Below are 72089 nucleotides of genomic sequence, written 5' to 3' on the forward strand. Positions count from 1 at the left end.
GTTTCTTATTCTTTAATGTCATCCACTCTTTTAGCCAAACTAGGCAGATTGCATCATGGTAAAGTCTCAGATTGGGCAGTTGCATTCCGCCTCTCTCCTTTGCATCTTGTAAAACTTTTACTTTCACTCGAGGCTTCTTGCCTGCCCAAACAAAATCTGATATTTTCCTCTGCCATTTTTCAAATTGTTTAGAGTCTCTGATGATTGGTATTGTCTGTAACAAAAACATTACTCTTGGTAACACATTCATCTTAACTGCTGCAATCCTGCCCAACCATGACAGGTTCAATCTATTCCATTTGATCAAGTCTCTCTCTATCTGAGTCCATAATTTTTCATAATTATTCTTGAACAAATCTATATTTTTTGCAGTCAGCTCAACTCCCAAGTATTTCACCTTACTAGTTACTTCACAATCCGTTGTTTCCATTAACAATTGTTGTTTCTGCTTAGTCATGTTTTTGCATAATATCTTTGACTTCTTTTTGTTAATGAAGAAACCTGCCAAATCTCCAAACTCCTTGATCTTGCCTATCACTTTTGGCATGTTCTCCAGTGGGTCTTCTACAATTAACATTATGTCGTCTGCAAATGCTCTGACCTTATATGAGTAGTCCTTTATTTTTATTCCTCGTATTTCCTCATCTTGTCGAATTTGTATCATCAGAATCTCCAATACTAAAATGAACAACAATGGAGATAACGGGCAACCTTGTCTTGTTCCTTTACTAATCGTCAATTTTTTGGTCAATTCATCATTCACTACAATTGCTGCAGTCTGGTCTCTATAGATTTCCTTGATTGCTCTGACGAATCTTTCTCCCAGTTGTAGCTTTTCCATAGTGGCAAACATAAAATCCCAGTTTAAATTGTCAAACGCTTTTTCAGCGTCTACAAAGAAGAAACCAACCTCTTTGTCACAACGCTTGTCGTAGTATTCAATAGCATTGATCACTGTCCTTAAGTTGTCTCTTATTTGTCTGTCTGGCAAAAAGCCTGCTTGTTCCTCCTCTATGACTTCCGAGAGCCACCCCTTCAATCTCTCCGCCAATATCTTCGCAAAAATTTTATAGTCATTATTGAGTAGTGATATAGGCCTATAATTTTTCACGCTAGTCAGATCTTGGCCCTCTTTTGGGATCAATGATATATTCGCTTCGCTCCAAGTGTCTGGAATTCTTTGATCCCTAAAAACTCCGTTCATCACCTCTTTTAGGAATGGTGCCAGTTCATTGGCCATTGTCTTATAAAATTTAGCCGTAAGTCCATCTGGCCCTGGCGCCTTTCCTAGATTTGCGGATTGTATTGCCATATTTATTTCCTCATCAGTTACTTCACTGTTCAACTTATTTCTCCAAGCTTCCGAGATCTCTGGAAGTTTGGTTTTCTCCAAATATGATGCTATTGATTCTTTGTTTACTTCTTTTTTATTATACAGCTTAGCGTAAAATTTATAAAAGGCTCTGCTAATGGTAGTCTGCTCCAAATACGTTTTGTTTTCTTCACAAATTTTATTTATTATTTTCTTTTCCCTTTTCTTCTTTAATTGCCATGCCAAATATTTCCCAGGTTTATTAGCACCCTCAAAAGCTTTTTGATTCAGTCTTTTAAGGTTCCACTCCAATTCTTTGTTACTCATTGCTGTTAACTGTTCTTGAAGAATTTTGATTTCCTGATGTATTTTCTTTTTCCCTGGTCTCTTTTTTAACTGTACTTCTTTGGCCTTTATTTTCTCCTCAATCTCTTGTCTTTTCTCCTCTTTCTTTTTCCTTGCTCTACCATTTAAGTCCATTAGTATGCCCCTTACAACCGCCTTGTACGCGTCCCAAACTTTACTGGTTGGTACTTCTTTATTCACGTTGTATTGTATAAAAAACTTAGTCTCTCTTCTCAGTGTTTCCATATTCTCACTTTCCTGTAACAGGTCCTCATTTATTCTCCAGGCTTTCCTTTTTCTCCTTTTTCCAAATTTCCACATAATTGGGTTGTGATCTGAGCCTACCATCGGCATTATTTCTACCTCCTTAGTCCATAGCGCTAAGTCCTTTGAGGCCCAGATCATATCAATTCTTGATAATGTAAGATGCCTTGCAGAATAAAAAGTAAACTGTTTGGTTTTAGGATATTCTCTCCTCCATACGTCTTCGAGAGTCTCTTGTTGAATCAACTCAAAAAAAAGCTTTGGCAATAGTCCTCTTTTCTTTTGTGCTTTTGTAGTCTTTTTGTCTAATTCCAAATCTGTCACTCCATTGAAATCTCCAGCAAGAATTATCTGGTCATATACAAGATCGTCTAGGTGCTTCCTTAAGACCTCAAAGAAGCTTTCCTTTGCACCGTTAGGTGCATAAAGTCCGACTACCAACACTCTCTTTAAGTTCCAATTACATTCCACTGCTACAAATCTAGCTTCCACATCTCTCATAACAAATTTTGGCTGCAGCTCCTCTTTTATATACAACACCACTCCTCTTTTTTTCTTGTTGGAAGCCGCTACAAATTCTTTGCCCAATTTTCCAGATTTTAAATATTTTACATCCTGTTTTCTAATGTGGGTCTCCTGCAAACAAACAATATCACATTTTTGTTTTAGTAGCCAATGAAAAATATTTTTTCTCTTATTCGGTGAGTTTAGTCCATTTATATTCCAAGATAATACTTTACACTCCATATTCATGGTTTTGTTGGTAAGTCTTTTTCATTGTCCTTGATAAATCTCTCCATCTCCCGCTCAGATCTGATACGTTTTTTTGCCCCTCCAAACTCAAAGGACACTCCTTCCGGTAACTCCCATCTGTATCTGATATTCATGTCCTTCAAAGTCTGAATTAGCACTCTATATTTTTTCCTGTCCAATAACACTGATCTGGGCAGTTCCTTCATTATAATAATCGTCTTGCCATCAATCTCCAATGGATCTTGAAATTGTTTGGTCACAATCCTCTCTTTCATATTTCTAGTTGTAAACTGCACAATCACATCCCTTGGTAGTTTCCTCTGGGTTGCAATTCTCGAGTTCACACGATACGCCACATCTAGGATAGCCACAATTTCCTCCTCCTCCTTCCCCAGGTAATCAGCCAACACCTCAGTCATCTGTTCTTGCGCTGACTTCCCTTCCACTTCTGGCAGACCACGAAAACGAAGCTGCTTCTCCATGTGTTTAGTTTCTGCAACTGACATCCTCCCCTTCACCAGCCTCATCTCTGTTTGTTGCGTGTCTATTAAATTCTCCATCGCGTCTTCTACTGTTTTAACTCTCTGCTGCGTTCCTTGTAATTCACTGCTAATCGTTTCCACACCTTTTTTCACTTCTGACAGCTCCGACTTTACTGTCTGTGTAACTTCCTTGACCTCTTTAATAAGCTCCAATTTCGTGTCCTTAAGTTCTTTCATCATGTCTATAAGTTTTTTGTCCAAGTTTTCTATTGCCGATTGCCACTCTTTTTTCGACATCGTGGGGCTTGCTTTAGCTCGCTCCCACGAATCTGCTCTCTTCCTCAGCTCCGTGGCGTATAATTAAACGTTTTCCTTTTTTTTAAATGTCCCAATCTTTGCCAAAATTAATTTTTTATATCCAAAATGTCGGGCGTCTTTTCTCTATGGTTTCTCTATGTTATTATAATCCAAGATGGCCTACTTCCTCTTCCGCTGAAGCCACGACCCTTCCACTTTCAAAGATGGCGATTCCCCACTTCCTGTCCTTTGGCAAGGGCCGCTTCCCTCCAGCCACTCTATTGTTGTTACGCACTTCCTGTCTCCCGTCTTCCCACAGCAGGTCTCGCGATGGTGTCTTTTTCCCACAGCTCCAAAACCACAGGTATTCAAAACAATAGTCCGATTTTTGTAATAACTTCTTTAAACTTAGTCTCTTTTAAAATACAACTCCTGCCGAGTCTTCACCTCCTTTTCGCTAGTCTGTTGCAGTTTAAAAGTCTACTTTCTTTCCTCTCTGTTTTTGTCAATCTGTCCCGTTTCAAGAGATAGCGATCTTTACCTTCTCTCCAGCTTTCTCGGGTTGTAATCGCTGTTTCGATCTTAAATTCTCCTCTCGACTTCCCTCCCCGATCGAAGCTTGGGTATGTAGGTCTTATGCCAGCCGAATTGGCCCCAAAATTGCCGCAGAGATTATAGCCGACCCGTCGCAAGGTGGGACCTCAAGGATCGGGGGGGAGACTCCTTGTGTAGAGCCCCCCCTCGTCCGAGATCTAACTCACCCTAGGGTCTTGAGCGTTCTTTGCCTGCTCCCCGCCTGAGAGCAGTCGGCCGCGGGTTATTTTCACCCCTCCGGCCGGTTAAAACGGCAATCCGGTCAGCTCCACAAATGGAGCTGCGTTAGACCTCCATGAATCCCAAACCGGAAGTCAATACTACTTACAGTTTTGAAGCCTAGTGGGGGTGGGGAGGGGGAATAAAATAAACTCAGTAGCCAAAGTGATGCAGACATGGTACACGTGCGTTTTTCTAGGGGAAGCTACTTGTCACTAGACTGAAGTCCAGTAAGAATAAGAAGGTTCCTTTCAAATCAGGGAGAGATAAAACAAAGGCTTCGCTCTCTCCAAGCTCCTTCTGGTACCATCCAAAGGCTCCTATTAGAATCATGTGAATAGCCACTATCTTGAGGACAGGGAAAGAAGAACTGCCATTTTTAACTTCCATATTTGTGTTTTCATAAAAATTGGTAGAAAAATTAGGCATGCTTTGCTGTGTTGAGCAAGTTGCTCATCTTGAATGTAAATTAAATTTGAGCACCACCTTGATTTCTTCAAGAAATTTAATCATACCATTCTGGAGACAATATAAGGATGTGCGAAGTAACCTTCAAAAGACTCCACTGTGAAGAGTTTTATTGAAAACTTGCTAGTTCATGATCTGACTTGGTTTATTGTCAGGAATGAAGTACCACCAAATATCATGAACATAAATCATTTGCACCCTAGCATTCCCCTCCCACCTTTCCTAGATGCTGGGAACTGCTGGGAACTATCTGTACAGAGGAGGAGGAGGACACGGGCTTCAAGGTTCTTTCCCAGCGGCTAGGAAAAAGTATAGTTCAAGAGAGATAATTCCAGCAAGAATTCACACCCTGGGAGAGTTGAGACCCACAGCTGCATGCGATAAACATCACATCATAACCTCCAGCCTCAACCCCCCCCCCCCCCAGGTATGGGTACAGCAGACGCTGCCAACATCCTGACAGAAAGTGAGCTCTTATTTTTTATTTCAGAAAGAGTTCTGCTTGTTGACATTTCAGCAAGGCGAACAATTGCTTTCTAAAGCATGTTGCATTTATCTGAAGCTTTGCTAGAGACTCATGGTAACTTCTTGTGTTTTTTGTCACATTGATCCTGTAGTAGGCTTTAAAATGCCCCCCAAACCCTAAACACTGAATCCCAGATAATCTATTTATTGCTACAACAGCACTACATCTGATGCAGAGTAAAGGACTAATTACCTTCTAGTCTGAAATGCACCACTCGGATATGTTCACTGCCCCACGTGTACTCTGGTCAGCTGAGTGGCCAACCCCCTCATCTCATGGACTACGAAACCAAAGGTCATCATTTCAGACCATGCTTTCTGTTAAGGAACAGAAACAACACTCCCCTACCCATAGTTCTGGTGTGTCATGTTGACAGGCTGGTCACTGCCATAGTTAATCTACTGCAAGGAAAATCCCCAAAAGTCCTATGGCACCTAAAAAACTAACGCATGTATTGCAGCATAAACTTTCATGAGCAAGAACCCATTTCATCAGATGAAAATGTAATCAGGGAAAGCATGCGCCTGGATGTGTATGGCTATTTCATTTGCTCTTCTTTCTTTCTCTGTATTTTTCAGGAGCAGATTCATATATTCAGATTCTGGTCCCTCCTTTAATTGCTGCCCCAGAAAGTGATGTTTGCGTGTGTGAATGACCTATCAACACTGAAAATGATCAGATTGCTCAAATTGAATTTTTTCTTCAGCTCAGATATTCAGAAGTGAGTCAATGCACGAATTGTAGAGAAATCAAGAGATTATGCATGCTTGTAAGATCAGTGTATCTGATGAAGAGAGCTTTGATTCTCAAAAGTGTATATCCCGAAAAACCTGTTGGTCTTTAAAGTGCTACTGGACTTGAATCTTGCTGTTCCACTGCAGACCAACACAGCTACCCACCTGAAACTATCTTGTATAAACCAGGACACCCCTGAGATATGCAGCGCAGAGAAACGGACCCCAGAAGCATAGGAGCTAATCGCCGCATTGTTCTGAATCAGCGTACTGGAAAAGTAAAGAGCTGAGAGGCGGGAAGTTGTTAGAAGTTAGGATTTTAGGACTAAGATAGAAAAGTTCGTTTAAGAGAAGTATGAAAGATCTGCAGAGATAGCAGATCTTTGGTTGAGTTGCTTTGTCTGGAGAATTGAATGTACAAAGGTGTTCCAGAATGCCCACAGAGTTTGCTGGGTCTGTGATATAATGTAGTTACAGCAAATCTGCCTCAGAGAGAGTTTTCCTGAGGCATGTACTATTTGAAGCCTAACATACTGTCTGGGGAAGAGCTGTCTGCACCCCCCCACCCCCAGACTTGCCACCGCCACAGCAGGCAGAAGCGGGGGGGCGGGGCCTGGGGGAGCCACAGATGGGCAAGAAGGCACCCCGCAGATGCCAGAGGACCCAGGAGCAGCTGCAGACAAGCCCCAGACCTCTCCCCAAACGCAAGGCACTGGAGGGCAAAACACACGCCCAAACAACCAAGCAGACAGGCAGGAAATCCCCCCCCCTGCCCAGGCACAGATTGGGTGGGGCTGGCAAACAGGACGTCAGGCACACAGAAATGCCATTGGCCCAGGGGACCTCTCAAGCCACACAGATGCCCCTGGAGAGGCGGCTACCAGGCCACCTTCCCTGGAAAGGCCCTGCAAGCTCCATCCTCCAAGTAGGGAATAAGGGGAAAGGGAGAGGCCAGAGCTGGGGAGAGACACCTGGGAGCCTCCCCAGCTGGCCCAGATCAGAAGCAATCAGCCCAGGTGAAGAAGGGTGGAGATCAGAGCAGGGAGGGGCACTTGGAGGCCTCCCCAGCTGGCCCAGATCAGGAACAATCAGCCCAGGAGAGGAAGGGAGGAGAGCAGAGCAGGAAGCCCTGTATAAGCAGGCTCAGTCGGGAGCCAGGGGTGGGGGAGAGTTGAGGAGTGGATAGAGAGAGAGAAGCAAGTGTGTGGTGTTGAGAGCAAGTATGAGAAGGAGAGATGAAGAGGAGGAGGAGGAGGAGGCGGAGAAGAAGAAGAAGAAGAAGAAGAAGAAGAAGAAGAAGAAGGGGGCTGTGTATGGAAGGGAGTGGGAAAGAAGGCAGCAGGCAGTCAAGGCTAGGGCTGTCAGACCCCCGGTGGGGGCGGGGATCCCCCGCCCCCACGATGCCACCCCCGCCCCTCCCTACCTGGCCAGCGGGGCGGGGCGCACCTTCCATGAGTGCCCCCCTGCGGTGCTGCGCACCCCCGTGCACAGCAACCGCCAGGATCAGGCCTGCTTTGGCCTGGACCAGGGCCCCTGTGGAACGCGGGAGCGTTCCTGCACTCTGCAGGGGCCCACAACGGGCCCAATCCAGGCCAAAATGGGCCCGAGCCGTGCCAAAATGGGCCCATTGTGGGCCCCTGCAGAGCGCAGAAACGCTCCCGCGCTCCACAGGGGCCTAAAACGGGCCCAATCCACGCTGAAACAGACTCAATCAGTGCCAAAATGGGCGTGGATCAGACCCATTTGGACGCGGATTGGGCCCGTTGTGGGCCCCTGCGGCACGCAGGAACGCTCCTGTGCTCCACAGGGGCCCACAGCGGGCCTGATCCACGCCCAAACAGGCTGCGTGGTGATGTCACTTCCCAGCAGTGACGTCATCATGCTTGCAGGATCGTGCGCGCGCACCCCCCCTCCAGGTAAGAGCCAGGTCTCAATCTCCTGCTGGGAGATCAAGGGGGCCTGGCAACCCTAGTCAAGGCGATGGAGTGAACGGGCCACAAACCCAACACCAGCGACAAGCCTCAAGGCAGCCTCCCCGAAGCACCCGTCAGGCACAAGAGTGCCCTGTGTGGCTATGCCCCAGCTGAGGCAGGGTGAGTCTGCTTGCCTGAAGCCCCTGACAGGCAGCAGGGCGTCAGGCTTAGTTGTGCCAAGATGAGGGCCTGACACATACCAAAACTCCCAGCTGAGTGTCAATATTTAGCTCAGTTGTGTATATGTTTTTTCCCCTGAATTATCTTAGTTGTGCTCTTGTTCACTTTAAAAAAGCAAGGCATCACATGTCTGTCAGTTTACCTCAGTTATCGATACAGATTTTGATGGGTTTATCTTCTGGCTCAGATCCTATCTCCTCAAATCATTTTTTTAAAAATTATTTCTTTCCTGCTGGGAACTCCCGTTTCAGTGTGGTAGGCAGGAAATTGTGTTGTGAGAGGGAGGTAATGTCTAGCCCCCAGGAAGTCAGCACCAGTGCTGGAAGAGATCAGTCATTTCTAGGTATTATTTAAAATACTACAAAATCATTTTAACTGGAGGTTATAGCAAAAGAGAAAAAATGGTGTATACTTTTGGAAGCAATGGATCTACAATACCAAGTTGTTTGCCATGATGTACTGCTGCCTCCATCTAACTGGAGAGTCCTTATTAGACATGGGCATGAACCACAAAAAAACTGAACCATGCGGTTCGTGGGATTTCCACGAACCAGGAACCATGAATTCCCACGAACTGGGGCAAGTTCACGAACCAGTTCGTGGTTCGTGGATTTTTAATGCCCCTTTCCTGCCACTTAGCAGCGGCAGGGAAAGGGGCATTTGACCGTTTAAAGGGCCCTTTCCTGCTGCTTGCAAGAAGCAGGGCCCTTTAAACAGCCCAAACGCCATAAACCCCATCCCCCCCACCAGCCCAGCCCCCAGCACCTCAGCCCCAGCCCCACACTTACCTTGTCTCACGGCTCCGGTGTTCTCCGTGGCCGTGGTGTCCTCCTCCTGCGAGGGTTGGGAAGGCTGTTTTTGGCCTCCTCTGCTGCTGCATGGGCCTGCACACGAGTGGAGGAGGCCGAAAATGGCCTTCTTGCCCCTCAAATGCCCGCCATGGCTGGGATTGGGGGGTGGGGTTTGTGGGGTTTGGGCCATTTAAAGGGCCCTGCCACTTGCAAGCGGCAGGTCCCTTTAAACTATCAGCTGGCAGGCGGCAAGGGGGGTATCCCCCCTGCCGCCTGCCAGCTGATAGTTTAAAGGGACCTGCCACTTGCAAGCGGCAGGAAAAGTTTAAATGACCATTTCCCCAGGGAAATGGCCATTTAAACTGCCAGTTTCCCTGGTGCTTCGCAGCAGCAGAGAAAGGGGCATTGCCCTTTAGTACAAACCAAACGGGACCAGTAGAGTGTTTCGTAGCAGGGTAGCATAGTTTTAGCAGGAAGCATAATTTTCAATTCCAAGGGAGAACATTATTGGATTGTAGTGCAGCAAGCTGCCCAAAACCTTACTTGTATCTCACAAATAGGGTATGTATTATTCTAGTAAATATATTCCATACAGCATCGACCCTTCTGAGAAAATTAACCATACAGATAAATTCAGTCCAACTGCTTAATAATTTCATCTCGTAAGTCCTGTAAGCAATGATGAGCCTCCCGCACCCAAGTAAGTGATAAAGGCCAGAGAGAGCATGTCTGCAAGCCATTATCTTTCCTTCTTGACTCGAATTCCTTCAATCCTCTGGCTTCCAGCCACCAAGAGAAATTTCTGTAAGCAGTTTCTGTCAGTTTCTACCAATTCATTTCTCTTGATGTAATGTGGGGGGGAGATAGGTACTTCAAAAACTCAACGAGAAAACAATGCAGCTTTTCCAGTTCAGTTCACATCCTGTTGAAGAATATAGACAAAATAGTAAAAATAAAAGCACGCAAACTCCAAAGGTTTGTCTCAGGAAAACAGAGGAGTTAGTCTGAAGGGCTGACATCCTTCGGGAGGCTTTTAATTTGTTCAGTGCAAAGTAAGCGGCAAACAGAAGAAAACCAGCTCCCCAAAGAAGCTTGATGGACCAAGATAAAACTTCTTGACTTCCTTCAGCATAACTGGACAGTCTAGCATTCTCCCAAAGGAACTTTATCCTGTCTGAGACTCTTATTTTCTTTAGATTTCAGCTAGAAAAGATCAGAAGAGCCACCCCCTTCCTGGCTAGGGTGCTGCTTCTTCAACTGTATCAATAGATGCTTTTTGGCTGTCAGGGATTCAGCGAGGTCTTCTGTCAATGTCTTCCGCCCTCCAAATTCAGGGATGGATTTCCCACACAGATCAAAGGCCCTCTCCCTGGCTTTAGGGAGACAATGGGTTGGATCTAGAGGTGGGCACGGATCTCATAACGGAGCTAATTTCCCCACGGAATCACCTTGTTTGGTGTTTGTGAACACGCGGGCCATGGACGCGTGCTTTTTTCATGAAAGCGCTGTATTTTGGGGTGTTCTGTCCGTCTCTCTGTTGGCCCATTATGCCAGGATTCCCCCCATCACCATTCAATTAATTTCCTAGGCAACCGTGTGGAGCCACCTTCCCTGTTTGGAATACACCAATCTCATCCCAGGAAACCTTGACTGGCAGCTCTGGCAGCCAAACAGAGAGCACCTATTATGCTTGTGGGCACTAAAGCACCAGGTAACGTTTTCCAGGTACCCATCAAGTGTTTTAAGAAAGAGAGGGGCCAGGTGGGACTTTTGCCCAGCCAGGCTACTGATCAGCTGTGCGGATTTTTAAAATCATTCCTTTGGTAGAAGCAGCCACCACATTAGAAGAATCTTCACTGTGTGAGTGAAGGTACGCCGTGGCCATTCTTTCCTGGCTGGCTCACCAGTGTCTGCACCCACCTTGGTGCGTCAAAATTACAAAAGGGCCTGCAGGCTCGAAAGGTTGAGGAGTCCTGAACTATTTATTTGTTAATGTTATTGGATTTATAGTCCACTCTCCGTGCAAGTAGGATCAGAGTGGATAATAACAAACTAAATAGATAAAGAGATAAAACAGTAACACCATAAAACAAGATAAAAGCGTCAATACAGTTTGTTAACGGTTTGTAAACTAGAGTTTGAGATGGGATTTTTCACAGAGAGTCTAAGGAGGGTGCTTTGGGTCAGTGGTGAACCCAGTGAGCAAAAGTGAGCAAAGAACTCAGGCAGGGCGTGTCACATAATGGGGACAGGAAGGTCTGGAAGGCTGCAGAACTGGAAAGGAGAACGGGAAGGGCAACGAGGGCAGGATTTTTGCTTGAAAATAGAGGAGGTGGCTCATATCAAACTCATGAAAGCATAAGCAAACAGAGGAGCTGAAACAAAGGATAAATATACAGAAGGAACTGTCTGTACTGGTTATTAACTGTAAATAAATCTGATTGATTGATTGATTGATACAGAAGGAACTGATTTGGTGATAGCTGCACATCTTCTAGAAATAATTAAAATGTAAAGTATTTAATTCCACTATCTCTCCTCCCAGGGGCTATCATTGCGCTCGTGGGACGGTCATGCCAGTCTCACAGCCCTTCTCCTACCCCTAGGGTCCGTCATTCCACCCAGGGGCCTGTCATTCCAGTGCTACGCCCTTCTGCAACACCCCGAGGCTGTCCTTGGAATCAGGGGGCTGTCATTCCTCTATCAGACCCCTTCTACTGCACCTAGGGGCCCACATTCCATTCGGGCCTGTCATTCCTGTCCCAGAGCCTTATGGCTGCACCTAGGGGCTGTCATCCACTTGGGCCTGTCATTCCAGTCCCAAAACCCTATGGCTACACCCAAGGGCTGTCACTCCACTCAGGGGCCTGTCATTCCAGTCTCAGAGCACTTCTGCTTCATCCAGGGGTTGTCATTCCACTCAGGAGTCTGTCATTCCACTCCCAGAGCCCTTCTGCTACACTCAGGGGCCGTCACTCCACTCAGGGGCTTGTCAGTCCACTCCCAGAGGCCTTCTGCTACACTCAGGGGCCGTCACTCCACTCAGGGGCCTGTCATTCCACTCCCGGAAGCCTTCTGTTACTCCCAGGGATCGTCTTTTTACGCAGAGGCCTGTCATTCCAATCTCAGAGCACTTCTGCTTCATCCAGGGGCCATCACTCCACTCAGGGGCTTGTCATTCCACTCCCGGAAGCCTTCTTTTACTCCCAGGGATCGTCTTTTTACTCGGAGGCATTTCATTCCAGTTCCAGAGTGCTTTTGTTACACCCAGGAGCCGTCACTCCACTCAGGGGCCTGTCATTCCAGTCCCAGAGCCCTTCTGCTATTTCCAGGGGCTGTCATTGTACTGTGGGGCCTGTCTTTCCAGTCCCTGTATTGTTTATCTGGGCCTATAGACCTTTCTGGAAAATCCATTCCACATTTTCTTTGCCCCTCCCCTTTTGCTGTAATGTATTTCAATGAAGCCCATGCAAGTAAATTGGCATTTTTGTTTCCCATAATTTACAATGGGCCTTCCAGCCTTTCCCATTATCCCGCCAGGGAGCGTCATTCCCCTCTGGGGGCTGACCTTCCATTCTCAAAGAAAGATTCTCACACTCCATCCCAGGTTTTCATTGCAACTTTTGGGTGCTGCAAGGCAATGCCCGCCAGTTGGCTTTTTCAGCTCCTATTTTCTGTACTGGAAGTTTCCTTGCGGTGGCCAATTTGGGGACCTGTAACTCAGACATCCGAAATGCAAACTTAACCAAACTTGGTGGGTTGATGGGGGAGTGGCTGCTGAAGGTTCTTTGTGAGTTTGGGTTGCCTGGGTGCGAAGGGGGCAGAGCCATGGTCCCCGTAAGTGACACAACCCGGTTTGCAAACCTGGTTCGCGAACTGGGCTGGTCCGTTTAAAAGTTCGTGGTCCATAGTCCATGAAAATCAATGGACCACGAATCAGCAGTCCGTGGTCAATTCCCAGTCTGTGCCCATCTCTAGTTGGATCCTACCAGTTCTGCTCAATCTCACCCAATTCCTCTCCCCGCTATAGCCCCTACCTTTCACGGCTTTTTCTGTGTGTTCCCTGCCCTGGTCTAGCCCTTTTGATGGTTAAAAGGGATTCCCCCACCCTATTTTGTCATCAGAAGTGCTGGGTTTCTTTTTCAGAGGGTTCACAGACATTTAAAAGTTGGTCATGCTGGAGACACTGAACTATTTATTATTTAATATATTGTTGAAGGCTTTTGCGGCCGGAGAACGATGGTTGTTGTGGATTTTCCGGGCTGTATCGCCGTGGTCTTGGCATTGTAGTTCCTGATGTTTCACCAGCAGCTGTGGCTGGCATCTTCAGAGGTGTAGCACCGAAAGACAGAGATCTCTCAGTGTCAAAACATCAGGAACTACAATGCCAAGACCACGGTGATACAGCCCGGAAAATCCACAACAACCATATTTATTATTTATTTTTATTTATTTTATTTATTTCAAATTTGTATTCCACCCTCCCTGCGAGTGGGCTCAGGGCAGATAACAACTAGACCCAATAAACCCAGAATGGAATAAGTTTATAAAGCAGATCTTTATTTTATTCGTGCATGATATTTAACTACTCCCCTCTTTCTTTTACAATTGACTGAAGCCTCTGGTGCCCCCTGAAAAGCTACTTCCACAGGGCCCTTGGGTTCACAATGGGAGGTAGAGTTGGGCTGTGTGTTGAGCTGCAATAATTCATTTAAAACCTACTTTCCCTCCCTTTGAAAGTGGGAGGTACCTTTGGTCCCACTTGTCAGGTTCCGAATATATTGTAACCAAAGAAACTCCATTTTAATTCTGTTAGTGTTCTGAGTGCTTTCTTCACAGGTGCCAAGAGGTTCCTTAGCAGCTATCTCTCTCAAGAGGAATGTTTTGGCTACAGCTTTTCCAGTCCTGGGAAACTTTCACTGTCTCAGCTTCAAAGGGATTGTTTTGAGAACTGTGGGGGGAGGCTGGGCCTACTGAGTCTTAATACTTTGTATTGTATTCTTTGCCTTTCATTCGTAACAATACACGTGTACCAGCCCAGATATTGCATCTGGGCCAGTGGACTATAATGGTTGCTTTTTTCAGGAAATCTTTTGAAAACAACGGACTCTTGTCTGATTGCAGAACGTAGTCTGGATACAACTATTATTTAGCCACAGATCTGACACCACTTACATGCAGGAATGAATGGCACACAGGGGTCTTGTGCAGGAAGGGGCGGGATGATGTCTTGCACCGCCCAGCTAGTAGGAAGCAAGACCGAAGAGGCGTAATGAAGCTCCCTTTGCTTCCTGGGCGCAGGGTTTTTGTTGCAGGTGCTGACCCGCCTGCCCTTCTTTGCTGCATAACAGTGAACTGGCCAATTGCCATCCGGCCTGGGCAGGAATTACTTGGGTTCAGAGGTAGGGGTTTTTCTTTAGCCTGCCCCACATTATTGAAACGTTTGTGGCTGCTAAATATGCTTGGTCCATAAAGGCTGATTAGGCTATAACTAGGTAACGCATAGATTTATTTATTTCTTTATTTAATTCTAGTCTGTCCTCCTCGCAAGCCAGCGAACAATATATTAAAAAAATATAAGGAATAAAACGATAAAATCAAAAGTCTTAAAAAGCATAACTTTCAGAAATTAATCCAGAGGAGTTAGCCATGTTAGTCTGCAGTAGCCAAATAGAAAAGAGTCCAGTAGCACCTTTAAGACTAACCAACTTTACTGTAGCATAAGCTTTCGAGAACCACAGCTCTCTTCGTCAGATGCATCTTTGCCATTTCAGTAATTAAAAATCTCAACAGATACAAGTTCTGACATCCCAAGATGGGCCCCCCTTCACTCTGCCCTGCCCACCAAACATAAAAAGGGGGAGGTGTGAATTGATATTTATCTGTAGCATTGCGTGCATGGGGGGCAGATCACTCTGTAGATGACTATATGCCCCCCCCGCTGGCTAATTGACTAGCAAGGGATTATTCTCAGGCCTGCTCTTCATGGGCTTGTGTAGCCACGGTGATTGAGGAATGAGGCCCCTTGGTGCTGAGCAACATTGGCCAAACCTTTAGATGCTTGAGGATGCTTCATACTTTCACCACAGTTTTTTGTGGAGGCTGGGATAAATAAAGCTGGAAGGAATGCGGATCAAGTTTGGATTCAGGGTGGATCCATCCACCAAGCTGGAACCTGTTTCAGGCGACAGCAAATCCCCAACTCACTCCAGACCAGCTTCCAAACTGGCCTGTGCTTCAAAAGAGTTACTCTAATACAGATCAGCCATAAATAAAACTGAGTTTGTTCTGCGGTCTCAGTTCTTGCTCCCATGTCACTCTAAAACTAGTGGGGTGATTTTGCCGATTCTTTTTGCTGACCCACCTGTTTTCTAGTGAGAGCCTGTCACCTAAAGCCAACCTATTGGTGGCACTTTGGATCAGTTTGCCTTTGCAAAACTCACAGGACATTCTTTTACCCCAATATGTTCCCTTGGCTGGGGCAAAATAAAAGCACCCACGGAAGTAATTAATACACGTCTGGGGCTTTTTTAGGCAGGTTTACAGAAAGGAGACTGTAAGTGACAGTATGTTGGGGACAATTGTTTCTTAATAAACAGTTGACAATGGGCTAAAAGGATAAAGTTGGGGAGCGAGTTCGTTATTCTGCCAAAGGGGTGAAAAAAGGATAGAATTTCCCCACAAAGTATTGATTATTATTATTAATAATAATATTCCAAATTTACTCCTGCCTTTCATATCACTTCATGGCTGGGCATTTGATCGAATCATCAAATCCACAACCCACTTCAAACTAGGTTTTGATTAGGGTTTTTTTTTCATTGCTGACTTTGCAAAAAAGACAGCACAACTGTTCTGCAATGTTGTATTCCTTGTGATGATCTCTTCGCTCCCAGCTGTTTCCCCAAACCGAGCTCTTTACTGACAAGCAATATATAAAAATGTGGACAGGAAATATTTTGCTGACACAATTTCTCTCGGCTGTAAGCTCTCAGCTTCCCAACCATCTAACATGATGGATCAGTTTAGCTTCACACACGTCATGGAACTAGCCAAGCATCTGTTGTGTTATCTACCTTATTGTTGCACTCAAACACAACTGATGTAACAAGAAAGCCAATAACAGTAAACTGCAGATAGAGAGCAAAACGTCAACACACTTTTAATAACTTGGTACATGAGATACATTTGAAACAGAGTCGGAACAAATACACAAAATTCCAACAATATATTTAAAAGCATGTTACTGAATAACCCAACAGGTACTCAGTGAATCTACACACATTCATTTCTCCTCATGGACACATTTCTGCATAATACACAGCCACACACTCATCTGTCTTTCAAATCCTAACTACCAAGGCTGGACCCATGTAATTTATGGAAAGTAAACCTGCAAAAGGGGGTGCTGGTGTCTCCCTCCCACAAAAGTCATGTTTTATTTGGAAGCTATTAAGAACATGCATGCATGCATGCATGCATGCAACCATCAGCTTGGGTCTCTCAAGAATAAACAGATGGAATCTCGAGACTACAAAATCCCAACACTAAGCAATTCTATAGTCTCAGCATGCAGGGATGCGCAGTGCCCATTGTGGCATGCAGCTGCTGTTTCACAGGGCACAAAACTGAAACGGGATTTTTATGGGGGGTGGGACATGAAAGCCAAGCAGGTGGGCATATCTCAGCCAGGACTCAAAACCGCCATATTTGCAAGTCCGTCAATAAACTTTGTGACAGCAGCATCAGGAGGACCACTGGAGCTCTCTCAACCCAAGAGCAGCACAAACTTTTCTCAAACAACTTGGGACGCTCCCCGGTCAACTTACCCACCACCATCACTTCAGCTTTCCGCCGTGATCACAAAGCATCAGCCCACAGAAAGCGGTTTTCCCCCTTTAACAAAAAAGAGATGCCACGCAGCAGTTTCAGTTCCAGATTTCCATCTTATGAGTATGAGAACAAGATGCTATGCAAGGCACTAAGTCGAAAGCAAGCAAGAGAAGGGAGGCGGAGAGCTCTGAGAATCTCCACATGGTTTCTGTTGCTAGGGGAACCACTCCCTTTGTCTGCATAGGTTAAGAATGGCCTTCTCCTTGTAGAATCCGGCTTTCAAGAACTGCAAACAGTAACGGCAGAGTCAAAAGGGAAAAGACAATCAAAGAAAAAATACTAATAATGCAAAAGAACATTGTTGAATTTTTAAATGAAAAAGTAACATTATTGTGGGGATACTCAAATGGCCACTCTGCTTGGAGATAAGTTAGATGACCATCCGCACCTCAGTCTTGGCACCCAAAACACAGAGTTTCCATTATGAAAGAGCTGTGTTAGTTGCCATTGCTTGTATACAAAATACTGTTGCTGTGGAAAAACTTAGCAAAGTATGTGGAAGAGAGAGAGCATTGCAAAGCAGTTCTGCCTGCTACTGGCTTACCAAGGAATTGTGTCATTGCCATCATGTAAGTCACGAAGCTGTCGTACACTGGCCATTGTGTCCAACCAGCTCAGTATTGTCTACTCTGGCAGCAGATCTCCAGGGACTCACAAAGACAAGATTATTTCCTGAGACCTACAAGTTGAGATTTTGTAACTGAAGATGGCAGGAACTGAAGATGAGATCTTCTGCAAGCAATATGAGTTCCACAAGCTATGACTCCGCAGTCCTACAGGACCAGAGCTCATTTCAGCCTACAGAAGAACGTGGAAAGTCATCTGTGCAAGAAGACACTGACTCACCATAACTTTGCACACCCATGTGAACATGTGGTCAATTTTCTGAGAGTGAACCGGAAACAAATCGAATAGCAAGGCGTTGTTTAAATCCGGAATAAAACCATCCTCCAAGGCCAGGGAAGGAGACAAAAAGATTGGATATAAAACTTCCCTTAAAGGAGCAAGGATGGAAGAAGCCACCGATCTCTACAGAAGCCTGAACCATGTTTTCCTAATCATATGAAAGGCCAGAAGGAGCAAAGGCCAGCGATGGACTGAGGCAGGAGCAAATGACTGCTTCCCATTCCCCTTAAAGTCAATCCACATGTTCTCGAGGGTATATTGTTCAGTGTTCTCACAAGAATTTACCATCACCCAAACACACATGGTGTACTTCTTGTTTGAATGTGCCCCAGTTTCCAAATCTCCCTGCACACCGGAAAAAAAGTGATCATGTCAAAGAGAAATGCAAGCCTAGAGTTGCCTTTCCTTGATTCACAGGGAAGTTTTGACATGAGAGCTCTTCCGATAAATTGCACCTTTATGCTGTAATAAGATGGCTTGAGTGGATGCTGGGAGGAAAGAGTTAATCTCCTACTACCTAAGGAAGGCACCAAGGAAGAGGCACCAGAGATCACATTGCAAATTTATGACGGCTAATGGAACATATCAGGGAATTTCAGAAGAAAATCAGCCTGTGTTTTATAGATTACAGCAAAGCTTTTGACTGTGTGGATCATGAAAAGCTATAGAGAGTCTTAAAAGAAATGGGGGTGCCACAACATCTGATTGTTCTGATGCGCAACCTGTACTCTGGGCAAGAGGCTACTGTCAGGACAGAATATGGGGAAACAGAATGGTTTCCAATTGGCAGGTTGTCAGACAAGGATGCATATTATCTCCCTACCTGTTCAACCTCTATGCAGAGTATATCATAAGGAAAGCTGGATTAGATCTAGAAGAAGGTGGAGTGAAAATTGGTGGAACATTGACAATCTGAGATATGCAAATGACACTACATTACTAGCAGAAAATAGTGAAGACTTGAAATGACTACGGATGAAGGTTAAAGGGGAAAGCGCCAAAGCAGGATTACAACTGAACATCAAGAAGACAAAAGTAATGACTACCAAGGAATTACACAATTTTAAAGTTGACAGTGAGGAAATTGAAGTTGTTCAAGATTTTCTATTCCTTGGCTCAATCATCAACCAACAGGGAGACTGCAGTGAAGAAATCAGAAGAAGATTGAGACTTGGAAGAGCAGCTGTGAGGGAGCAAGAGAAGATCCTTAAAGATAAAGATATCTCTCTGGGAACCAAGATAATCCAAACTATGGTATTCCCCATTTCTATGTATGGATGTGAAAGTTGGACAGTGAAGAAAGCTGACAGGAAAAAAAATTGATTCATTTGAAATGTGGTGCTGGAGGAGAGTTTTGCAGATACCATGCACAGCAAAAAAGACAAAAAAGTTGGTACTAGATCAAATCAAGTCTGAATTCTCCCTGTAAGCTAAAATGGCAAAACTGAGGCTATTGCACTTTGTACTATATCATGAGAAGATAAGATTCTCTGGAAACGTCAATAATGCTAGGAAAAGTGGAAGGCAGCAGGAAAAGAGGAAGACCTAACCCGAGGTGGCTTGACTCCATAAAAGAAGCCACGTCCTCCAGTTTGCAAGATTTGAGCAAGTCTGTTAATGATGGGGCATTTTGGAGGTCTTTCATTCATAGGGTCGCCATAGGTTGGAGACGACTTGATGGCACAGAACACACACACCTAACTCAGCAAAATTAAACAGCACTTGAGTGGCAGCATAAAGATCTATCATAATTGATTCCAACATAAGCTATCATGAGTCAGAGCTCACTTCATCATAAGCGTACCAACGTCTGATGAAGAGAGCTTTGACACCCAAAAGCTTCTGCTGTGATCAATTTGGTTAGTTTTTAAAGGTGCCACTCAACTGCTGTTTAATTTTGCTGCAGCAGATTAACACGGCTAACCCGTCTGGAACATCTGTCTCAGTAGACAGTGAATTTCTGTTCCTGTTTGTGCTCTCTGACTTTCAGTTATTGCCTCAGCACCTTTCACAGACTCTCAGTTTTCATGCCACAATATACTATTTTGGTAGATAATCATAAACAGGCTGACAAATATCACTCTCCCATACCTGTAACTGACTTTGGATGTTTATGAAGAGCCAGTAGAGAATGCATGAGCAAGACACCATACTGAGTTTGACACCAAAACTTGAGAATAATCAACCAGGGTTAGAAGAACCACAACATATGACTCATTTGAACATCCTGTATTAAACCATCCTCATGACATATGAAGCCGTCCACATGAGTAGATTCACACCTCCAATTTCACAAAGCGCAGTACAAACTAGGCTTGCCATCCCCTTGCTCCCCTCCCCCCTGCTGCCCCCTGGTCCTGCTTACCTGGCTGGCAGGGGGAGGCATGGGGGGGGGGAGAAGTGCATGCACATGCTCCTGCACTTCCCCATAGTGATGGAGGAGCTGCGAGATGCACTGAAGCCCAGTTGAGGAAATATTGCCTCCAAACGGTTTTATCTGTCATGCTGCAAAATGACATTAAGTACACTGATGCCCCCCTCCCCCTCCCCTCTTTGGCCCCTTTGGCCCCTGGCACCCCGTGCACATCCCTGTGGCCTCAATGGAATATTCCATGCCCTTGTCACGCTCTGCTAGTTAGATCCCCAGTTACTTCACTGCAGACACTTCAAGAGTCCAGTTAAAGTTTCATGGTGGCTGGAGGCACATATATGACTGATTTGTAAAAAGGGAAATAATCCAATGTTGCCCCAATTGTGTAGACCTATTTCGTTGTTGAATGTGGATTATAAAATATTCAACTCCATTTTGGCAGAAAGACTTAGAAGATGCATAACGAACATAATACATCCTGACCAGGTTTTGTGTCAAAGAGATATATGAAAGAGAATGTCCGATTTGTAATTGATGCAACAGAGCCAGTGGGTGGGAAAGGACACAAGTCGGCATTCATTTTCCTAGATGCTGAAAAAGCATTTGATAATCTTTCCTGGACCTTTTTACACAAAGTAATACAAAATCTAAACTGTGGCTTGAAGTTTGAAAACTGGATAAAAGGAATTTACGCAAAACAAAAAGATTTAATTAATGGAGAACTAACAGAAGAATTACAAATAGAAAAAGGCACTAGACAAGGATGTCCACTATCACCACAATTATTTATCTTGTCTATGGAAATTCTTGCTTCAAAGTTAAGGCAAGGCTCTAAAATTCAAGGTCTAAAAGTGGATGATGAAGAATTTAAACTTAAATGCTATGCAGATGATGTGGTCCTGACAATTTTGTTTTTTTTTTTATAAAATTTTTTATTGGATTAGACACACATAATATTTATTACAATCACATTCCCTTAGATTTTCCAATTCTAACCCCCTCCCTTTCCCCCACCCTTTTGTTGACTTCCAACAGTTTTCCAACCCCTTATCTATTCTCCCTCTACTCATTTCAAACTTATTTTGCTTATTGTAATATACTTTCAAACTCTTCTAAGCTTATCTGTAGTAACATAGTGCTATCTCTAATTCCCTTCCCAATGGGTAAAAGTAAAACACTCTTAACTTATCTTCTTCAATAATAATAATCATCATCATTTTGATAACCTGTACTCTATCTTACTCTTTCTAATTACTTCAAAATGGGACAAACAATTTGTCCCTCCTTATGCATAACTTCAAATACTTCTATAAACATTGCATACATTTATTATAGATCAGTTTGACTTATACTCTATATGTTGCTCTTTGCTTTCTTTTACATATCTTATCCATTTTAATTAACTAGTTTCTCCATTATAAAACTATCCAACAAAAATAAACAATTCATGTACACGTTCAGCATAAGTCTATCAATTAGACCCACATTCTGTATGCTAATGTATATTCATTCTCCATTGTACAGTTATCTACCAGCATAAAAGATTAATTAAATTCTATCCTTATAATAATAACACTATTAATACCCAACTATACATACTAATCAAATAAAATAATTGCTTAGAATTTTTCACTTAACTCTCTCCCCCCCGGTATAGTCACTCCCCTCTCCTTTTGTTATATTTCAGTAATTTTCGAACTGCCACAGTCCTCCCACCTCCCATTTTTTCACCAAATATTGTTTCATGGTCCTGACAATTTTGAACCCACAGGATACAATTCAATATGTTATGGAACAACTCGTGAATTTTGGGAAATATGCAGGATTTAAAGTTAACAGGAGAAAAACAAGAATAATCCCCAAGTTTCTAACAAGGCAAGAAGAAGAAAGAGTTCAGGAGGCATCGGGATGTGAGATAGCAGTAAACTCAGTGAAATATCTGGGCATAAATCTAACAGGACAAAAGGAAACATTGTTTAAAGATCATTATGGGGAATTATGGAGGAGAATTCAAAAAGATTTAGAAAGATGGTCCAAGTTAAAGTTGTCCTGGATTGGAAGAATTTCTGCAATTAAGATGATTATTTTGCCGAAAATTAACTTTTTGTTTCAAATGCTTCCCATTTGGATTGGATTGTTTGGATTGGATTGCAGAATAGATAAAAAACCCCAAGAACAGACTAATATGGCTAGAAGCGGCAGATCTGCTTGGTGGGCTACATAACCACCTTTGGGTGACGAGAAGAACAAGGAAACAACAAAAAAAGTCATGTTAGGAGAGACAGCCTGATCCAGATCTGGGATTCGGTTAGAATGAAAATAAGCCCGTTGATTTCACCAATGTATTGTCGAAGGCTTTCACGGCCGGAGAACGATGGTTGTTGGGGGTTTTCCGGGCTGTATTGCCATGGTCTTGGCATTGTAGTTCCTGACGTTTCGCCAGCAGCTGTGGCTGGCATCTTCAGAGGTGTAGCACCAAAAGACAGAGATCTCTCAGTGTCTCAGTGTGGAAAAGATGTAGGTCATTTGTATCTACTCAGGAGGGGTGGGGTTGAGCTGAGTCATTCTGTAAGAGTTTCCCAGGGTGTGGAATGCTAATGGCGGGAGGCTTCACTGAGTCATTCTGTAAGAGTTTCCCAGGGTGTGGAATGCTAATGGCGGGAGGCTTCACTGTATCCTGAGGAGGTTCTTTTGCATATGGATTGGTGCTTGATGTGCTAATCTTCTCTGCAGGGCTATTGTCGGGTGTGGAGTGTTTTGTTGGCCTGGTGTTTTTCAGAACTGGAGCCCATGCTCTGTTCATTCTTAAGGTTTCTTCTTTCCTGTTGAAGTTTTGCTTATGCTTGTGAATTTCAATGGCTTCCCTGTGCAGTCTGACAAAGTAGTTGGAAGTGTTGTCCAGTATTTTGGTGTCCTGGAATAAGATACTGTGCCCTGTTTGAGTTAGGCTATGTTCAGCCACTGCTGATTTTTCAGGCTGTCCAAGTCTGCAGTGTCTTTCATGTTCTTTTATTCTTGTCTGGATGCTACGCTTTGTGGTCCCGATGTAAACTTGTCCACAGCTGCAGGGTATACGGTATACTCCTGCAGAGGTGAGGGGGTCTCTGCTGTCTTTTGCTGATCGTAGCATCTGTTGTATTTTTCGGGTGGGTCTGAATACTGCTTGAAGGTTATGCTTTTTCATAAGCTTTCCCATCTGATCAGTAATTCCTTTGATATATGGCAAAAACACTTTTCCTGTAGGTGACTGTTTTTCCTTGGTTGTTTGATTCATCCTGGGTTTGATTGCTCTTCGGATTTCATTTCTGGAGTAGCCATTTGCCTGAAGTGCGTGGTTTAGATGATTAATTTCCTCATTGAGAAAGCGCGGCTCACATATCCGTCTTGCACGATCCACTAATGTTTTCATTATGCCTCTTTTCTGTCGGGGGTGGTGATTGGAGTTTTTGTGTAAGTACCGATCAGTGTGAGTTGGTTTCCTGTAGACCTTGTGACCTAACTGAGAGTTTGCTTTGCGGATGACCAAGGTATCCAGGAATGAGAGTTTTCCCTCACTTTCTTTCTCCATTGTGAATTGTATGTTCAGGTGGATGTTGTTGAGATGATTCAAAAACTCCATCAATTCTTCCTCCCCATGGCTCCAAATGATGAATGTATCATCCACAAACCGGAACCATACACTGGGTTTGTGGGGTGCTGATTCTAGAGCTGTTTTTTCAAAATGTTCCATGTAGAAGTTTGCTATAACTGGGCTGAGTGGGCTCCCCATGGCCACCCCATCCATCTGTTCATAGAATTCGTTGTCCCATTGGAAGTAACGTTGTCAGACAATGATGGAATAAGGCTGTTACATCCTCTGGGAAAATCTGATTAATCAGTGCAATAGTGTCTTTTACTGGAACCTTGGTAAACAGGGATACAACATCAAAACTGACAAGTATGTCTTGTGGATTGAGTTTCAGAGAACTGATTTTGTTGATGAAATCTGCTGAATCTTTGATGTAAGACGAGGTTTTCCCGATGTGGTCCTGCAGGAGATCTGCCAGATGTCTAGCTAATTCATATGTCGGTGAACCAATGGCACTCACAATGGGTCGGAGTGGGACTGAATCTTTATGTATTTTGGGGAGTCCATATAGTCTAGGTGGCTGTGCTTCAGTCTTGCATAGTTTGCTGTGCGTGTCGGGATGTAGTGAGGAATTCTTGATCAGTGCATTTGTTAGCCTGGTGATTTTGCAAGTGGAATCTCGTTTTAGTTTTTTGTAGGTGGAGGGGTCCAGGAGTTCCTTAATCTTCTTTTTGTATTCCTCCGTTTTCATGATCACTGTAGCATTGCCTTTATCAGCTGGTAGAATGATGATGTCTGGATCTGCATTGAGGGTCTTGATGGCATTTCTCTCCTTGCGTGTTATATTGCTGGTGGGAAGCTTTGCCTTTCGTAGAATCCTGGCTGTCTCTCCTCTTATTTCCTCAGCTTCCTCTTCAGGTAGATGACGAATGGCAGCTTCTACATTTGCAATGATGTCTTCCACAGGAATTCTGGTGGGGGTGACTGCAAAGTTTCCTCCCTTTGCCAAGATGGAGGTTTCTTCTGGTGAGAGTTGACGGTCTGTCAGATTGATGACAATGCGTGCATTGTCGAGCATTGGGCTTGTCTGTCTTTTTTCCTGTAGTTTGTTAAACTTCTGCTTCTGTCTGGATGTGTGGTTGATAAACACTTGTTCCATCTTCCTGTAGGTGAGATTATCGACCTTGTCCCAATCCTGACTTCTCATTTTATGGCTGGTGTTGATATGCAAGCAAAATAGCTCCTTGTCTGTGGCAGCAAGTTCTCTGCGGGTAGTGTGGATTCTCTCACGTAAGAGGGCCTGTTCTAGACGGTCATAAATGCGGTTCGCCTGTGTGGTTTTGAAGATTCTTTTAGTTGTGAGAAAAGATGGAATGGTTCTTGTGTCCCTGCAGCGTAGAAGAAAGGTCAAAGAACAGAGTAGATGTGCTTTCTTGTTCCGAAGTGTTTCCAATCTTCGGGTCTGTTGGAATGTTTCCTCCCCGTAGAGGTGTTCGATGTATTGTCGAAGGCTTTCACGGCCGGAGAACGATGGTTGTTGGGGGTTTTCCGGGCTGTATTGCCGTGGTCTTGGCATTGTAGTTCCTGACGTTTCGCCAGCAGCTGTGGCTGGCATCTTCAGAGGTGTAGCACCAAAAGACAGAGATCTCTCAGTGTCACAGTGTGAAAAAGATGTAGGTCATTTGTATCTACTCAGGAGGGGTGGGGTTGAGCTGAGTCATTCTGTAAGAGTTTCCCAGGGTGTGGAATGCTAATGGCGGGAGGCTTCACTGAGTCATTCTGTAAGAGTTTCCCAGGGTGTGGAATGCTAATGGCGGGAGGCTTCACTGTATCCTGAGGAGGTTCTTGTCAGTTTTGATGTTGTATCCCTGTTTACCAAGGTTCCAGTAAAAGACACTATTGCACTGATTAATCAGATTTTCCCAGAGGATGTAACAGCCTTATTCCATCATTGTCTGACAACCAGTTACTTCCAATGGGACAACGAATTCTATGAACAGATGGATGGGGTGGCCATGGGGAGCCCACTCAGCCCAGTTATAGCAAACTTCTACATGGAACATTTTGAAAAAACAGCTCTAGAATCAGCACCCCACAAACCCAGTGTATGGTTCCGGTTTGTGGATGATACATTCATCATTTGGAGCCATGGGGAGGAAGAATTGATGGAGTTTTTGAATCATCTCAACAACATCCACCTGAACATACAATTCACAATGGAGAAAGAAAGTGAGGGAAAACTCTCATTCCTGGATACCTTGGTCATCCGCAAAGCAAACTCTCAGTTAGGTCACAAGGTCTACAGGAAACCAACTCACACTGATCGGTACTTACACAAAAACTCCAATCACCACCCCCGACAGAAAAGAGGCATAATGAAAACATTAGTGGATCGTGCAAGACGGATATGTGAGCCGCGCTTTCTCAATGAGGAAATTAATCATCTAAACCACGCACTTCAGGCAAATGGCTACTCCAGAAATGAAATCCGAAGAGCAATCAAACCCAGGATGAATCAAACAACCAAGGAAAAACAGTCACCTACAGGAAAAGTGTTTTTGCCATATATCAAAGGAATTACTGATCAGATGGGAAAGCTTATGAAAAAGCATAACCTTCAAGCAGTATTCAGACCCACCCGAAAAATACAACAGATGCTACGATCAGCAAAAGACAGCAGAGACCCCCTCACCTCTGCAGGAGTATACCGTATACCCTGCAGCTGTGGACAAGTTTACATCGGGACCACAAAGCGTAGCATCCAGACAAGAATAAAAGAACATGAAAGACACTGCAGACTTGGACAGCCTGAAAAATCAGCAGTGGCTGAACATAGCCTAACTCAAACAGGGCACAGTATCTTATTCCAGGACACCAAAATACTGGACAACACTTCCAACTACTTTGTCAGACTGCACAGGGAAGCCATTGAAATTCACAAGCATAAGCAAAACTTCAACAGGAAAGAAGAAACCTTAAGAATGAACAGAGCATGGGCTCCAGTTCTGAAAAACACCAGGCCAACAAAACACTCCACACCCGACAATAGCCCTGCAGAGAAGATTAGCACATCAAGCACCAATCCATATGCAAAAGAACCTCCTCAGGATACAGTGAAGCCTCCCGCCATTAGCATTCCACACCCTGGGAAACTCTTACAGAATGACTCAGTGAAGCCTCCCGCCATTAGCATTCCACACCCTGGGAAACTCTTACAGAATGACTCAGCTCAACCCCACCCCTCCTGAGTAGATACAAATGACCTACATCTTTTCCACACTGTGACACTGAGAGATCTCTGTCTTTTGGTGCTACACCTCTGAAGATGCCAGCCACAGCTGCTGGCGAAACGTCAGGAACTACAATGCCAAGACCACGGCAATACAGCCCGGAAAACCCCCAACAACCATCGATTTCACCAATATTTTCACCAATCGATGCCTTTTCTGAGAAGACACAGAGAAAAAATAATGACTTCATCACTTATCAAGATATGATAAACTCTCAAGGAAATAAAATCATGGCAAGAAATTCAAGATGAAGGGGGGGAAATACAATGGTTGATTTATTTTCAGGCAAGAAGCCCTTAAGGATAGCACAGGACGTTTAGGAGATCTTAACAACTTTGAGAAGATAATCATGCAGAAAAAGGAGCACATTCTGGGTCAAATTGATAAACTTTTACTTCAATAAGACACAGAGACAGAACAAGTTAAAAGCTGCATGATAAAATGGATGCAAAATTTTGGAGAAGAAATAACATTTCAACAATGGGAGAATCTCTGGACAAAAGGCATAAAGTTCACAGCAAGCCAAACTTTGAGGGAAAACTGGTATAAGATGTTTTTAGATGGTATAATACACCAAAAGACATTGAGAAAATGGATAACAAATATGTAGGGTCATGCTGGAAATGTAAAGGAGCAGACGGCTCCTTCTATCATATGTGGTGGACATGCAAAAAAAGTAAAAAATACTGGAAAGATATACCTGCTGAGATGCAAAGAATCCTAAAGTTTGATTTTGCCGTGAAACCCCAGACCATGTTGTTGGAAATATTACCAGAAAATATTGATAAAACATTACAGGAACTATTTAGATATTTGCTGATGGTTGCAAGCAAATGGAAGGAAGAAGAATGCCCATCCAATTAGAGAATTTCAAGAGAAATGGGGAAATTATTTTGCTTATAAAGGATAAAATATATAAGATGCTTCAGTCTTGCAAATCAGAACAAGATTATATACTGATTCATTGTATACAGTTTATGAGAGATTATAGTATAAAAATGTTGAAAAAGTTTGAACATATAATTGGTTATACATATTATGGTAATAAAGGTATAAAGTGAATGATAAGTAGAAATGATTTTTATATTAAAAGCCATGTTAATTAGTTACATTAGGAAATAAGCTGAGATGTTGTAGTAATAATGGGAGAGGAAGTTTTTTCTTTTGGTTCACCAATTTTTATTATTGATTGGGAAGGAGGAGGAGTTAGGTACTCAGTTTGTGTAGTATAGAGTGAAAATATATATTAACTGGGCGTAATATAGGTTGTAATCTTCATTTCAATAAGGACAAATGTTGATAAAGGTTAAGCTCTTTTTTTTTCTTTTTTATTTGTGTACTCTGTATTTTAACAATACTTGTAGCGAATTGCTGTAAAATCTCCGTGACTTTATTACTCCCTTCCCTCTCCTTTTTTCTTTCTGTACCCTTTTTATTTTGACAAAATAAAAAAAAGAGTCCAGTTAAAGTTTCTTTATTAGAGACCCATCAGTATCACTGCACTCAAACAACTATAACCGGGTTCCTGTAGAATTTCTTCTGTTTTTCTGTCAACTGGACCTTTCATACATACTGCATATTTCCTGTCAGGCCCTGCCAGTTAGATCCCCAGTTACTTCACTGCAGACACTTCAAGAGTCCAGTTAAAGTTTCTTTATTAGAGATCCATCAGTAACAGCGCACTCAAACAACTACATTGGCAGAAGTGACGTAGAGGAGGAAAGCCATGTTAGTCATAGGGCGAAGTTCCCGCCCTGGGATAAGGACCATTGAAGTTTAGGCGGAGGATGTGGGGGATGGATAGGAGAGGGAGGGGTGAGCTCATTACTTGTCTCTGGGAGTTACGGCTCAGGCCGGCATCCCAAGGACACTTTCCCACTCCAGCCCAGAAAGTGAAAGCAACCACCTGCGAGATAAGCAACTCACAGCTACACAGTCAGACAGTTACACAGATAGATCTTTACACATCCTCAGAGGCTCAGACTACAACACAGAGAATACATAGCAGATAAGCAGGGCACATCTGACAGCCGTAGACGAACTCCCCTACTCTCACTTCTCTATTGAAGTGGCAGCTCATGCTTCTGAGATGTTAACACCAGAAACTAGAGGAAATTAGCTACATCTTCATACCAACCACATTGGGGAGATCCATCCAGTTATATATGGCTTAACTCTTCACTTCAATTATCCCCCCCGTCCCCAACCACAAAAACTGAAATTACATAAGTAGCATTTGAACTCCTGAATAAGGGCATTTTCACTTGTCTCTTTCTACTACTTTTGTTTAAATGAATACTGTTTAAATGAATAATGCCAACTACCAGTCAACCATCTAGTTTAGTTAGTAAAGCCTCTGTTCAAATTGCAATTTAATTATGGATTAGGAGCACCACCTTCAAACACCAAAAAAAAATTGCTTGAAATTTTACTGCAAGCATTTTGTGTGTGTGTCTTTGCCTTCTGAGGGCTGTCATTCTTGTACTCGCACTGGCATCTCTACTTCTGCCCAGCAAATCCTGAAAACAGGCTGACATGCTGACAACTGATTAATGCTGACAAACCTGCAGGTGTAAAAGCAACACATGCAATTGAATTGTGGCTGTTTTTAAATGATGCATTACCTGCCTAGGAGGACCCTGTGGCACACACAAGCTCAGGAAAACAGGCAATAGCGAGCATCGGCCAGCAGCAGTGATCCAGCCAGCTGCCATGCAGAATTCTACTGCTAGGAAGGTGCAACATCACTTAAAATCTTTTTGTTTTAAAATGTGATCAAATTGTCAGTGTGATCACACGACCATATCCTAAACTGGATTCCACAGAAATTCAAGACAGTCACTCACAAGTAGGCCCTGCACTCAGTCAACTTGGCCATATCCTGTCTTGTGTCTCTCTCTATCCAAGACACAGCACAAGGTATATTTTAGCAAAAAAACAAAAACATCTCTAGCAATGACCTTTTGTTGAACAAATCATATCACGCTTCCAAACTGGATTGTAATGAATACATCAAGCTGATTTATGATTTACACTGATCAAAAATTTTAAAAACAGCGCTTGAGCCTACAGTGTGGCTCTGTTATAATATCTTGCACAAGTAGAACTGCATTCCGTGAAACTTCTCTTGTGCTATTGCGTGGTGGGATCCAACCCAATGCATTTGACTTGAGACGAAATGAGCATTATGAACTGGCTCGATTTCCGAACACCTTGATTGTGAAAACGGGATCCCCCCTGGTGATGGTTCAGTGATTTGAAATTAGTGATCCTTACATTAATATATACGCCTGATTTCTTTTTGAATGAGTGTTACATGAGGATGGCCTTGAAAGCCGATGTGCCAGCCGCCTCCCCCAGTTCTGCAGATTGTATTGGTAATAAGCTCAGTTGCCACAGTGGTCGACTTTGTCACATCCGCCTCTTGCCACTTGGTTGGTGGTGGTGACCGTGGGGAGCAGGATACGACGGCGGGGCCTGCAGTTACTGATCCTTAATATAAATCCATTTGAACTGCAGTCTCCTTTATCCCATCTTTTAGTTCTCCAGCACTTTGAATAATTCCCTGAGTGAGTTCCTATAAATGGAGCTGTAGGGTTTGTGTGTGTTTTAATTTTTCATTGGTCCTCCCTTGACAAGTTATACAGTTGTGTCTTGGTTTCCAAATTTTCCACCTGGAGACAGATATTTATTTTAATGTCTTTGTCTTGAATAATAAACAGAGGAGAGACATATATAGTGAAAATGTTGACTGACAGGTCCCTCGAAGCAGTAATTTAACCTGTTTTTCCATAGCCTCATTCCAGAGACTGTGCTGCTTGTTTATTAAAGTAAATAAATAAACCCCAGTCACACAGCGTTAGGTGATTTCTAGCCGTGTGTGGGCACTGGTGTGAGAAGAAACTAGCATTAATAATTTTATACCCCGATGTGAGGTTTAGTGAGCTTCTTCTGACGGCTTTCGGGGAGCCTTGGGTCTGACATTCCTCTGCTAATGCTTCATGATACCCTAAACCAGCCACTGCTTAATGTTTCCTTTTAACAGAGACGTGGGGAGAAGCCGGGCTTTCATGCTAAGTGAGGCAGCCTTGCTCATTTTATAGATGAGGGAACAGCTCTCTAGCCGATGAATGGTCCTCCTCAGCAACAACAGGCGCTGCCGGGTTCTTTTGGTGCATTGCATGGAGTTTGGCAGGGAGACGCAGGATTTCCAGTTATAGCACCATCAACAGGGAGAAACTGAGGCCAATTTCATAAGCATTGATTTCCATGAGATGTGTAGCTGCTTCGTTCCTTTTACTCGTGCGATATTAAAGTATGCGTTGCAAAATATTACTACTACTACTACTACTACAATCAATATGCATGGCTTATTGCATGGGGCATCCGAAATCCTCTAGAAACATGAGACTACTCAAGTCAACTTGCTGCCCTGAAATGTTCACATCTATAGACTGAGACAAAGACTGTGGAAGAGATGAGAAAGTGAGGAAAAATAGTAGAATATGCATTAATTTCAGTTGTGCAGGCTAAAGTTCAACGGGGAAGGGTATGGTGGGGGAGTTTTGAGGGGATAATGTCCTGTAGTTTTTCCACTGCTGCTACAGTTGCTGGTTCAGCAGAAGGGCAATGTTGGTTTCCTCATGTTTTCCCTGCCTGAGTACCGCCCCCCCCCCCCATCCTGTGGCCACCATTTCATATCAGAGGGCTTTTAGATTGCTTGTCAGCCCTCCCACTGTGGTGGGAGGGCTCCTCATGGCGTCAATCCTAACAGCTGCCACTATTCGGAAAGGTGGCAAGAGAAAAGTAAAATAAAAAATAGCCATGCCACTGACGTCGCTACATCACTTCCAGGTACAACCCACAAGTGACAAAGGGTAGCTCTAGGAATTGCTGGAAACTAGAGTCTTTAGCAATTCCTAGCGGTACCCTTTGTCACTTGTGGGTTGTATTCAGAAGTGACATAGTGATGTCAGCAATGTCACACACATCCTCCCTTGTCCCCATCCCCAGCCCTGCAGCCAAGTGGCAGCCTGGAAATCCAATTTATTTGTTTGTTTATGTTACTTACCGTTCACCTTCCTCACAGAGACTCATGGCAGTGTAGTGCAATACAAACAACAGCTGGGGCATTCGTTAAATAATACAAGAGGGTATATAGACTGAATAAATTTAAAACAAGTGGCCATCTGACACAGAGCTGAAGCAATGTTGAAACAAAACATAAGCAATTTGGCATAACATAATAAACAACAGTAACAGACAGTGCAGCCTACGGAGATCATCCACTAAAGCCACTAGAGCCGTCTCCATCCCGTAATCCAGCCTGAAACCGGGCTGAAAAGAGCCCAGTGCACAAGAGTTATCCAAGAAGACGAGGAGTTCATCTGTGACTGCTCTCTCAATCACTTTGCCCAGAAAGGGCAGATAAGAGTTTGGGCAATAATTTTTGTCTAGGGACATTTTTTTAAGCAGTGGGGGGATAACTGCTTCTTTGAGTGGCCAGAGGAGGGTACATTGAGTTAGAGAGTGATTTATAATAAACCTCAAGGCCTCGTTGAGGTGATGTTTACAGGATTATAGTAACCAAGATGGGCAAGGATCCAGTACAAAGATCCAGTACAAGGATCCATCTGCCCTGAGCCTGCTTGCGGGGAGGGTGGAATATAAATACGATAAAATAAATAAAAAATAAGTAGTGGCCTTCATGGATTCCAGGATCCTGTCCATATCCATCACTTTAACTGGGTCAAAATGGTCTATAAGGGGACCAGACCATGTAATCGGCATTTCTTTCACTTTGCCTAAATTACAGCCAACCTCCACATCAGTGTGTATTCATGCTATTTTGTCAGCAAAGAACTTTGTGATGATTTCACAGCCAATGGTCCGTTCCTGAGATAGCAAGGGTTCAGATTTAGGAGACAGAGGCTGTTGAGATACCTTGAACAGTTAGGATGGTCATGGTCATGAATCAACTAGAAATATAGAGAAACTGTTGCTGCATTTGACCAAGATCACAGAGGATGTATTTACACACGGAAACAGGGCTAGCCTGGCCCCTCAACTAGACATGCCAAGAAGGGAATCTGGAGGCCAAAAGTAGAATAATTTTGGAGAGGGGCGTGGAAGGGTTTTGAATGGCCTTGTGTAGATTAGAACAGCCACCTAACCCATATCAGTAGATACTCTGTGTTGAGCTCCAGGTGCAGAGAGTATCTGAGAGGGACAGGAGTGTCCAACTTCACAGAAGTTGAAAATACAGTTCAAGGTTGAGGCCCAAAAGATGTATGAAAAATGTGTAATTACTAATTTTACTTAGACAATGCTAAGATAAAATGTAGTAAGTATTAACTTTAAAAAACCCTATATATTTGAGATGTTTCAAATATCGATAACCATGTATTGTGTTTGAAGGTGTAAGATAATTAGTTAGCCAAGAATGTGAGCCCTTATGAAGAGGGCAGTGAGTTACTGTTGGGAGGTGATTCTGAAGTCCTGTAAGTATAAGAAGCTGAACTGGTTGGGAGCTTCTTCTTGGCAGGAGCGCCTTGCCTTCTTAAGTGCCTGCCTGTATCTGAATCGGGCCTGACCAGAGTCATCCGAACAAGCTGAAGCAAAGGGTTGCAGAGAAAGAACATTTCTTTGCCATTGCCACTGCAGCCTCTGTCAGCTTCCACATGAGTTTTCTTCCACGCTGCCGCGCTGCCATCGCCGCCGGTACATGCCCCTGGCCGGGCACAGCAGCTGCGGGCAGGTGGCTGCGGCAGCACAGGGCAACTGAGTGGGAGAGCTCGGAGGCTACCCGCCCGCCGTCCCAGCCACCAACCGCAGCGATCGCGCCAGCGGCGCACGCACACCCGTGATGACGTCTAATATGCTTGTAATTTTAATGTCTATAAATGTGATCCACCCTGAGCCTGCTGGTACAGGGAGAGCGGAATAAAAATTTAAACAAATAAATAAAATTAATAAAATAATTTAGATTCACTGATGAATAGTAGTGACATTTGTCTGTGTGTGTGTGTGCGTCCGTGTGTGTGCATGTGTGCGTGTCATGGTTATGGAATGCATGCTCGTCAACATTCCTTTTGTTGTGTATGTCTGCTTTGGTGTAGTTTTTCTAGTGTTTGCCTTAGTAACCATTCCTTTGCTCTTGTATGAAATTTTGACAAAGCTTCATGTTAGATCTTAGAGGTTAAAGGATCGGCATTAACAGCTAAAATTGTAAGAAAAATGCTTTTCTAGGCTTAACGTAGTAATTTGATCCTCTTGAGTTAAGATACAAAACTGCCCCCCAGAGTGATTTTGAATTTTGTACATTTTAAGAGCTTGCAAGACTTCATTTCTGGATTTATAACAAGGGAATATTGTGACTCTTCCTTACAGATATACCCCAATGATGAATTTGAAATTACTAACTGTAAAATCCTATCTCATTTAGCTTTTTTCTCCATTGAATGTTTAAGCTTGATTTTAATATTTTTTTCCAACAACTGCCTCTTAAGAGTAATTGGAAAATGAGTAATAACACTTTCAAATTGTCAGATTTTTTAATAGATCAAAACATTTCTGTATGACTACATTTGGCTTCTGATTAGAAAAGTGCTGAAAAATGGAAGTGACCACAGAAATGCAAACATTATGTTACCATTCTTTGATATTTTTTTATTTGAATCATCTCCCTCTTGTATCAAAAGATGAAATGCTACCATCATCAATATAGCTAATTCTCAACATGCCTCTGTCTTTGGCTAGTTTAATCCAGAGACCAGAGGCATGGGCAGACAGGACAGATCTTTCTATACACCAGAGAAAAGCCCCAGGTTTGCAGAAAAATGTTTTTGTTTTTGTTTTAAACCCTGTGGGTGTTGCTAGACATGGTTTTTATGATGGATGAGGTCTGCAATGGCTGGATTTTTAATAAAGTTAAAAATCCAGCCATTGCAGAATTAATCATAGGAGTGTGCATAACAGAAAAAAAAAGAGAGTCAAAGTTACACACAGAACTCACTGGTTTGGCTCATTAAAGCAGCTTCCAGAATGCTGAACTAAAACTGGGAAACTAAACTGAAATGAGTCTCTCCCACTAAAAAGTTTGTGTGTTTCATTTCATCCCTTCCAGCATCAGAGAGAGAGGCACTGGATTTGCTTTATTTCCTGAACAGCACCAATCAGATCCCAAGGGGAGAGAGAATTTACATTATTAATTAACTCTGTTGGCTGGAAGGGGGAAAGAAACCCATGCGTGTGGTGCCTCTCCCCACACCCCACCCCATCACTACGGGGGAAAAGGCATTCTCTGCCTCCCTCCCTGCCAATCCAGTCCTTGCAAGGGGAGACCCCCTCCCCTCCTTCCCTATCAACTTTGGGAACATTTGGAAGGAATAGGCTGCATTGCAATTTGAAAGGCACTTCCCTGTGAGTAAGCACTATTGCATAACAGGGGACCGTGAAAACATAGATCTGTTGCGGTGATGGGTGGGGAGGAGTTCAACCAATCATTCTGTCTGCTTGCCTGCTTGCACTTGGGCAATGGATAAGATTGGCACTGAGAACGCCCTATTTTGCAGCAGGATGCTGCTGAACATAAAAAGGAGGGATTTGGATTTGCCCCACATTGTGGAAACAAAGCACAAGGAAACATGAAATCAACAGGCAACAACAGAATGCAAAGGTAATAAGTGTTTGGCACTATAAAAAAGTGACCATGAAGCAGGATTATTTTTTGAACTTGTTGCAGCACTCTTCTCCTAGGGAACACTCCCTGCTCCACCAGCCAATGTTCACCTTCTACGGATCCATTGTTGTTGTTGTGTGTGTGTTATGGTGCTTGAGGAAAAACTCAGTGGATTAGTCATTTAGACTACGAGGGAAGACTAATGGTTGATACGGTTTTGGTTAAGCACAAAAACAGACCCTCATTTACCCATCCCCTGAAAAGAACACCGTGCATTTATGCATGTGCATGTGCTATGGAATCAAATCAAATGGATCATAGAATCATGGAAGGGGCCATATCGACCATCTAGTCCAACCCCCTGCCCAGTGTAGGATCAGCCTAAACCATCTCTGACAAAGATTCATCCAGCCTCTTCTTGAAAACTGTCAGTAAAGGGGAGCTCACCACCTCCCTAGGCAGCTGATTCCACTTTTGAACTACTCTGACCGTGAAAAAGTTTTTCCTAATATCCAGCCGGTACTTTTGTGCATGTAATTTAAGCCCATTGTTTTGGGTCCTACCCTCTGCTGCCAACTGGAACAGCTCCCTGCCCTCCTCCAAATGACAGCCTTTCAAATATTTAAAGAGAGCAATCATGTCCCCCCTCAACCTCTTCTTCTCCAAACTAAACATTCCGAAGGCCCTCAGCCTTTCCTCGTAGGGCTCAGTCTCCAGACCCCTGATCATCCTCGTCGCTCTCCTCTGCACCCTCTCGATTTTGTCCACATCCTTTTTGAAGTGAGGCCTCCAGAACTGCACACAATACTCCAGGTGCAGCCTGACCAAGGCAGTATAGAGAGGGGCTATGACCTCCTGCGATTTCGAAACTATGGCCCCTTTGATACAACCCAGGATTGAATTGGTCTTTTTTGTCACCACATCACACTGACTGCTCATATTTAGTTTACAGTCCACTCTTACCCCAAGATCCCTTTCACATATACTACTGCCCAGAAGTGTATCCCCCATCCAGTATTTGTGCTTCCCATTTTTGTGGCCCAGATGTAAAACTATGCAATTGTCTTTGTTGAATTGCATCCTATTCACAGCTGCCCACTTCTCCAGAGTATTCAGGCCTTGTTGAATTTTAATTCTGTCTTCTTAGGTGTTTGCTGCTCCTCCCAGTTTGGTATCATCAGCAAATTTAATGAGCAGCCCTTCCACTCCTTCATCCAGATCATTGATAAAAATATTGAAAAGTACCAGGCCCAAAACCGAGCCCCGCGGCACCCCACTGGACACCTCCCTCCAATCTGATGAAATACCGTTGACCACTCCTCTTTGGGTGCAGACCTCTAACCAGAGGAGTTAGTCATGTTAGTCTGTAGTAGCAAAATCAAAAAGAGTCCAGTAGCACCTTTAAGACTAACCAATTTTATTGTAGCATAAGCTTTCAAGAATCAAGTTCTCTTCGTCAGATGCATGGTACAGAAACTGGTCAAATATAGAAGAAGAGGGGGGAGGAGAGGAGGAGAGAGAAGATGCAGTTAGGGGGAGAGAGGGAGGATGCAATCGAAACATTCCTTTGCTAGTAAATGTAAACATCTCCTTTTGGTGTCCTTTTGGGGTCAGTTGGCTTGGGTGAGGCTTCAAGGGAGTTTACCCTGTTAGTTTGCAGCAGTAAAACAGCTAGACCATCCAATTCCTATGTAGTATAAGCCTTCGATAACCACAGCTCTCCCCGTCAGATGCATCTGACAAAGAGAACTGTGGTCCCCGAAAGCCTACGCCACTGGGCTCCCCCAGACCCCGCCTCTGTAAAGGAAATCTGTTACCTGTGATAATGTGATAACCATTCATAGTCCCTATTTAGTCCCAGCTTGACAGAGTCAAATTTGCATATGAATTCCAATTCAGCAGCCTCCCGTTGGATTTTGTTTTTGAAAGGTTTCTGTTGAACTACAGCGACCTTTAAGTCTTTGATGGAATGTCCTGGTAGATTGAAGTGTTCTCCCACTGGTTTCTGGACGTTTCCATTTCTAATGTCAGATTTGTGTCCATTTATTCTTTTGCGTAGAGGTTGGCTGGTTTGTCCAATGTACAGAGCAGAAGGACATTGTTGGCACATGACGGCATATATCAGATTGGAGGATGAGCAGCTGTAAGAGCCAGAGACAGTGTAGTTGATGCCATTGGGTCCTGTAATTGTATTCCCTGGGTAGATATAGGGGCAGAGCTGGCATCTGGGTCTGTTGCAGGGCCTGGTACCTGTGCTGGTGACTCTGCTGGCCGATTCATGATTGTGGGTGAGAAGTCGTTTAAGGTTGGGGGGCTGTCTGTAGGCAAGGAAAGGTCTTCCACCCAGAGCTTCTGAGAGAGAGGTATCATTTTCCAGGATGGGGTGTAGCTCACTGATGATACGTTGGATGGGTTTGAGCTGGGAGCTATAGGTGACAACCAGTGGTGTTCTGTTGTTAGTTCCTTTAGGTTTGTCCTGGAGCAGACTGTTTCTGGGTACTAGTCTGGCCCTGTTGATTTGTTTCTTCACTTCATTTGGTGGGTACTGTAGTCTCAAAAATGCTTGTTTTAAATCTCTTAAGTGTGAGTCTCGGTCGAGAGCATTGGAGCAGATACGGTTGTAACGTAAGGCTTGGCTGTAGACATTAGACCGAGTGGTATGTTTAAGGTGGTAGCTGGAAGCATGTAGATATGAGTATCGGTCTGTTGGTTTCTGGTATAAGGTGGTATTTATTCGTCCATTATGTAGTTGTACAGTGGTGTCCAGGAAGTGTGCCTGTTGTGTAGAGTGGTCCAGGCTTAGGTTGATAGTAGGGTGAAAGTTGTTGAAGTCCTGATGAAATCTCTCAAGGGCTTCCTTCCCATGGGTCCAAATGATGAAGATGTCATTCAAGAATCTTAAGTATAGTAGTGGTTTCAGTGGCTGGGAGCTGAGGAAGCGTTGCTCCAAGTCCGCCATGAATATGTTAGCATATTGTGGTGCCATGCGTGTGCCCATGGCTGTGCCATTAACCTGTAGATATAAGTTGTCACCGAATTTGAAGTAATTGTGAGTAAGTATGAAGTGGCAAAGTTCAGTGGCGAGGTGTGCTGTGGTTTTGTCCGGGATAATATTCCGTATGGCTTGCAGTCCATCTGCATGTGGGATATTGGTGTACAGGGCCTCTTTTGCCTTTTACCTTGCGTTTGCTTCTCACATATCTGTAGAAGTTTTTCTTATTGTAGCGAGCCCTCCTGGCCAGACCCAGCTCGTACTGAGCTTTGGCCTCTCTGATGGCTGATCTGCAGTACCTAGTAACCCTCATATACTCCTCTTTAGAGGTCTGTCCTTCTCTCCATTGCTTGAACATTTCCCTTTTCTCCCTTAGCTTATTCTGGAGCTCTCTGTAAATCCACATCGGTTTCTTGGAGCCCTTACCATGTTTCCATCTTGCTGGGATAGTGAGGGCTTGAGCTTGCAAAAGCTCGTGTTTGAGAAGGGCCCACCCTTCACTTGCTCCTTTCCCTTCCAGCACACTCCCCCACGGAATGACTCTCATCAAGCCTCTGAGTTCATCGAAGTTGACCCTACGAAAATCTAACCTATGAGTCTGGCTACGAACTTCCATGGCACCCCACAGCAACTGGAATTCAAGGAGCACATGGTCACTTCCCCCTAAGGTCCCCACCACCTTCACCTCATCTACCAATTCTTCCCTGTTAGTTAGTATCAAGTCTAGTATGACCGAGCCCCTTGTAGATTCCTCCACCTTTTGAAAAAGGAAGTTATCGGCCAGGCAGGTCAGGAAATTGCGTGATTCATGACGCTTTGCTGAGCCTGTCTCCCAGCACACATCGGGGAAATTGAAGTCACCCATAATTACAAGGTTCTGATGTCTGGATACTCTGCCAATCTGTTCAAAGAGGGCAGCATCCATTTCTTCTTGCTGGTCAGGTGGTCTGTAGCAGACTCCAACAATAATACCCTTTGTCCTTCCTCCCCTTATTTCTACCCATATGCTTTCCACTGGGCTGTCCACCCCATTCTCCATAACTTCTTGACAGTCAAGCCCTCTCCTCACATACAACTCCACTCCACCTCCTCTTCCACCCTTCCGATTTTTCTTGAACAACTCATACCCATCCACTAGCACATTCCAGTCATGGGAATCATCCCACCAAGTCTCAGTAATTCCTACTATATCGTAGCCCTCTGTTTGCAATAGAAGCTCAAGCTCTTCTTTCTTATTACCCATACTTTGGGCATTGGTATATAGACACTTGTAGCCTTGTACCTTTGTTTGACCTGTCCTACCCAGGTGGGTCCCCACTGTTTTCACTTCATGATTGAAATCCCCATGTTGATCGTCCCTGTCAGGTCTGTTTCCCACAGCACTGCCATGTTGTTTATTCACTGCTGTACTGATGTATTCTCTCAGTGTTATTTTGTATCTAGGTCCACTGAGGCAGATGTGGTTCCCAAGACAGCCTTATCTGAAGCGGCTGACCACAGAGACCTTGGAGTAGTCTACTTTCTCATTCCCAGCTCCTTTCACGCCCCCCCCCAGCTTCTACACTAACAGGCATACGGGGCAGGGGATGGAAAGGAGGGTTTGATATATTGATATAAGTCACTAACACAGCATTCTCAACAAAGACTTTGTGTTCAGCCAGAAGCTTGCCTAGTCTTTGGATTCCTATGGATACTTGTACTATGAATACGTTCTCTCAATAAATAACCTTTGACTCAAGAGTCCTTGGATTTCTTGCTGCAAGGGGTGGGAGATGAAATCAGAGTAACTTGAACTCCATAGACTGACAGTCCCCTTCCCCTTGTGGCATCAGTTTAAAGCTCTCTTAAGGATCAGTTCCGAGCCGGGATTGGATGAACCAAAATAAACCAGTAATGAAACAGGATGATTCTGAAAACCTTGGAACCAAAATGGAAATGGAAACTTTCTAGATGCACACACCTAGTTAACCAGCTGTCTCTGGAGATCACATCATTTTGGTTGCAATTCTGCCAAGTTTCTAAAAAACAATTAACCACTGATTATTACAGTAGTTTTAGGATACATATATAACCATACAACAATTTTATAAATACAACAATATTCAGTTTATAGGAAATCCAATAAATATCATATCCAATTATTTCAATGAGCAATACAGGCTAAGAATACTTCTATTCCATATACAGCATATCAGAGAATCCCCTTTAACAATTTCTTCTGTGGTAAATTCAAGTGAGGTGGGGTTTGCTGTTAAGTCCTTTGCCCACAACAGTCACATAGTACTGCAAAGTGTCTCTGTTCCTTTATTTCCAAACGTTTCGATTTCCTTAATCTTCGTGGACTTAGGAAACAGATCACCCCAACCAAGTGTCTTCTATAATAGGTGTTTTCCAAACAAGGTATGCACTCCCTGGGCTAAGAAGACGGTATTAATATACCCATTATTCCTTTGATTTTATCCTTTTGTTACAGGTGCCTTGAGGGATCCATGAGGTGACCCTCTCGCCGAGGAGGTGTGCCACTCTCGGTCCAAACTGCAGCCGGCTAAGCAGCAGCTTTCGTTGGAACCACTTCCTAAGGGTCCGGTGGCTTGCCTGTGGTTGATTCTTTCAAATGCACCCAGGAGTGGCATGAAGGACCACGTAAAAAGGTAAAAACGGCTGCTGGTACGGACATGGTAAAATGTACATCCCAGCTAACCTTAGGAGGAAAGTTTTAAAGAACTGTCAGGCTAGCTGGACATTTTGGGTATGTGAAAACATTGCACTTAGTACAGAGACAGTTTTGGTGGCCCAATATGAGATGGGACATTTCTCAATATGTTTCCTCTTGCCAAGTGTGCTTGATGGGGAAAAAAGAGTGGGGGGACACCCAGGCTACTACGACCCTTGGCAACGCCCTCCCAACCATGGGGAACGGTATCAATGGATTTTATTACTGATCTTCCCCCTCCTAAGGGGAAAACTGTGATTCTGGTGGTGGGGGGTTTATTTTCCAAGCAAGCCCATTTCATCCCATGCTCCAAAATCCCAACTGCCCCAAAACTGGCCACCTTCTTCATGCAACATGTAGTCAGGCTGCACTCATTTCTGGAGAAAGTAATTTCTGACCGCAGAGTACAGTTCGTTGCCAACTTTTGGCAGGAGCTAATGAAAGTGGTGGGAATTGAACAGGGACTCAGCTCCATCCATCATCCCGAGACTGATGGACAAACCGAAAGGGTCAATCAAGTGTTGGAACAGTTCTTATGTTGCTATATCAATTACCAACAGGATAACTGGACGGACATAGTGCATAGCTCAACAGGGGATTCCCCTTTCATGATCGCTCAGGGCTATGAGGGCACCACAATGCCATTTGTCAAGAACCCCCCTAACACAAAACCTGGGCACTTTTCAGAATGGTGGACCAAACTAACAAACCAATGGGAGGTAATAAAAGAAAATCTGGATAAAGCTAAAGAGGACTATAAAAAACAGGCAGACAAAAAGAGGTCTAATCCACGGAAGTAGGGGACTATGGGCCAAGCTACAAGTGACGAATGACACTTGAACGGCAACTGCATTTCTCCCTGTTCACTTGCCCTCCACTTGCGTCTCCCTGTTGGGAACTCAACACAGTTGACAGCACTGCTCACCCTACCTATATATTCCCTCAACAATGACCCCTGTCTCACTATTGAAAACCAATTATTGTACATGTGATCAATATTAAACTTGTCCCCAGTAAACTGAATTTCCCATAGTTTACTTTATACTGATACTTTCCCAAATTTTTCAGGATCTTTATTCAATGTCAATTTAGAGAACTAGCTTCCTGGGGGAGAAACCAGGTGTTATCTGCATATAAAACATTCTCTCTTTTGTACTATTCTATACAGTAACCCTCACTATACATTGATCAGGTTATACCACAGAAATCTCGGTAAATAAACCATAATGGTGAGAGTGGACTATCTTGGTTAATTCCCTGGCTTTGATAAATGATCACTGACAATGAATCTGGTAGATGGTCCATTAAAAAATATGTTGTCCAAAGCCAAACAATTTTCATGCCCTGCCTCCCTAAAGCCATTCAGCTTTGTTAATAACTTTTTGGCATTCTTGCCAAAGTTACTATCTTGTAAAGAAAAGGCAATATATGTTGCTGTCTATACTTGACATCTGGAACAATTATCAGAATGCAGCCATGTTACAATTTCAGCCAGCAACTTAAACACAAAATCATCATTTACCAACACCTATTATCTTCATTATTTTTAAAAATTTGCAAGTGCGTCTATGGGTTAAGCTGATTGGCATGTTCCTTCCAATAATTGAAAATGCTTTGATTAGGCAACTTATCAAGTTCCCAGCTTTGTGGTCCAATCGCGTGCTCTTGATGAGGCCCTCTCAGCTGAGGTTGTCAAGATTCCCCCAACTGGCCTTGTCTTGAAGTACTTTTAAGAAGATGCCATTTTTAAGGGATCCAATAATAAAATTTGTCCACTTTTTTTTTTTAAAGGCCGTGTTTCGCACTTGTCTTTGCTTTTTGATAGAGAAGTACCATAAAAGAGTGTGTACTAGTTCAGAAAATAGCATTGTCTCCTTAAATGTTTTGCAAACAGTTTTTAAGGCATTCTACTTTTATTTAAAATCTTCAAATATCTATTTTTACTTTCTAGTGTTTTTGCAGGTTATAAAAAGGCATGTGAAGAAGATGTGAACATAAGTGCAAATGAGTTTAAGAACTTAAAATATTTATAAACCTTGTGAAAGTACACACTGGTATCTTTATAAAGAACTGTGTGTATCATGTGTTTTGGGGGGTTTCTTTTTTGTTGTTGCTGTTCTTCTTTAACTTGAACTATAGCTAATTACTATGACTGTAATTTAAAAGGGTTGTATGTATGAAATCTATGTCTTTGTGGCTGTGGGGTTGCTGGTTAACAATGCCATCCTAAACAGGATTACACCCTTCTAAATCTGGGTTGCCATGCCCCTACAGGGTAAAACAGGGACTGGGGGTGGGGGGTATTCACCCCTGCGCACTCACAAAGTGCGCACACACACTCCTGGGTGCCCGCCCACATTGTTGGAAAATGATGTCATTTCTGGCATGATGCAGAAGTGATACATTGCAGACTGATTTTTAAAGAATTGGCCCCAGGAACAACTTGGTGCCTTGTGCTTGAAATGATGTCATTTTCCAGCAATGCGGGTGGACATGTGCTGACTTTGCGCATGCGCACCGGGGATCTCCCTCTTCTTTCTGTGTGCCTCCCCTCCCCAATGGCCAGTGGGAGGCAGAAGCTGGTAGGGGTAGGGGATGAGGAATCCCCCACTACCACAGAAGACCTGGCAGCCCTGTTCTAAATCCATTGAAGTAAATGGGCTTAGAAAGTTGGAACTCTGTTTAAGATTGTGCAGTAAGGCTCTAGAGGGGTATCTGTTTGTCTGGCTCTGCCTTGAATATTGCCTCTCAATCTGACCCACCTGTTTGCTCTCCTGGAGTTAGAACTATATCCAAAACACTTAGAATTAGAGCCAAGTTTAGGGCTTGGGGGTTCTATCCACCTATTAACTCTACAGCTGTAAGAAATAGTACTAAAACTATCCAGCATGGGAAGCATTGCATTGATGAAAGCTTTTAAAAATTCTTTGCAGGAAAATTGACATTAATGCACATTCAACAAATAGTATCCTTTGAGGGGTGTGATATCACTGAGCTCATAAAAATAATTTAAATTATGAGCTTAGGGATGGTGGCGGAAAGTGCCACCAAGTCATAGCTGATTTATCCCAACTCCTGGAGGGGTTTTCAAGGCAAGAGACTAACGAAGGTGGTTTGCCATTGCCTGCCTCTGCAGCCCTGGTCCTCCTACTAACGAAGGACAACCATGCTTAGCTTCCAAGGTATGATGAGACTGGGCATGCCTGGGTTATCCAGGCCTTTAAGGAGTCAGTCCCAGCCTCCACCATATTTAATATATAGGCCTGTGATATAAAATCATAGGGCACCTGGATCAAATACAACTTGATCTACAGCAGGGGAATTCCAGCCGGCTGAGCAAGACCGTCGCTAAGACCCGCCTGGAAGACCAAGGTGTGAATAGGACATTCATGTCAATGCAGAGTGACTGGTGGTGATTGTATTTATTATTGGGTTTTAGTTAAGGCACATTAACTAAACAAACTGCATGTTGAAAGCTCTCATCTAGACATGGGCACGATCTGAATTATGATTTCAAAAAAAACCTGATTTTGGCGTTTGCGCCATCATGACTCAGCTAATCGAGTCCGTCCACGGCAACCGATCCAGCAGTCGGGGGTTTGCTTGTTCGGGACTTGATCAGATATATTGGTTTCTGTTTGGAATTGCAGACACTCTTGCGCCAGTAATTTATTCCCGGGGCAACGGAGCCAGGGGAATTAGCTGTGTTTGCCCTCCTTCTGTCGCCCTCGAAACACGAATGGAAGCCCAGCTTTCCTTGATTAGCAGGCTTCCTTCCAACCACGGAGCAGCAACCCAGGGGAGGGAGGGGGAAGGGGGTGTTCTGAAACCATGGGCACAAAGGAAAGGCAAAAGGCAACGTGGGAGGCTGGGAGGCTGCCCGTGCCATTCGTCTTTCCCCAGGACAAGGGGCATGTGGGCAAGCCAGCCGCCCCTTGTCCTAGGGAAAGGCAAAAGGCAGTGCGGGAGGCTGCTCGTTGCCGGGTTAAAAATTCCCCCCCTACTCTAAGTGTGTGTGTGTGTGTGTGTGTGTGTGTGTGTGTGTGAATGTCCCCTCCCTCCCTGAAGGGAGGCGGCGATGAGCCCACCGGGCCTGGCAGCTGCTGCCACCAACCACCGTTCCTATATCGCTGGAAACAGCAGGGCGCCCTCCCTCTTTGGCCTTCCCGATTCCGGATCGGAAATGGGACTTGATTGGTTAGGATCGGTGGCCTGGGTTCAGCAGCGGCCCGGATCCATGAATGGCTTAATCGGGGGGGGGGGGTTGGATCGTGCCCATCTCTACTCTCATCCAAGTTAGAGAACCAATAACTGTTTATTTATCTAAAGAAATACATATACTTAAGATTAGCGGAGAGATAGAATGAATAACTGAACTAACTGGCTAGGATGGCTTTAGATAGAAAGTAGGCCATCTCTCTCAGGAGGAGACACCATGCTGCCTCTCCTGGTGCATGGAGGGAAGAAGAGAGAGAGGAGGAGGAGAGAAGGGAAGGAAGGAAAGAAGTTCCCTTGGCAGGAAGGAGACTGACAGCGGCCTGTCTATCTAACTGACTCTATGGTTGTTGTCGTCCTCCTTCTCGGCTGGCAGTCCTGAAGGCCTGAGCAAGAGACATCGCCGCCAGTCCCTTCTTCCAACATTTATTGCCTTCCCAGCTATGGGTGTGAGCTGTGTTAAGACAGGATCTCGTTGTGTCACCCTACTTAGCACATTCCAGTGCCCTCCTACTGTGATGAAATCCCCACTCCAAGATTGGTGGTCAATCAACCAGAACTGATAATTTGGTCTTGGGAACATGCATCTTCATATCTGAATTCATCAACTCACCTCTGGGAAGACTCATTAGCAAACTGCCCCTTTGTGAGGCAGCAGGAGAGATTTTTCATTTTCTTTCACGCACTCTGGCAGCAAATAATCAAAGTAATCAAACCTTCGTAATTCCCAGAGACTGACCTTTACGGTCTTTGTCCCAACAGCTGTGGCAGTTCCCCAGCCTCAGGACAAATTTTGCCCTATAAGAACCGGGGCAAACTGTGCATGCTGCGCCTTCAGATCTGGGCATTGTACCCTTGGGGCCACTTTCCCTAAGTCTCTCTCCTGGTTGAGAACGTGGGATGTTTGAAGCTACTCTCTTCCTCCGGGGACTACTCTACTCTCCTGGATAGGTAAATATACCCCCCTCACTCTATTCCAATTTCTGGCTAGTTTCCGAGGACCCTGTTTGTGTGTGTGCCAACCATTTTTAATTGCCTCTTGTGTGTATGTTGGTTTTTCTTCTTTAAATAAAAATACTCTTTGACTTTAAGAGCACCTAGTCTTGTCTGCTACCTTGGGGAAAGGACAAGGACCTCATGAATACTGGTGGAGATATCCCGTTGTTACTCCTCTTGCATAGCCTTCCTCCTTGCTGCTAATTCCCTCCACTTACTCACAAGGAGGCTTGTTCCCAGTAACAGGTCAGGGCAATGAGATTGGTATTAAACCAATTTTTTTAAAAAGTAAGCACCAAGATTGTGAAATGAGCCTCAAAAGAAATTAAAAAAACAAAGGTATCAAAATATTCAACGAACAGAAGGATTAGAGCCATTTGGTTTAGAGTCTGGCCTTCCCTGGATTTCCCAAGCGTTCATTGTACAAGGAATGGGTTTGGGAAATACACTTTTTGCAGATTTTCTTTATTCCTGGAACAAGTCCGAAACCCAATCACATGCACTCAAATCGCCAACCCCCAAAGGACATTTAGGATCAATTCACACATTTCTGCATAGAGATGTGAAGATATGTAGAAAAACTGGGGAAATTGGGGTGGGTCCCCTCTCCCTGAGGACTTTTTTCAATTCTTCCAACAGAAAAAAATGAGAATTTGGGGGGAGCACTGGGGGGAAACTCCAGAGAGAGAGAGAGAGAGAGAGAGAGATTTTGCTTTTCGAATGAGTGAAATAAAAGAGAAGCTTTTACTCAAAAGCTTTTACTCAGTTACTCAAAAGACAGCCTTCTGCTTTACATAATTGATAATAATTAGGTAATGGCCGTCGTCACACAGGCATCTCTTCCGTTAAATTTACAGCATATCGCGTCCTACCTGTTATCGGCACAGTAACGTTTCTTTGGGTCGCCTAACGGCTCTTCGCGCCACCAGCTGTCCACACCGAAGCACTCTGTTCTGTTCTCTCCTCTAACCGCGCAGAAGCAGCTCCTCCCCCTTTTTTTTTTAATTATTCCGGCGTTTAATTCCGCTGTAACGGAATAACAGCATATAAACATTCCGTTAGAGCAAAACATTACGACCCTTTTGTTTTTCCAACTTTGAAATGATATAAATAGCCCTTTGCCCGCAGAAAACTCCCTGTCTGACGTGGTCCCCATCGCTGAAGAGTCTGCCATGGCGATTGAGTCATTTTTACTTCAGCAGAAAGTGTGCATTGTGTTATGTCATTATGGCGTTATAAGGACATAATAAAATTTAAAAAAGGGAGTCGCAGGAAGAAATGGATTCTGGGATTGAAGGGAGGGCATAGGACGTTGCGAGGCGAAATACATCGATGTGAGGCATTCACACTGAGGCACAAAATAGCGCGACTATCAAGCACAAAGCAGAAGAGAGAAAATCACTACAGTGCTGGAATAAGGTGGGTGTTTGCCGGGAAATAGCGCCATTTTAGCGCTAAATAAAAGCCCGTGTGATGACGGCCAATGATAATTCCTGTGTATATTGTAGACACATGCATTTTGAATTTTTTTTTTGTTAAAATCATTTTTTTTGTAAATAATTTTGGCAACATTTGACATGCTATAATATTTTTAATGATAATACATTTTGAAGTGTTCAGTGTTTTCAGTGATACAAAATTTAGCTTAATATCCAAACGTGATGGTATTCTTACCTTTTTTGATTCTGTGAGAACATTTCTGTCCAAATAATACAGTTGCCTTTGTTTAGCCCAGAATTTTTTTCTATCTTCAACTTTATTTTTTCCTACCTATCAGATAGTCAAATTAAGATACATCTTAAAAATTTGTTTACTTCCTTTATACCCTGATGGCTGTTCCCACTGTTATTCGGCGGGGCAGTGGGAGAAAATGGGGGCTGATCAGCATTGTCGGTAACTTGGATAATGACACTTCTGGCGTAACGGCAACAGAAGCACTAGCAGCGTGGAACTGATGGGAAATGGGTGTGTGTGTGTGCCAGCACACGGAGATGACTTCCATTTAAAAAGGAAGTGATGTCATCATGTCAAGCATGCTTTAGAATTTATGGTAAAACCTTATGGTAGAACCACAGCATTTTAATACATCTTAGAATGCCCCTCATGTCATGGCGTCACTTCTGATTTTTGATAGAATTGCCATCAGTGTGCCACCGTGACGCCAACATGCCAGTCTCCATCCCCCCAAAAAGCTCTCAGGGTTTCCAGCGGTGGCCTGGCAACCCAAAGGCAGAGCGACTGGTCCAAGGTTAGCCAGCAACTTCCATGGCAACGTGGGAATTTGAACTCAGCTGCCCCTGATCTTAGCCTGATCATTTAACTGATACCCCACTCCAGCTCCCGGGGTTGCACAGAGTTGAGCCCTAAGAGAAAACTAGCAAATGTTAAAACATAAGATAATAAGGTTTCAAACAAGCACAGAGGGTCTCGCCACATGAGACAAAATACACACGCATTACGCGGGTAATTTGAGTGTATTTTGTAATTCGATTGTATTTGAGTGTAATTCGAGTGTAATTCAAGTGTGTTTTGTCATGTGTGGTTTGACTCTCAGTCACACACTCCATAATTGCAGAAAAAAGACTGCCAACAACCATGGAGAAAGACAGAGGAAGTACAACTACGCTGATTCCCTTGGACCCGTCCGCAGAATGTGACACTCCTGCCTGCTGTGCAGCCGCCTGAGCTGGGGGGGGGGGCGTACTTTGCCCGCACGGAAGGGGGAGGAGGAGGAGGAGGAGGAGGAGGAGGAGGAGGAGGAGGCATCTCCCGAGCAGACAGCTTTCCTTATGATATGCTCTGTATATCCATTCCAACCAAGGTTGACAACTCCACTCTCTCATGGAAACTTGCTGGGTGTCTTTGAACCAGACACACTCTCCCAGCCTAAACCTACCTCACAGGGTTGTTGTGGTAAGGATAAAATAGCAGAGAAAAGAATGATGTAAGTCGGTTAGGATCTCCCATTGGAGAGAAAGGCAGATTATGCATAAAGTAAATAAATAAATCTAGTAAATCCAGTTAACATTTACATAAAAAACAATATATGGCCCCCAAGCCACGCTGACCCTTGTGCTCCTTCACTAGAAGACAGGAACGGAATCGTTCTTCTGGACCAAGACCCAGTCAGCTTTTTCCCTTTCCCATTTCGACCACATGAATCTCTTCTTTGTACTTCCCAATCTTTGCCATGCGTTTACCACCCTAGGAAGGTTTACTACTAGGGTGGCCAACTTTTAAACTGGTCTCTCTAGCTGTACTATCAGTTTGATTGGCAAGCCATCAGCAGGTGGTGTTATTTAGCTCCATGCCATGAAAAGTTTAAAAGTTTCCCACAGTCTCTGTATCAGGCATCTGACGAAGAGAACTTGATTCTCGAAAGCTTATGCTAAAATAAAATTGGTTAGTCTTAAAGGTGCTACTGGACTCTTTTTGATTTTTCCACATATTAAAATCTCCACTAAAAAGACACATTTCCCCCTGACTAGTTGGCAACCTTATTTACTACTAGTTTACTGTATACATGGATGTGAGAGGAAACCATGAATACAACTTAATCCCATTAATCCCATTAAGTTGTCAGCCATATAAGGCCATAGATGAAACTCTCTTTTGCCCCCATGCAAAGTTGAGGTAAACCACTGGATCAATTATTTACATAGGCATGAAACAGAATTAAAAAACAATTTATGCCCATCTTTATCCTGGTGAAGTTTTCAAGAGCTGAAAGACTGCGATTCAGTTTTACTGGCAGTGTTATAAACATGACCTCTCACCCAAGTCTCTGGTGTTTCAGAGCAAACTACTCATTATGCATGTAGAGCAGGCAGAGATGGGATTGCCACGTCTCTGGCCGCTCTTCTTTCCTCTTCTGATGCCTGGAAGTGCTGACACAGCAGAAATCTCGCGTGCTCAATGAACCCTGAATTCCTCTGGCATCTACGTTATCAGTTGTTTATAAACCAAACCCAGAGCTCGCTTGCCTTCAAAAACATAATAGGTTGAACAGTCTCATAACCATTTTTAACAATGGGACGGGACAGTCGATTCAGTAGAGCAGTGTTTCCATTTTCGCATGCATATATTAAGTAAGTGTATCAAGGCTTTCTAGTTAATAGATCTGAAATACAGAACAAGCACGTGTTAATTTTAAGCAGGGAGGCCCTAGCCAGCTGCCAGATCCAAAAGCTGGAAAATTATTACATAGGCTCATTAAAAAGTACACTTTTTAAACAAAGCAATTTGCTATTAGTGCCTCAACTTTCAGATGTGCTATATGTCTCTCCCTTATATTTATATCTTTGTGGGCTGGGAATAGTTGTTAAAAGATGAAATGTGTCATTTTTATCCTATTAACTGTAACATTTACAATCAAATGCCAGGATGGAAGAGGGGGCTTTGATGCGTAGCGAATGAATGAATGAATGAATGAATGAATGAATGAATGAATGAATGAATGAATGAATGAATGAATGAATGAATGAAGGCTCACTTTGATCCAAGAAGCCAGACTAATCATTCACAAAGAAGAAGTCTGTTGGATGCAAACATCTTGCCAGGGGTTTGCCATTAGGTGCAAGAAGTCCATCATTTCTCTCTTCTTATTGAGAGAGCCAATTTGGCGTAGTGGTTAAGAGCGCAGGACTCTAATCTGGAGACCCGGGTTTGATTCCTCACTCTTCTGCTTGAAGCCAGCTGGGTGACCTTGGGCTAGTCACAGTTCTCTGGAGCTCTCTCAGCCCCACCCTCCTCACAGGGTGTTTTGTTGTGGGGATAATCATGACATGCTTTGTAAACTGCTCTGAGTGGGTGTTAAGTCATCCTGAAGGGCGGTATAAAAATCAAATGTTGTTGTTGTTGTTGTTGCCTCCTTTGAACAAAAGAATTCTGTAAGCTCAACTATCCAAAATGCCACTTGGTAACTGCTGCATTAGGGTCCCTCCATCAAATCATAGAGCAAGAACTTTTAAAAGGTAACCGCCCAACAGACATTAAATACTGGACAAAGTGGAAGTACATACAGTGAATGATAATGCCGTAAATATTTATAGGGAGAGGGGAGAGAGAGAAAAGATGCTGTAATTTCAAATGATCAACACAGCTCTCTTTTTTAATATTTATTATACATAATTGTCAAAACAGCTATACATGCAATACTGTACTTTGCCCCTTTTTTCCATTTTATATCACCATAATCACCTAATAAATATTTAAATGGACTCATTTGCTGTAACTATAAAAGAACCGTGCAACCGTGTTGTCATCGAGACACATAAGCCGCAGTGGAGTCAATGAAATTTCAACAGTCACTTAATACTGCAAGTCGCAAGCGTTGCCTTAAACCTGCCAACGACTGTCTGCCAGGAAGCTACCGTAGCACTACAGCTGCCTCCTCCTCCATCCCAGGACACGAGATTCATTATGAATGCGAGCATTGCTGCTCTAATTAGGCCTGGGAGAGGTTTAACAACCATGCTACAGTCTTGCCGAGGACAAATATAAAAATAAACCCTTGTTCAAATTAGCAAGGTGAAGGGAGAAGGCCTAGGAGCACCAACGTCTGACCAGCAGCGAAACAGTCCTAATCCACAGTGAGGTTATTTTGCTTCATAAACTGCAAGTACGTTTACCTGCAGGAGGTCGCCCTGTAAAATGAATTATAGTAAGCTATATGTGATAATTAACCGTGCATTAGCAAATATCTCGAAACAGGGGGGCTTCTGTTTTCTCTGTATTTTGACTAATAAAAGCATGAATTTGTTCAACAAATGATCATTTAGGCTGCGGAATGCTAAACGTATTGGAAGAACACAGTAAGCAATAGAACATTGTAGGAGGACTAAGAATTTCCTTATACAAACAGGCCGTTTAATAGGCTAGCTCCATACTACGTTATTCACAGCACTAAGAAACCACAGTGTTGGGAAGACAAATACAATATACATTTAAAATAATATCAACCTTGTACTCTTATTTACTTTAAAAATGCTCCACATGTGACAATTTTTTAAAAATCTACAAGTTTGGTAATTAAAAAAAAAGCAAGCAATGGTAGAAACCAAGAATAAACATTTTTGGAACATAAACAGATAGAGTAATTTCCATCATCTTCACTGTGAACCATAATTAACCAAAGTGGTTTTTAATAATTGCTGACACAAGGCCAGTGTGTTCTGAGACGAAGAGTGACGTTATGATGAAAGATCAGCGTCACATGATTACAAGTGGTTGACTTGTATTAATGAAAACACCACAAGGCCTTAATGTAGTTTTGACAAAACGAAATACTGCTTTACTCAATGAGTAATTAAACGGTGCAGTTCACTGCCAGAGGATGCCGTGATGGCCATCATGAGCACAGATGGCCTTAAAAGGGAACGAGATGCACAGAGGATGGCTCCATCCAGAGGTCCATTAATGGCTAGTTGCCAGAGTGATTAAAGGGGACCTCCTAATTCAGACTCCACTGAGTACCTGTGATAAGAGGCAACAACAGGGAAAGGTGTGGGACTCTGTGTTCTCTTTGCTGACCCTCCCAGGTGACTAGTTGGTAACTCTATGAAACAGGATGCTGGACTAGATGAGCCACTGGTCTGATCTAGCAGGACTGTTCTTACTGTTGTGTGTGTATGCATGCAGGTATACACATGCAAATATATGTTCACTCCTAGCCTCTGGGCGGTCTCTCCAAGCAATTCCATGTAGATGTTATGTGACAAGATAGATCTTGAAAGGGGGGCTGTGGCTCGATGGGAGAGCCTCTGCTTTGGGTCCAGTCCTTTGCACCTCCATTTAAAAGGATCAGAGAGGAGGTGATATGAAAGACATCCACCTGAGACCCGAGAAAGCCACTGCCACTCTGAGTGGGCAATAATATTCTTGATGGATCGATGTTCTGATTCGGTATGAGACAGCTTTGTGTGTGTTTATGACATCCCAACAAACAAAGGGATGAAAGGACTGAAGCCCCCACAAAACATTCCATCGAAGCATAGAGTTTATCAGAGAGGTACAAAAGAACCAGCAAGTGTAGATCATCATTCAGGGCAACCAATCACTGCATAGTCAGGTCAGAAACTAGACTGGAAAGGATGTAAACAATTTGTATCATTCAGACACACATGGACTTACGAGGCCACCACTCTTCCAAGAATTTTGCTTAACAAACTAGAAACAGGCCTGTTATTGTTGAAGTCCAGTGGTTCTGAAGGCCGGGTTAAAAAACAAAACCAAGAAAGCAAGAAACAATGTATGTCAACCACTCCCCCTTTTAAAGGCAGAGGCAGTGAATCCTCTACCCAAACCAGATAATTTGTATTACCTTATGAGAAAGCGTTCCTCTAGCAAACTTAATTAGCCACAGGACAGCCATTTCACAAAATTGTCCGAAGAGGCTTCATATCTCCAAGCCTATTGTGCAAACCCTCAGGTTGATCAATCTGAAGGTTATCCATCAAAACATGACCAGTGTGCTGCACAACTAATGATTACCATAAAAATCAAAAAGATAAAATTGTATTAATTTTCTACTTGCTATTCTAATCCTTCACAGTTATTACTCTTTCTGAAGCAGAATTAATTTCCTGAGTTTGTATATCAGTTCTTGATTTTTAATGTGATAAAAAATAAAAAGCCTTCTTGTAATATATGATTTTTTAATAAAATATAATTAGTTTAAATGAGATTTTCCTACAATTGCTCAAACTTTTTATAAACCAAGAAGTTAAAATTATATGCTCTTTCATTTAGAAGGGTTAGGGTGACACGACGTGTTTTGCTGGGATAGGTTCACACAGGCAGCTTTGTTGCATTCAACAGGCTGAGAGAGCGAACGCCGCTCTCCGTTTCATTCCCTGCAAGCCGTAAGGGGCATGATTGGCTCCATTGGGTTCGATGGCGGCTTCCTCATGAACGGGTCTCCCGCGTTTAAAAACTGGTCAGAAACTGGAGACGACCAAGCAAAACCAGAAGAGAAAATCCTCTGATTTACTATCTCCTCAGAAAGGGAGCAAGATCCCAATCAGAGACGCTTAAGGGTTTTTTTTTTTTTTTTTTTTTTATTTCTATCGCTGTCTCTCAACGTGCTGGTAAATGATCGTTAGTATAACAGCCTGATTGAAGGAAAAGTAGTGTATTTGTAAATAGAGGTAGAAATTTAGAGGTTTGTGGGGGAGGGAGGGGGGCTCTTAACTTAGCTCACATAACTTTACTTAGCTCTCATAAGTGGACAAGGAGGGAGGTTGATTTCCACAACCGGTGAGTGTAGCTAACTCACCAGTTTGAGAGAGTTGAAATTGAATAAATCTTAAGGGGAAAACAAAATAGAATATTGACCTTATAATCCACTAAGTGGTATTACTCAATTCATTATAGTACAAGTGGTCTTAGGAAGGGTGGGAGGGAGGAAAAGGGGAAGGGGGAGGATTTGGGGAAAGTTAATTAACGGCATATAGTAGCCAAATAGATTTATATAGTTAGTAATTTCAACAATAAAAATAAGGAATAATAATAATAATAATAAAAAACTTAAAAAACAAAAAAATTGATAAAAGGAAAAGAATAAAGAAAAATCATATAAGCATATAGATATATACATCTATACAAAAAAAAAGTATTTAAAGTTTACATTTTATAGGTTGTTGTTAAAACTCACTATCATAAAAGGGGAGGGAGGAGAATAAAATAAAAAGGGGGGAAGGGGGGTTAGGGTGGCTGTAGGGAGGGGGAGGGGAAAAGGTTAAACTCAAAGCAGATTGTAGATAGCAACAAAGAAAGAAAGTCAAAAGAAGGAGGGAAGGAAAAAAGAAAAAAAAGAGATAATAACAGGAAAGACCATAAAGGGGGAAAGAATAATTGCTCAAGGTGTATTTACAGCAAGGAACCGAATCGGGATTAGGAGTGGGAGGGGTATAATTGGTACAACTGGACTAGATTCTAAAGATCAGAACGGTTCATAGTACAAGAAGAAAGGAAAGTTTGTATTGTATAAAAGCTATAAATTAATTTGAAGTGGGTGGTTTAGACATAATATTTTTGAAATAGCATATTAGGGAAAACATTGTGACATCAGTAACACCTTGTTAATAACTATAATACAACGATTTATTAAGAAACTATAAGTTGTGATACAACTTTAAACTATTGATTGTTCCTTTAAGGTCATTATTGTTAGTCTTTATATCGCTTAAAAAAAAAAAAAAAACAGTCCAAAAGGCCTAGATATTGCATCTATTATTGAAGAAGGATTGTTCAAAAAAACCGGTATTATAAAGAACAACTGCATATATTTAGGAAAACTCAAATTACAATAGGGATTATAAAATTAAAAAACCAAGTCGAAACCTTTAGAGTGATACATCAATACTAGTAAAAAAGTAATAATAAAATAACGATAATAATAATAATAATAAAAATAAACAAAGAATAAGACACGAATATTTTTTTTTTTTCACCCCAATTCAAAAATGTGTTCTAAAATCAAGGCTTTAACTTTTAATGTTAGAGGTTTGGGGAACCCAATAAAAAGAAGGAGAGTAATCTCGAATTTAGCCCACACTAAGGCACAAATTATTTTCTTACAGGAGACCCATTTGCGGCACAACAATATCGACTCATTAAAAGCTAGATGGATACAGACACAATATCACGCGACTGGCAACTCCAAATCAAGGGGTGTAGCCATTCTAATTACAAAGCATATACAATTTCAGCATACTAAAACTCTTAAAGACAAAAAAGGCAGATACATCTTTGTTAAAGGGACAATAGGGGAACATAAAGTCACGCTAGCCTCGTTGTACGCTCCAAACATAAATCAATTAGACTTTATAGAGGAAACATTACAAAAACTAACTACATTCCAGGAAGGAGACTTGATAATAGGAAGTGACTTGAACTACATAATAAAACATCACCTAGACAAGTCGAACTTCAACAAACCACATACAAAACACATTCATAAAACAACAAAACTAGCAGCTATTCTACAGAAATATCACCTAGTAGACACATGGAGGCATTACCATGAAGGAGAAAAAGATTTCACATATTTTTCACAAAGACACAACACATATACAAGAATCGACTACATTTTGAGCTCCAATACCATGATAGATAAAGTAGAGGAAATTGAAATAGGAAGCAATACGATCTCAGACCACGCATGGGTAACAATGATAATTAACCTAGATGACAAATCTCAGTACAATAAACAATGGTGCCTACCAAAACACTTATTATTCAACCAATACGCAACCAAAGAAGTTGGGAAAATAATAGAAACAGCTATCAAAGAAAACTTATCTGAAGAAATTGGAATGCACATACTTTGGGACACAATTAAAACAGTAGCTAGAGGTCACATAATTGCTCTTACAGCTAAAATAAATAGAGAAAAACTGAAACAAAAGCAAGAGTTAATAAGCAAGATTAAGACTTTAGAAATCAAACATAAACTAACAGGTAGCAAAAAAACATACAAAGAACTTTTAACACAAAGGAAAATCTTAGAAACCTTGGAAAGTCACGCGATATATAAACAGTTGCTAGCGGTTAAGCAGACACACTGGTCCAATTCACCAAAAACTCTTCGCTTATTAGCATACAAAGTAAAACAAAGAAGATTACAAAACCATATTAACAGAATCTATAATAGTAAAAATGCACTACAGAATAAATCAGAATCAATTCTTCAGGTCTTCAAAGACTACTACTCGCAATTATACTCTTCAAAAAACCCCGATCAAACTAAAATAACTCACTTTCTAAATTCCCTAAAAAGTCTAAAAAAATTAGAGGACATACACCGAAAACTTCTAGACAAACCTATTACCGTTCAAGAAACAACAAATGCAATAAAAAATGCGAAAAATAACAAAGCTACAGGACCGGATGGCTATCCGGCAGAATTTTATAAAAAATACACAAATTTATTGGCAACGCACCTAACTAATTTAGCTAACTCAATTCTAGACAAGGGCAAAATGCCACCTACTTGGGAAAGAGCTGACATCATTGTTATACATAAGCAAGGGAAGGACCCTCTGAAAGCTGCATCCTATCGACCCATATCATTGCTCAACCACGATTATAAAATCTTCACCTCCATCATAGTGAATCGTTTAAATACATTTATATCCAACTACATACACACAGACCAATCTGGATTTATACCCAAAAGAGACATTACAGATAATATTTATAAATCATTAAATCTTATAGATCACTGTAATCATAATAACAGGGAAGCTATTTTGCTATCACTAGACGTCGAAAAAGCTTTCGACTCGGTAGAACTACCATATCTCTTACAAACACTGTCACACATGGAATTTGGAGAAAAATTCCTAAATATAATTAATGCAATTTATCATCAACCAATAGCAAACATCAAGATGAACGCTAGGTACTCAGAAAACATATACATTAAAAGAGGCACAAGACAAGGTTGCCCCTTATCACCCTTATTATTTGCGCTTGCCCTAGAACCCTTCGCAGCTGCTTTGAGAGAAAATAATCATATAAGGGGAATAAAGGTTGGCCCTACAGAATACAAAATCAGTTTGTTTGCGGATGACATGTTGCTCTACCTGACTGAACCATTAATCTCGTTGTCCCACCTCTCATCTCTACTCGTAAATTTTGGAGCAATATCAGGATTAATAATCAATCAAACAAAATCCTACTATCTCACTATTAACACCCACAACAAAATGACCCAACAAATAAATAAATTGTATAGTTTCCAGTGGTCCCCGTCACACTTAACCTATTTGGGTGTTAATATCTCTCCGAACTTGAATGAATTGGTAAAATTAAATCACCTCAAATTAACGAACCAAATTAAATCAGACATTGCAAACTGGAATAAATTAAAACTCACGTGGTACGAAAGATTTCATTTAATAAAGGCTTTTATTTTACCAAAATTTCTCTATATGTTCAGAGCGATTCCTCTCACTATAAACAGATCATTAATAGCACAATGGCAAATATTGCTTAATAAATTCCTATGGCAAAACAAGCACCCGAGAATTGCCTTCAAAACTATGAGGAGGAAAGCAATAAATGGAGGATTCAATTACCCGGATTTATTTTTATATCAATCAGCAGCAAGACTAGTCAATCTCCTACAAATAACATCCAACTCCGTTTCGCCGGATTGGATTAAGATATCGCAATCCCATCTACAACACTGGGACCTCACAGACATAATTTGGAATAAAACAAATAATAGACCACAAGGTACCAAAAATAGTTTTATGATATCGTCTATATTGAAGACGTGGGACCAATTTAAAATCAAAATTATTCCAAAACTGTCTAGATTTTCGACATTTATAAATCAAGAATGGTTCTCGCCGGGGTGGAATCAGTCACTCATCCTAAGTCTGCGACAAGCAAAAGTTACTAGGCTAATTGATATCGCCACACAGTCAGGGCTAATAGAGAAGATAGAAATAGAGAAAAAACTAGGACAAAAATTACAATGGTTTAGTTACCTACAACTTTCACACATGACAGAGATAATAAAACTAAGAAACATCATGAAAGAACCTCTGACAGACTTTGAACATATACTAAACACACCTTCATATCAAAAAAAAGGGATGATAGCTAAATTGTACAAAATATTGTTAAACACAGTGGAGAATAAACATCTTAGCTGCCAAAACAGCTGGAGCAAGGACTGTTCCATTGAAAAGTCTGCAGAGGTTTGGAAGGATATATGGTCATCCGGCATATTTAATTCAAAAGTCATCGTAACTAAACTCCAAACATTTAAAGTGATACATAGATGGTACCTAACCCCCAAAAAGTTAGCAATGATATCAACTAGATCGTCCCCTAAATGTTGGAAAAACTGCGGCGAGGAGGGAACATTTGCTCACTGCTGGTGGGAATGTAAAATAGTAAGGCAATTTTGGGAGGAGGTGTTAACGAAAATTAAAGATATCACTACTTATGAAATTCCTTTTGATCCGAAACTGATTTTTTTAGATCTATGGGGAAATCTGCACATTCCCAAGATTAGAAAGGAACTCGTTGCTTCACTCTTTATTGCTGCCAAAAGTGCTATCGCGACAGTTTGGAAATCAAAGAGACCACCAACAATTGAGACTTGGTTTTCTAAAATTTGGAACCATTTTATTTTAGAAAAAATAAGTAATGATATACAAAATGCAGAACAATTTACAGAAAATACCGGTTTTATTGACAAATGGCTTCCTTTTTTGGAATACATAGAAAAACACGATTTACAACCCAACTCAAAAATACTACAAGTTGTGACAAATAATGGCTACCTTTCGTTCTATTAACCTGTCTGCATAACTGAGTTGTCATAAGGGTGCATCAATGATACTCTTTAAAAAATAAGGTTTATAATGTATTGTTTACTGGATTTTTGACTTGACCTGAAAGATGTTTTTGATTGTAAATGATATGTTGCAACAAATGTTCAATAAAAATTTAAAAAAAAAAAAAAAAAAAAAAAAAAGGTAATGTCAAATAGGCCTGCCCATCTGGCTTGGTATGTAAGTACTGGTAAACCTCTCAATTATTATAAAAAGAAATTCACCTTTTTCCTACAGACTTCAAAAGACCTTTTAAAAAAATGACTGAAAAAAAAATTGCTGTGTTGGCTGCCATATTAGAGGCAAGACCTTTCTGTTTAATTAAAAATGCTAATGCAAGCAGCAAAAAAAAAAAAAAAAAAAAAAAAAAAAAACTGGTCAGAAACGGCTTGAATTTTTGACACAGGCCGTTTCCACATGGCTCCCCACTGCTCGTAACAACCAGGAATATCACGGAAAAAAGCAGAAGATCACGTTTTCTCACGCAATATTTGCACGACGTCACATGACATTGTGCAAATCTCGCGTGAGAAAATGTGATCTTCCGCATTTTTTTCGCGATATTCCGGGTTGTTATGAGCAGCGGGGAGCCATGTGGAAATGGCCATAGTTAAAATGAACAGTTTGGTTTTAAAATATTACTTCTTGAATCTATTTTCTTCAATATAATTTAGCTTAACTAAAAAAAAACCTTGGACTCTTACAAAAACCTTGATACCTGGATTGAAATCAACATATCCAAGTCAACCTTATTCTCCAGTTAGAATCATAGATCAGTGCATTATTGAAACTGCAAAATATTATGAAGAGCAGATTCAGATGTTCCACAGACATAAGTATCTTCTTCCCCATACATTTGAATTTTGGATTAAGGAACACGCTTAGTATGGACAAATACACATCCTACTTCTACACTGTGAAATAATGACATCTCTCCTGTTGAAGGAGATCTGGAAGCACGATGAAAGGAGCACAGCTCACTCGTGCTTCCTTGTTGGACAATTTTGTGAAATGGCCAAAGCATCTCAGTTTCTTCCTTTTGTTCAAACTGGAATTCCCCTCAGCTATTTTTTTTTCTAACTTTATTGTCCTTTTTGTCAATTCCATCTAATGTCATTGATTGGAACAAGCTGGTTCCTGTAGAATTTCTTCTGTTTTTCTGTCAACTGGACCTTTCATACATACTGCATATTTCCTGTCAGGCCCTGCCAGTTAGATCCCCAGTTACTTCACTGCAGACACTTCAAGAGTCCAGTTAAAGTTTCTTTATTAGAGATCCATCAGTATCAGCGCACTCAAACAACAGCACTGGCAGAAGTGACGAAAAGGGGGAAAGCAATGTTAGTCATAGGGCGAAGTTCCCGCCCTGGGATAAGGACCATTGAAGTTTAGGCGGAGGATGTGGGGGATGGATAGGAGAGGGAGGGATGAGCTCATTACTTGTCTCTGGGAGTTACGGCTCAGGCCAGCATCCCAAGGACACTTTCCCACTCCAGCCCAGAAAGTGAAAGCAACCACCTGCGAGATAAGCAACTCACAGCTACACAGTCAGACAGTTACACAGATAGATCTTTATCTTTACCCATTCGCAGAGGCTCAGACTACAATACAGAGAATATAAGCATACATGGCAGATAAGCGGGGCACATCTGACATTTCCACTTATCCAGCTTTTCTTTTAAGTTTAACATATTTTCCATCACATTTCCTCTTGTTTGCTTCTACCCACTGCAGTATCAAAATATATCTTCATTGTTCAATAGCTGGTACCTATACTGTTACCGTACTATTTTCTGGTGGAGAAATGCTTTTTTTCAAAATGACGACTTTAAATATTTGAGGCTATCGGCACAATAGAGAAACAAGAAGAATCCAGCAACTAAACACACTCAGATCTCAGTACAAGAGCTTGCTCAAAAACAAGAAGGCATCTTCTGCCAAACACCTATGGAACGAACTATGTCGGGCAGTTGCAGAGAAGAAAGAAGCCCGCTGCTTCTGGGAGCTGGTCTCACTCGGCCCCAGCAGAGCTTCTCAACAATTAGATGCCCAAATACCTGGAAATGTCTGGTTCGGGCACTTTACAAAAATTTACCGACCTCTCCAAACTGCACCAAAGAAGTTAGAACCGAAAAAAACAGGCTCCCATTACTGAAATACGTATGTTGCCCGAGTGGCCCCCAGTAATGGAATCCGAAGTAGGGAACCTTATTAGCTCCGTAGGCTCTGGACGGTCCCCTGGGGAAGATCTGATTCCAACAGATCTGATAAAAAACCTTCCCCAACTGGTGGGCTCCGATATTAGCTAAATTATTTAGCCAGATAAACAATTCAGGCATATTTCCTGCCGGCTGGAAGACAAGCATAGTAGTCCCAATTCACAAAAAAGGGGACAAAACCGATCCAAACAACTATCGCCCCATTAGCCTCCTTGATACAACATCAAAACTGTATGGGAAGTACCTCCTTCAAAAATTGGAGGACTGGGCTGCCAGTAACCATATCCTTCACCCCCATCAAGCAGGCTTCAGGAGAGGCCAAGGCACCTTAAATCACTGCCAAACACTTTACCAGCTAGCCTACTCAGGTATGAATGGCCCTACCAAAGCCCTGTATGTGGTCTTTGTCTATCTAGCCACTGCTTTTGACTCTATTAATAGAGATTGACTCTGGGAGAAACTGGCAAAGACCAATATAGACAAAAGACTACTGTTCCTAATAAGGGAATTACACTCTGACACACATGCAAAAATCAAAGTAGGCCCTTTGGGTTCTCTAACCGCCAAAATCCCAGTGGGAAAAGGAGTAAAGGAGGGGTGCGTTTTAGCGCCCCTACTTTTCAACCTGTACATAAATGACATTGTACAGAGACTATCCAGTCCAGAGTTCGTTTCACCTGCTATAGGACACCAGAAAGTCTCAGTTTTATTGTATGCGGACAACACGGTCTTAATCTCGCTAACTAGAACAGGCTTAAGGAGGCTCTTACACAAATGGGGAGACTACAGTAAAGAGCATCTTACCATCGATTACACAAAAACAAAGGTTATGGCTTTTTGGAGAAAACCAAAGAACTTCCTTTGGAGCATCCAGGGAATTCAGATCGAGCAGTGTAAGACCTATAAGTATCTGGGCCTAATTTTCAGTGAAACCTTGAATTGGAATGCCCATTTAGCTGCTGTAAGATCTTCAGCCCTCAAGAAAATTGGAGCAATAGTAAGGTTTTATTATACCAGGGTTCGCTTTCTTATAGACCTGGTAGTGAAACTCTTTGTCAGCAAGGTCATTTCCTAGTTACTGTATGGGATTGAAATTTGGGGTTAGAAGGAGCAGTCTAGAAACATGTATTGTCGAAGGCTTTCACGGCCGGAGAACGATGGTTGTTGTGGGTTTTCCAGGCTGTATTGCCGTGGTCTTGGCATTGTAGTTCCTGACGTTTCGCCAGCAGCTGTGGCTGGCATCTTCAGAGGTGTAGCACCAAAAGACAGAGATCTCTCAGTTTGGTGACACTGAGAGATCTCTGTCTTTTGGTGCTACACCTCTGAAGATGCCAGCCACAGCTGCTGGCGAAACGTCAGGAACTACAATGCCAAGACCACGGCAATACAGCCCGGAAAACCCACAACAACCATCAGTCTAGAAACAATTCAAAACTTCTTTTTGAGACGAATTTTGGCACTGCCAAAGGGAACTCCAGTTGCCCTGTTACGGACAGAACTTGGCCTTCCCTCAATCGGGTCTCACATTCACCTGGCTATATTAAAAGCATGTGGGAAAAACCCAAAGCATAGACGATTCGTTTAGCAAACTCAGATACCAACTGCTGCAATGCAAGGTCAAAGAAAGGTCAGAATTTCTTAGTAACATTATTCCCGCTACACAGTCCCAGATGATTTGCTCCAGCCCTCAGGGAACATTTTTGGCCTGTGGGAGTGGGTTTATAAATGTGACAACTTAATTGACAGTTGGTCAGTTACCCAGACAAAGGTCTCCCCATGGTAAAAACGTATTAAAAAAGACCATCTTAGAGCGTCCTACTTGGTTGATATTACTAATCACAACCTCAGAATGCCATTTACATCACTGAGGTTCCAAAGAATGCCAACTGAGTTACTTTTAGGTCGGTATTCCAAAAAACCAAAGGAGCAATGCATTTGTTTATGCGGTAGATCAGTAGAGGACCTTCTTCACTATGTCCTGGCTTGTCCCTTGTATATGGAACCTACAAATAAATTCCTGTCCAAGACCCTAAATGACACACATTTCCTCTCTGACGCTGACAAATTAGTATACACTTTATCTGATGTAAGTAGATGCTGCCGTATCCTATAAAGTGGCTCTTTCAGCCTTGGCCACTAGAAAGATAAGAGTAAGTGCAGTTTCTAAGACAGCATCTCATCAGTCTTGAACAGTCACTCCGGGTCTTGGGTTTTGCTTGGGTTTTGCTTCCTTGTGTTCTGAATAATTCTAATGTTGTCTGGTATTTTAGAATTCTTTTAAATCTTATGGTTGTATTTTGTATATATGTTTTGATTTGTAAAGGCCAATGGCCTTATACAATAAATTTATTTACCTACCTACTTTAAATTAAACTGTTTGATAATATCAACTCTGACTGAAATTCTAAGGACACTTTTTTTATTATCACTGAATAATCTGGTTAGGATTGTCACCAGACTACAGTGTTTGGGTATTATAATGGGAAATGTGGAATATAGTTTCTGGAGAAGGTTGCCAGGCATGGCATAACAACCAGCAGGAGACAGGATGGGGTGGGGCAATAGAAAGGGTACCATTGGTGATGTCTTGATATCACTTCCACAGAAAACCTGCAAGTTACCATGTTTTTACTATAGAGTTTCCAGCTATTCCTAGAGAGGACTGACATCAGTTCCATGTTTCCTTAGGATGTTACACCATTGGGTCAATGACTCCCCCCCCCCTACAGCTGCCACTTAGAATGGAGGTGGGAAACAGGAGCTGGGGGGGGTGTTCCATTCTCCCGCAAGGGACTTGACAGCGCTATTTCTGGACGAGTGATCAGGAGGAGGACATTAGATGAGAAAATTCAGTAGCAAAGCCATTTGATAATAAAAAAGACAAGTTTTGCTAATTTAGGATCAAAGAGCCCTGTGGCACAGAGTGGTAAGCTGCAGTACTTCAGCGCAAGCTCTGCTCATGACCTGAGTTCGATCCTGGTGGAAGCCGGGTTCAGGTAGCCAGCTCAAGTCTGACTCAGCCTTCCATCCTTCCGAGGTCGGTAAAATGAGTACCCAGTTTCCTGGGGGTAAAGTGTAGATGACTGGGGAAGGCAATGGCAAACCACCCCGTAACAAAAAGTCTGCCAAGAAAACGTCGTGATGCGACGTCCCCCCATGGATCAGTAATGACTCCGGTGCTTGCACGGGGGACTACCTTTACCTTGACCTAGGATCAAAGTATACTGCCGAGTGGCACGTAGTTTGTACTTGGCAATTTCTTTATATATTTGTATCCTGCTTTTCCCCTTCCAATACAAAAGCATAAAACAACAAAGCAGCAGCACACAATGAATTAAACACCATTACATTTGCTAGACACCCGTTATCACAAGAAGAATATCCACTCATCCACCTCAACATTAAGTCATCTGGGACAATACGGTTTTATGGAACCCTTTAAAAATCAGCAGAGAAGTTGACCTCTTCAGCTCTTCCGAAGGTTCACTTTAGAGAGTCAGGCCATAATGGCGAAAAGCCTATGCCTGGGATAAGGTCAAGCTCACAGCCCATGGGACAGTAGGCACGGTAATCAAGAATGGCTGAAGGGACTCAAGCAGGCTGAGATATGTATGAGGAAAGAAGATCCTGATATATCTACGCACATCCTGATCACTTCAATGAATTCCCTTTAGGAACACTGTTTTGCATTGATTAATGGTTTTAAGCCAATAAATTGAACTTGATCCTTCATTTGATAAAATACAGTCACTAAGGCTGCAACTGAAAAGAGGGAAAAGGGGGTTCTTGACCCATCCCCTTAAGCACCTGCTTTCCAGCTGTCAGCCGGTAGGTAAAGGCAGGTAAAGGTAGTCCCCCGTGCAAGCACCGAGTCATCACTGACCCATGGGGGAATGTCGCATTACAACGTTTTCTCAGCATGCTTTTTGTTATGGGGTGGTTTGCCATTGCCTCCCCCAGTCATCTACACTTTACCCCCAAGAACCTGGGTACTCATTTTACCGACCTCGGGAGGATGGAAGGCTGAGTCAACCTTGAGCTGGCTAACTGAACCCTGCTTCTGCCAGGATCGAACTCAGGTCATGAGCAGAGCTTGGGCTGCAGTACTGCCGCTTACCACTCTGCGCCACGGGCTCAGTACCTCACATATTTTTCCCTGCAGGGCTAACCGATCTGGCAGGTGATTTTTAACAGCCATACATCTAAAAGCCATGGATGCCCCCCCCCCACCATATGCACTGAAAAATTTGCAAGGGGTGGTCACCCCAGACTCAGGCACTGGTTTCTGGGAAATCATGAGGAACCCGCTAGCTTGCAGAAGGAAATATGAAAAATAAAAATGTGATATTAAAAACAACTGAAAACATTCTAAGGACTACCTTGGAAAATCTTTGCTCCTAGGTAATTTGAAATGACTTTTAGCAAGACCCTGAGCAAGGACAGGAAGCAGGGTGGAGTGGGGGTTGGGTGGGAAAGGGTTCTCCCTCATCCATGAGTCTTCATGAACCCCCCCCTCACGTGTGTGTGTGTGTGTGTGTGTGTGTGTGTGTGTGTGTGTAAATAAATGAAACTAAGGAAACCAGGGATCAACACAAGCACCACAAACAAAGATCAGACTTCTTACGTCCATCAACTACTTCTTTGATATGACTCCACTCTAATTATGTTATATTTTCTAGAAGGATGCAGTATCAATAGGTTCCTTTTGTTACTAAATGGATGTGATCTTGCTATTCTAGCCACCGTCAAGGACACTCTCTCTTTTTTTTTAACGCAGTGCAGCACAACACTTGGTAACTTCGCAGACTTCAGACCTTTGGCGGAGAGCAAGAGTGCCCCCTTTTGGAGCTTTAAATCTCATGATCTGTCACTTGTAAAAGGATTTCCTAATCCTTTCTCAAGATGTGTGCGCCTCATCAAGGGATCAGTTGCATTTCCTACTGTTGGGTTTTACTATGATTTTCTTACATTCCTTAATAAAGGAATAGACTGAAAAGAATTTAGCAGTCCTTGCCAGCAACCGCAAGAAGTCTAAAAGGGAGTTAAAAAGGTAAACCATCTAGAGGAATGCAACACGGAACATCTGATTTTACCCATCATATACTGAACAGGCTCGCTGCATTAAACTGACATGGCAGAGATAGGAACCTCTGATCTGTAATGAACAATTATCCAGTACTGGACATTAAAAAGACTCCTTTTAAAAACCGTAAACATTATTAAACAAGAGCTCACTTCTGGAAAATTCTTCAAACAGCTCCAAAACACAATTATTTTTATTCCATATTTAATAGCAAAAACACTCCAGACACTCAAAGGGATATTCGGTGGACTAATTTAAAAAAATAAAATAAAACTGCCAGTTTTAAACACTTCAATAATGATTCTGGCACTTCTTCAGGCAGGCATTTCATTGGAACCTTGTTTAGTTTCATAACTGACCTAGATAAAAGCACATTACTCAGATGGATATGTTTATGTTGCTTATCACACACACGCACCTCATCCTTCCTTTAAGGAGCTGAGAGTGGCAAACGTGCGTCTTCCCCATTGTATTCTCACAATAGTCTTGTCAGGCTGACGAGCCCCAAGGTTGCCCAGTATACTTTCTGGCTGAGAACAAATCTGACAAAGGGATGTTTTCTTATCTTAAAAAACATATCATACTGTGTCGAGTGTCTCAGTTCCTACAGCACAGCGAATCATGATTTACACTAACCATTCTAAAAGAGTCCAGTAGCACCTTTAAGACTAACCAATTTTATTGCAGCATAAGCTTTCGAGAATCAAGTTCTCTTCATCAGATGCATGATACAAACTGGTCAAATACAGAAGAGGAGGGGGGAGAGGGGAGAGAAGGAGAGGAGGGACAAGATGCAATTAGCGGGGAGGCAACCAAAACATTCCTTTGCTAGTAAATGTAAACATCTCCTTTTGGTGTGTAGTCAGTTTGCCGTGTTAGTTTGCAGCAGTAAAAGCATCCAATTTCTATGTAGTATAAGCCCTCAATAACCACAGCTCTCCCTGCCAGATGCATCTGACAAAGAGAACTGTGGTCCCCGAAAGCCCACACCAGGCATCACTGGGCTCCCCCAGACCACGCTGCTGTAAAGGAAATCTGTTACCTGTGATAATGTGATAACTATTCATAGTCTCTATTCAGTCCCAGCTTGACAGCGTCAAATTTGCATATGAATTCCAATTCAGCAGCCTCCCGTTGGATTTTGTTTTTGAAAGGTTTCTGTTGAACCACAGCGACCTTTAAGTCTTTGGTGGAATGTCCTGGTAGATTGAAGTGTTCTCCCACTGGTTTTTGGACATTTCCATTTCTAATGTGATCACTAACCATTCTACTGACCCTAAATCTGGGTCTGTGCTTCCAAGTACACAACAGGTAAACCATGGCTTAGAGCTGATCTGCTTTATTTGTCTTGTTCTCTGAGCACTCCCTTGGTCCCAACGTTTGCTCCCATCACCTGCTGACACAACAGGTCACAACTAGGACTCATTGATTCAGACTAGACATGGGCATGGACTGGGGAAAAGCCACAGACTATCGGTCTGTGGTCCATTGTGTTTCATGGACCATGGACCACAGATCATTCACGGATCTGCCCCAGTTTGTGGACCAGTTCATTGGTCCATGGTCCATCACTTCTGGGCGCCCTAGCACCATCCCCTTCACACTCAGAGATGCCAAACTTGCAGCGTGTGTTCAGCAGGCCCTCCTCCAGCCTTCTTCCAAGTTTGGTCAAGATTGCATTTTGGACATCCGAATTACAGACCGCCAAAACGGCTGCCACAGGAAACTTCCAGTACATAGAATAAGAGCTGCAAATGCCAATTGACTTGCATTGGCTTGCAGCAATCGACAGAGCCCACAATCATATAAGAATTTAAGGGGAGAAAAATGAGACAGAAGAGTGAGCCTTCAAGGAGACCAAGAAGCTTGCACCCAGGGCCTGACTGCAGCCCTGAGACTGTTCAATGTTGATGGAGAATTGAGTATTCCGGGGGAGTAAGCTGGGTGAGGGAAACGGTCTCATCCTCATCCACTCACGTCTTGGTTAAGCATACCTGGTCCAACCATTCCCACACAATCCAATAGGAATTGAAAGGGGGGTGGAATAAGACAGAAGGGTGAGCCCTCAAGGAGACCAAGAAGCTTACACCCAGAGCCTGACTGCAGCTCTGAGACTGGGCTGGGGCACAGCCCTTGGCTAGCCCACTGCCTCACAAGCAAAAAAGCACTGAACAGGGAAAATGGAGAAACAAGAGTGAGCCTCCAGCTGAGGAAACCCAATAAGCTTGCTCTCCCACCCAGAGCCTGGCTGCAACACAAGTCCCAAGCCTCCCTCTGGTGCAATCCGGAAGAAACTCCCACAACAAGCAGTTCCTCTGAGCCAGTAACCAGCTGGAAAGTGAAACTGTGGCTCTGTGCTGTGTCTTATATACTAAATGCTCACATAGAGAATAATGGGAGCTCTCTGGTTGGCAGCCAGAGCTGCCTATCAAGATTTTCAGGGCTAAGATTGGTGTGTTCCATAGGCAACACAAAGTTTGCAGGCATCTCCCCAGTGCTGACTAGGGAATTGATTGCTCGGCGCCAAGATGTCTTGTTTCATGGACCAACAGACTGATGGCCTGGCCAAATTTTGTCAGGTCCACGAAAAAAAGTGCATCCTACGACCCGCTAGCTTGCAAATGCCAAACTGGCCTGGTCCATGTAAAATTTTGATTTGTTTTTTGGTCTGTGCCAACCTCTAATTCAGACATCATGGCAAACCAGAATGAGTGCAAACCATGGTTTGTAAAGCTCACTTCAAACCATGATTTCTGATTTGCTACTTAATCACAGACAATGATTTGTCAGTTCCAGATACCACAATCACGCTTCTTTATGTCTGAACTTGTTTCTTTCTCCAACCTGAGAGCTCATATTGATGGTATTTTAAAATCTTTTTAAAAGAAGCAAAGAAATTTCCCCATAACAACACTACTAACTGAACAAGCTCTTCCTCTCCTTCATTCTGTACATTTATTCAGCTTCCAAAACTAGATTGGTGCTTGCACCAGAACAACAATGTAATGAAAAACCGATGTATTGTCGAAGGCTTTCACGGCCGGAGAACGATGGTTGTTGTGGGTTTTCCGGGCTGTATTGCCGTGGTCTTGGCATTGTAGTTCCTGACGTTTCGCCAGCAGCTGTGGCTGGCATCTTCAGAGGTGTAGCACCAAAAGACAGAGATCTCTCAGTGTCACAGTGAGCCACACTTATTAATCTGTGACACTGAGAGATCTCTGTCTTTTGGTGCTACACCTCTGAAGATGCCAGCCACAGCTGCTGGCGAAACGTCAGGAACTACAATGCCAAGACCACGGCAATACAGCCCGGAAAACCCACAACAACCTAATGAAAAACCATTCTTGAAAATATTACATCTGTCCCCAACCAAGGTCAAGTGTTCTCCTGTTGTGAATATCCCTTGAAACTTCTCATTTTCCATCCCTTTAGAATGTCTTGGTCTCTTTTCTCTCCTCCTTGGCTGTGTTGCAGCTAACATAAATATTATTGTTCTACTGAAACCTTGGTTCATTTGCTTGACTCCCAATCCCAACTCTGAGGACAGATATTTGTAAAGAGATTATGAAAGTATGTGTGCTACTTCCCGAACCTACATACAAGAGAGAATACGGCATGCCAACAGTAGACTCGTTATCTCACAGAGTCATACATGAACTGAATGTCCTCAGACCCTATGGACTCCCTCAGTTGGCCCACAGCATTACTACGATTAGGGTGTCAGGTTGGTCTGGAGAGACTCATGTACAAATCCCACTCAGCCCATAAATCTACTGGGTGAACTTATCCAACCTACTTTCCATATGTCCCTGTGCACCAGCTACAGTTCTCAGGCAGCCATCTGTTGGCTATCCTGGTGAAAGCCAGGTTCACGTAGCCAGCTCAAGTCTGACTCAGGCCTTCTCCATTGTGGCTCCTGCCCCATGGAAGGGGATCTCAGAGAGGAGGGGGGCTCATTTGAGATCTTCAGGAGGTCCTGCAAGGCTTCTTTGTTTACCGGGGCTTTTGATGGTGTATGAAGAGTATGCATCTTTGGGGGGGGGGGTTGGTAGTCCAGAGCCTGTCAGACTAAAGGCCCTGACCTACCTTGGCCCCTCCTAAAACTAGCCATGCAAACAGCTTAATGCTGCAGATGCTCATTGCATTCAGCTGGAGCAGTAGACTTCAACATTTCAGGACCCAAGAGTCTACTGACCCACTGAGCCACAAGCATTCGACAGGGAGTGGGGGAACCAGAGTCACCACCACTGTCAAGGCCAGGACTATGGATAACAGACCGAAAGAGCTGGTGACAGCAAACTAGCTAAGCACCAAGAACTGTATCATAGCCAGGAAGAAGCATCCAAGGGTCAAAGTCATGGAAGAATCCTCTCCAGCTTCTATGTGACTTCACTTTATCATTGATCCAGAGGAGTTGGCCGTGTTACTCTGTAGTTGCAAAATAATAAAGAGTCCAGTAGCACCTTTAAGACAAACCAACTTTATTGTAGCATAAGCTTTCGAGAACCACAGCTCTCTCTTTGTCAGATGCCTCTCTCATCTGACAAAGAGAGCTGTGGTTCTCGAATGCGTATGCTACAATAAAGTTGGTTAGTCTTAAAGGTGCCACTGGACTCTTTACTTTATCATTGTGCTGTTCCTCTCAGTCTGTGTGCAAAAAGAGGTAGAAGGCATGATGCCCTCACTGTCTGTGTACGTGTATTAACAGCAGATCCTTCCCAAAGGCAGCAAAAAAGTAGCTCTAAAAGGACCCACAATCTTGCAGGTAGTGCTCTGTGAACCACCTGAGGATCCCAACTCATGGACGGAAAACCCACAGAGCAAGTGCTCTTAAGCTCAACTCTATATTTAGTAAACACATAAATCTTTT

The sequence above is a fragment of the Eublepharis macularius genome, chromosome 4 (genome assembly GCF_028583425.1).
Source record: "Eublepharis macularius isolate TG4126 chromosome 4, MPM_Emac_v1.0, whole genome shotgun sequence".
Classification (NCBI taxonomy): domain Eukaryota; kingdom Metazoa; phylum Chordata; class Lepidosauria; order Squamata; family Eublepharidae; genus Eublepharis; species Eublepharis macularius.